Below are 60,948 nucleotides of genomic sequence, written 5' to 3' on the forward strand. Positions count from 1 at the left end.
CCATAACCAGGGGCTGTTCATCATTTGTTTGGTGCTAACTTGAAACATGTGCTCTAAAGAGGAATGTATACAAGCTACACTGATACAACACAACAAAAACCTAGTATCTGACTTAATCAGCCACAACGTAAGTAGAAGACAGAGAAGTCATTCCTGCAAAGCCTGAAAGCTCATGTGTAGACACATATATACGCACAAGCATACAAACCAATACATTTGCACAGCAGTAGATGTCAACTTTTTCCTTGCTGTTACTGGCACAGGTTTCACATTTGATGAACAGCAGCACCACTGTGTGACACACAGGTGTGGTGTCACACCCCATAGGGTTACAGGTCTGTTTATTAATGCTGTGCTCACCAAATAAAGGCATAGCTACTGGTCACAGGAGACACAGATAACCCTTCCAAATCATTCTGTTAGCAGCTAGAATCACAGAACATTAGGTTGGAAGGAACCTCAATAATCATCTGGTCTAGCCTTTCTTGGAAAAAACCCAGTCTAAGCAAGACGACCCTACACTCTGCCCAGCTGAATCTTTAAAGTGTCCAGTGATGGTGATACAGTTATCTCTAATGCTATTGCAGTTCCACAACTTCAGGGCACTGTAAAATTACATTTTTAGTCTATGCTTAATACGCTTAGCTTCATACAGAATATGTGTTGATACACCAATGGGACGGGATGTCATCCAGAGGGACCTGGACAAGCTGGAGAGGTGGGACCAGGTAAACCTCATGAGATTCAACAAGAGGAAGTCTCCATAACATACCTGTGAGCAAACTCAGAAGCACAGACAGTGAGATGGATTAGGAACTGGTTACACAATAGAGTGCAAAGAGTGGTGGTCAATGGTGCCATGTCCAGATGGAGAGCTGTAACTAGTGGAGTCCCCCAGGGATCAGTGCTGGGTCCAGTCCTGTTCAACATCTTTATCAATTACATTGATGAGGGGACAGAATGTCTGCTCATCAAGTTTGCTGACAATACTTAACTGGGAGGCTTAGTTGATAATGCCTGACGGCTGTGCGCCATTGGAGAGCTGGACACAGAGGAATCTAATGAGGTTCAACAAGAATAAGTCCAGAGTCCTGCATCTGGGAAGGATTAATAAATTGCACCAGTAGAGGATGGGAGGTGATATGCTGGAGAACAGCTCCATAGAGAAGGACCTGGGAGTCCTGGTGGACCACAAGTTATCCATGGGACGGCAATGTGCCCTTGTGGCCAAGAAGGCAAACGGTATTCTGGGGTGCATTAAGATGAGTGTGTCCAGCAGATGGAGGGAGGTTCTCCTCCCCCTCTACTCTGCCCTGGTGAGACCTCAATTGGAACATTGCATGCAGTTTTGTGGCTCCCCAGTTCAAGAAGGACAGGGATCTTACTTGAGAGAGTCCAGCAGAGTACTATGAGGATGATTAGGGGACTGGAGCATTTGCCATATGAGGAAAGGCTGAGAGACCTGGGGCTTTTTAGTCTGGAGAAGAGAAGATTGAGAGGGGATTTAATAAATATAAATATCTGACGGCTGGGTGTCAAGAAGGATGGCACAGGCTCTTCTCAATTGCACCCTGTTGGGAGATGAGCAGATATGATTCATATTGATGTAAATTTCAGGGAACTGGTAGTTAGCCATAACGCCATATATGGCATTGTGGTTTATGTTTACAAGTTTAAGTTAAGACACGGTTAGTTGTGTATATATATATATATATATATATATATATATATATATATATATGTATGTATATATATACACATATATATGTATGTACTGTAACCATTATACCAGATATACTTCATGAAGCATGTGCAGGACTTGGGGTCAATAAGGAAGACTGCAGCCTTCATTCCAACGACCACCAGAGGGACTCTAAGGACCCCTTTTGAGAACCTGCGCAGGCGCACAAACCCAACTGATCCTAATTACCCTATTCGAGTAAAACTATCCCAATTCCTTGGAAGGTTGAAAAGGTTTAAAATTTGTAATTGATGACCTAATACAAAAAGGCACATTGGAGCCTTGTATGTACCCATATAATACACTTGTAATAAATAAAAATGAAATTATTTGTTAATCAAATGTGAGGACCCTGACTGTTCTCTGCTTACCCTTTCCTAGACAATCTGTTCAAGCCAAAATGTGAAATAGCCCCCTTATCACCTTTCCAAATACCAGAGGGCTTCTCCCCACACTGGTAAATACCTGTGGGGCCAGTGACAATAGGTGACTATTGCTGTCTTCAGGGCAGGGGAAGAACGTTTCACATCTTGTCTTCTCTATTTCTACCTCTGCTGATGAGACAATGCCCAGGCCAGGGCAGAGCTGTGGGGGACCTGTAAGACCTGACTCACATCAGGAGAAACTGAAGGTCCTGGGAGGTTGATATGGGCTGTGAATACAGCTAGGGAACCTCCAGATTGCACAGACTGGATTTGTAAATTCTGTTAGTGCTCTGACAAAGAGTTTCTCATCCTATCTGCTAAATCCTGCAGCCAGTGTTAAAGGAGCAGGAAATCTGCGGCAATGAGTGTTTAACTGTGGGGTTCAGACATCAGGTCTCTGAATTTGGGTTGTTCGGCACTTCAGCTAGTTCCTGTATCAGACAGACAAAAAGCTCAAGTTCAAATCACAGCAATAATGAAAGCAGCTGAGCTGGGATGGCTATAAAGCCACTGAAATATGAAAAACAAGATTTAAGGAGTGGATACTAAATATGTAGCTGTTACATAATGTCTATCATATACATTGCTTCCCTCCTCATGGCAAGGAGAAGAGTTTCACTGGCCTGGACAAATCTGCTGTGCCGTAGCTAGTGGAGAGTTTCAAATTCCTTGACTTTAAAATGTAATGAACCACCTACTCTATCACAACAATAATTGTTTTCTACATATTTCTTACCCATAAAATACGTATCTAATCCGAAGTCTTTGTAATAAATAGAAATGGAATTATCTGTTAATCATATGATGTTAAGTTTAAATGATGTTAGATTAATAATTATCTTTTATAATAGCTTAATAGTGGAATGTAGGTTGCTTTGCTTATTTGCCAAGACTTGTAACTAAACTACAACAGACAGCCTTGTGTATCATAGGCAGCTTTGTGTATCTGTCAAAGTCCTGTATTCTAACATTCCTAAGCCGGATCCACGACTCCTTGCTGGATATCTACGCATATGCAGAATGATAAACTGGCTCCGAGTATGCAGAACAAGAGATAAGGAACTGAAACAATGCAAAGAGACTGAGATGATGCTGAACTCCTACCCTATAAAAGGAGTCTATACGATACTGTCAGATGTGAGCCGTGGAGGAACAGGAGATTCCCCCGGCTGCCCAGCGCTGTTTTTGCTCACTTACCAAATAAAACTTTAAATTTAACCACATAAAACTGGAGTGGTCATTTTTGTCAATTACACACTGATACTGCCAGTTAAAATATCTGATGGGACATACAGATTCATCCAGGATGTGAGGACAGTTACTCGATTTCCAGTAGTATCTAACCCATATACTTTCTTCAGTCAAATATCACCTAATCTCACCTGGTACAGTGTAATATATCTACAAGATACATTTTGGGCATGTCTGCTGGAAGAAGAAAGCAGGGATATTTTTGCACTGGAATGGGAAAATCCATACACAGGGAGAAAACAACAATTAAGGTGGACTGTGTTACCCCAGGGTTTCACTGAATCCCCTAACTTATTCGGACAGGCTCTTGAAAACTTATTATTAGCCTTTGAAACACCTCCAGGAGTAAAACTAATACAATATGTGGATGATTTATTAATTGCAGGGGAGTCTCAGGAAGACATAAGGGAGGCAACAATCTCATTATTAAATTTTTTGGGGGAAAGGGGATTAAGGGTCTCCAAGAATAAGCTACAATTCACAGAACAAGAAGTTAAATATTTGGGACATTGGCTGAATAGGGGAACTAAGAAATTGGGCCCAGAACGGGTGTCAGGCATACTTTCCCTCCCGGTGCCAAGAAATAAAAGGGAAATTAGACAAGCTTTGGAATTATTAGGGTATTGGAAGTTTCTTTTTGAGAAACCCACCCAGGACATCTTGAAATGGAATCTGAAGGATGAAGAGAAGTTCAGTAGAGTCAAGGAAGCACTGATAGAGGTACCTGTCTTAAGTTTACCGGAGCTAAATAGACCTTTTTTACTGTTTGTGAGTGTGGAAGACTAAGTTGTATATGGGGTGCTAGCTCAAGACTGCGGCAGTCATAAGAAACCAGTGGCCTACTTTTCCAAATTACTGGATCCCCTCAGCAGAGGTTGGGCCATCTGCCTCCAAGCAGTAGCTGCAACCGCCTTGGTGGAGGAGGCTTAGAAGATCACCTTTGGGGGCACTCTAATTGTTTTTACCCCACATAATGTAAGAAGTATTTTAAATCAAAAGGTGGAAAAATAGTTAACTGATGCTAGGATTCTAAAATATGAGGCCATTCTCCCAAACAGTGGGGAATTAGAACTGAAGACAACTACCAATTTAAATCTGGCCCAGTTCCTATATGGGAAGCCAAGAAGAGAAAAGGAACAAGAGCATAATTGTATTGACTTAATCAATTTGCAGAAAAAAAAGTTAGGGAAGATCTTGAGGAAATAGAATTAGAACAAGAGGGAAAATATTTTATTGACGGATCCTCTGGTGTGGAGGAAGGGAAACGAAATTCTGGGTATGCAATAATAAATGGGAAAGCTATGGAAGCAGTGGAAAGTGGAAAGCTAAACTCTAACTGACAACACAGAAAGGCACCAGCAATCCAGGATGTTCCTGGATTGCATAGATGACAACTTCCTTCTCCAAATGGTAGAGGAACCAACAAGAAAAGGTGCTATGCTGGACCTTGTTCTCATCAACAAGGAAGGGCTGGTAACTAATGTGAGGCTCAGAGACAGCCTTGGCTGCAGTGACCATGAAGCAGTTGAATTTAAGATCCTCAGGGCAACCAGAAGGACATATTCTAAGCTTACAACCCTGGACTTTAGGCATGCAGATTTTGATCACTTCAGGGATCTGGTAGCCAAAGTGTCGTGGGACAAAGCCCTAGAGGGAAGAGGGGCCCAGGACAGATGGTCAGTATTCAAGGACCACCTCCTCTGTGTCCGGAAGCAATGTATACCAACAAAGAGAAAAGCAGGGAAGAATTCTAGGAGACCTGTCTGGATGAGCAAGGAGCTGCTGGACACACTATCACTTAAAAGGAAACTCTACAAGGAGTGGAGGAAAGGACAGCTGGAATGGGGGCTATATAAGGAAGCTGCCTGAGCAGCAAAAGACCTGGTTAGGAAAGGCAAAGCACAGTTTGAATTGAATCTAGACAGGGAGGTTAAAGGGAACACTAAGAATTTCTACAGGTATATTGGTGACACATGGGTTTGATGGGTGGACCACGAGATGGATAAAGAATTGGCTTGGTGGCCGTACCCAAAGAGTGGTTGTCAATGGCTCCATGTCCCAGTGGAGGCCACTGACAAGCGGAGTCCCTCAGGGATCAGTCCTGTTCAACATCTTTGTTGGTGACATGGACAGTGGCACTGAGGTCACCCTCAGCATGTTTCCTGACGACACCAAACTGTGTGGTGCAGCAGACACGCTGGAGAGAAGGGATGGCATCCAGAGGGACCTTGACAGGCTGGAGAAGTGGGCACAAACCAACTCATAAGGTTCAACAAGACCAAGTGCAGGGTCCTGCATCTGGGTCAAGGCAATCCCAAGCACAAATACAGGCTGGGCAGTGACTGGCTAGATAGCAGCCCTGAGGAGAGGGACTTGGGGGTGCTAGTAGACAAGAAGCTCAACATGAGCTGTCAATGTGCACTTGCAGCCCAGAAAACCAAACAGATCCTGGGCTGCATCAAGAGAAGTGTGGCCAGCAGGTCAAGGGAGGTGATTCTCTCCCTCTACTCAGCACTGGTGAGACCCAACCTGGAGTACTGCGTCCAGTTTGGGAGCCCCTATTACAAGAGGGATATGGACATGCTGGAAGGTGTCCAGAGAAGGGCCACCAGGATGATCAGAGGGCTGGAGCACCTCTCCTATGAGGACAGACTGAAAGAGTTGGGGCTGTTCAGTCTGGAGAGGAGAAGGCTCCAAGGTGACCTTATTGTGGCTTTCCAGTGTCTGAAGGGGGCCTACAAGAAAGCTGGGGAGGGACTTTTTAGGATATCAGGTAGTGACAGGACTAGGGGGAATGGAATAAAGCTGGAAGTGGGGAGATTCAAGTTGGATGTGAGGAAGCAGTTCCTCACCATGAGAGTTGTGAGACCCTGGAATGGGTTGTCCAGGGAGGTGGTTGAGGCCTCATCCGTGGAGGTGTTTAAGGCCAGGCTGCATGAGGCTCTGGCCAGCCTGATCTAGTGTGAGGTGTCCCTGCCCAGGCAGGGGGGTTGGAACTAGATGATCCTTGTGGTCCCTTCCAACCCTGACTGATTCTATGATTCTAGCTGCTCAACCCAAGCATGTGAACTCTGTTATATAGGGTGCTGCTACTACTTCAAGGTAAAAGAGGGACTATCTATACAGATTCAAAGTATGCTTATGGAATAGTGCATACTTTTGGTAAAATCTGGAAAGAAAGGGGCCTAATTAACACCCAAGGGAAGGATTTGGTACATGGAGAATTGGTCTCAATGATTTTGGAAGCCCTACAAGGCCCAGAAGAAATAGCCATAGTTCACATTAAAGGAGATCAGAAAGGAATTTCCTTCCACATTTGAGTTAATAATTTAGCTGATAGAACGGCTGAAGAAGCTGCAAAGAAAGGAAAATATGTAGTACAGCTTCTCAAGTTGGATATAGGGGAGGAACCCATGAGAATGGTATTCTCTCCAGTAGAATTTGAGGCTATTAAGAAACTGGGAGCTAAAGAAGAAGGAAGAAGATGAATTTTGGAAGATGGAAGAGAAATTCTCTCAAAATCTTTGGCAAGGCGAATTTTAGTAAGGCTCCATGAGCAAACTCATTGGGGAACCAAAGCATTATGTGATCAATTTCTAAAACAATTTGGGTGTATTGGGATCTTTGAATTGGTTAAACAAATTACTTATGGTTGTCTGACTTGCCAGAAAGTAAATAAGAAGGCAATGCGGCAGGTACCACCAGGAGAAAGGCAAATAGCTTACTGGCCTTTTGAAAGGATCCAGGTAGACTATACTGAATTACCTCCAGTGAATAGGTGGAAATATTTACTGGTTATCATGGATAAATTAACTCATTGGGTAAAAGCATTCCCAGTGGTAAGGGCCACTGCAAATTTTGTGACCAAAATATTACTTGAACATGGGACTCCTAGATATGGAGTCATACAGGTTATAGACTCTGATAGAGGTACATGTTTTACCTCCAAAATATTGAGGGAATTGGTTTTAGCCTTGGGGATAAGATGGGGTTATCATACTCCTTGGCATCCTCAGAACTCTGGACAAGTGGAACAAATGAACCAGACTTTAAAACAGGCTCTAACAAAATTAATGGTTGAGATTCAGATGTCTTGGGTAAAATGTTTGCCTCTGGCTCTTTTGAACATTCAGACCCAACCGCAATCAGACAAGGGGCTATCAGTTTATGAAATGTTGTTTGGAATCCCATATTCCTATATGGAAGCATTAAAAGACCCAAATGTGCAGGACAAAACCCTGCAGACCTATGTACAAACAATAGCTAAAAGGCTGAGTGAAATGAGAACACAAGGCTTGATAGCCAAATCAGCACCATTAGGATTTAAAATTCATAAAATTGAGCCAGGAAATTGGATTTTAATTAAAACCTGGAGAGAGGAAAGTTTAACTCCGCATTGGGAAGGTCCTTTTCAAGCTCTTCTAGTTACAGAAACTGCTGTGCAAACGGCAGAGAAAGGATGGACACACGCTACCCGAGTGAAAGGACCTGTTGATCCTCCCTGCAAATGGAAAGTGACTACAACCCCTGGCAACCTGAAAATGAGGATAAGTAAAACAGGGCATTAAATTTTATTTGCTGTGAGGAAGTTGGAATTGCATATTATATTCCTAAAAAATTCAGAAGTTGTAAAAACAAGCAAAATTGAACAAAAGGGTAAGGAATATAGGGAATCTCCAGCCATTGTATCTTTGAAACTAATCACCTACATTACTACCTCAAACCCCTGTAACGGAGAAGGCAAGGACGGGTTGGATAATTCTGCTTGCCAAAGTTCTGCCCACCATGAGCGGCAACCTCATGATGACTGGGTATGGAGGCAGAACCCATACCGGACCTCTCCCTCTGGAACTCCTGATGGGGATCTGGATAAAAGGGGAAATACAGGTCACAACAATGACCTGTGAGGCCTGTATTGCCACTACCAGGCAAGGATGAGTGAGACCATACAGCTTATTTCTGTGAAGGGAAGAACTTTCTGCGATGTGTTTTTAAGTCAAGGCCCAGAATTCTGCTGGTCGACTCTGAGGAAAGACTGAAATCACTCACTTAGGTCAGCCAACCTCGGTGACCTTTGCCCTCTGGGACGCTGTTATAATACATCCTGTGGACTGGATGATGAAGGGATAAATGGAATATGGGATCCAGGGACCGTAATTAATATCCAGGTGGAGGAAGTCAGACAGAGCAGCTCTGTTGAGGAACTACTGTTCCATTCCTTCTACCACGAAATGAAAACAGGAGTATCATATGAAATTCCAACTCTTGTCAAGAACCTGTTTGTTAACCTAGCAGAAACAATTGCTAAATCTCTTAATGATACAAATTGTTGTGTGGGGGAACAGTGGCTTTGGGGATCCCTGGAAGGTAACATTACCAACCCTGATACCTGGAAGGAAGACACTGAACCTCGACGGCAGCAGTGGGTACTCCAAATGAATGTAATTGGCCTAAACTGTTGGTAAATCCTTGAAAAGGATGAGTGGCCTGTTGTTCATTTACTATGTGAAAGTGGTTGTTTGTGGAATAGCATTAAATTTAATTGTACTATTGGGGTAACCCTGCAAATGTAGTTAAGGTAGGAAGAAGTTGGACTATCGACAGAAAGCACAGATAGGCTTGGCCAGCCCCTGAAGGGTCCTATTGGGTTTGCAGAAAAGTAGCCTATGCTACCCTTCTGAAAAATTTTGGACCAGTTCATGTGCCTTTGGAACTCTCCAACCCAGTTTCTTCCTACTACCTATTTCCAGGGGAGACCATCTATGCTATGAAGCAGGAACTGGGTACTGGGTGGCTCCAGATTGGAAACTGGAAAGAAAACGAGTGGCCCCCTGAGAGTAATTGTTAAGAAAGCAGGGGATGCCCTCAGCTTAATAGCAAAAAAACCACCAAACTCTGGACAGCTCTATATTGAAATCGATTGATTATCTATTGACAAAGGAAGTCAGGGTTTGGGGGAAATTCAATCTAACCAACAGCTGTCTGGAAATTGATAATGAAGGAAAAGCTATTAAAAAAACTTGTAAGTAACATGAAAAGGGTTGCCCATGCACTTGTTCAGACTTGGAATGGATTTACTATGGATAAATGGTGAAAGGAAAAATTGGTGGAATTTTGGAGGGCTGAAGGGAATCTTTTTGGGCTTTGTGGTCTTCATGTTGTTATTATTGTTTATCCTGTGTTTACTTCCTCTCATAGGAACTATAGTGTAAAAAAAGAGGAAATGGACAATTGAATCTCAGTTTCACCATTCAAAAGGAGGATGATTCAGAAATTAAAATTAAAGCTTTATCACTGCCAAAAGCTGATGATGAACAGGTGAAATTGGTATTAAACAAATTTGAAAAACAAAAACGAATCAATAGATTGAAGAAAAAGGGGAGGGATTGTGAGATGAGCAGATATAATTTGTGTTAATATAAATCTCAGGGAACTGGCAGTTAGCAATAGCGCCATAATAAATATATATATATATATATACACATATACATATATATATATATATGTACTGCAACCGTTATACCAGATATACTTTGTGGAGCATGCGCAGGACTTGGGGTCAATAAGAAAGACCACAGCCTTCATTCCAATAACCACCAGACGGACTCTAAGGACCCCTTTTGAGAACCTGCGCAGGTGCACAAACCTGCGATTCAAGAACTGCTCTGCATATGTATGAGGGAGGAAGTATAAATAGGGCGTGAGAGTTGGTGGAGCGTAGAGAACCCCCTTGCATCCAGCGCTGTTTGCTTATATCTCACCAAATAAACTTTTTTTTTATGGTCGGTTGAGTTTTGACTCTTAAATTGGGCATTTATTTATAAGACTGTGATAGGACAAGGGGCAATGGATATAAACTACAGCACAGGAGGTTCTACCTCCTCATGAGGAGGAACTTCTTTGCTGTAAGGGTCACAGAGCACTGGAACAGGTTCCCCAAAGAAGTTGTGGAGCCTCCTTTTCTGGAGGCTTTCAAGACCTGCATGGATGCATTCCTGTGTGACCTACACTAGACTATATGGTTATATGGTCCTGCTCCGGCAGGGGAGTTGGACTCGATGATCTCTGGAGGTCCCTTCTGTTGTGAAGGGGATTATTAATTACCCTTACAATAACAATAAATGATATGGCAAATGGATATTAATAAAATATTACTAACCCTTTATTAATGAAAATTGCCAAAACTCATTAAATAGGATTGTTGTATGGTTGGAATATATATTTACAATGGGAATATGCAGTCTTAGGGCAAATACAAACTATTCCATGCAAATTAGGAGGCAATAACTTGGAAAGAGAAGGTCCCTGAGAGCAGACAGTGCTCAGTTACAGCAAAAGGAAACTCAGTAAGGGCCTTTAAATGCAAAGGGCAATGAACTAATTACTCACAGCTGGTTTTACCCACATGGGGGATGGTGCTGCTGCTGTATTAGCTTTGGGGCACTCTCGTACGGTGCTGGCATGGCAAACTGCCATCAAGGAGAGTTTACTGCATGATCCCAGGTTGATCTGGCTTCAGCGGATGGTGGGCAGTTGACGACACTCTTCGTGACAGGCGCTTGCTGGGTTCCTGGGTAAACTGAGGCACAGCACAACTCTAGCGGCAAGGGGAAGCAGGCTAGGCGGATCTGGCTTCTAGGCTCATGGTTTATCCGGCTTGCTGTGTATGGGTTTATGGCTTTATCCCAGGCTCTGGACCAGGCACTCGAGGCAGGGCAGGACAACTCAAGGCAGTTTCATACAAGATGGGTCCAAGTAGGCTTGAAAGTAGGCTTGAAGAAAGGTTTGAAGCGAGGCTTGAAGAAAGGTTTGAAGCAAAGCTTAAAGAAAGGCAAAGGCTACTACCAGATCAACCTCTATATACATATGGCCAATGATTGATTGGTCCAATGGGGCACTGAAGCTAAGGCGTAGCTGCCCAATGGAAAGGCATTCTGCCAGGCTATAACCATAAAAGGCAGAATCAAAGACCTTGTTTCTTGGGGGGCAGTGGTCAGTTTACGTGCTCTTATCCCAGATAAAAACTTGTTTATCAGACAGGCAGGAGTCCTGTCCCCTTTGTTCTTTTTCTTGCATTGCCCTGTCTTTTTGCAGGAAGGGAGGGAGAGAAAGGGACCTTGTCTAGACATCTCAAGGCCTGTCTGGGTCTATACTGGACCATGTCATGGCCCTACCACGACACCTTCAAACTCCTAACATCCTGTGTGATCCTGTGAAGTGCCGGGTTCTGCACATGGGCCAGAAACATCCTCATTATCAGTTCAGACTGGGGAATGAGGTGGTAGAAAGCAGCCCTTTAGAAAAGGACTTAGGAATGCTGATGGACAAGAAGATGAACACAAGCATACAGTGTGTGCTTGCAGCCCAGAAGGCAAATCACATCCTGGGCTGTATCAAAAGATATGTGCCCAGCAGACTGAGTGAGGTGATTCCACCATTTTGCTCTGGTGAGACCTCACCTGAGGTTCTGCTTTTAGATCTGGAGCTTTCAATACATGAAAGACATGCACCTGATGGAGCAGGTCTGGAGCAGGGCCAGGAAGATAATCAGAGGGTTGGAACACCTCTGTTATGAAGACAGGCTGAAGGAGCTGGGGTCATTCAGTCTGGAGAAGAGACTGCTCCAGGGAGACGTAATAACAACTTTCCAGTACCTGAAAGGGGTCTACAAGAAGGATGGGGATAGGTTGTTGACAAAGGGCTGTGGAGATAGGATGAGGGGCAATGGCTTCAAACTAGAGAAGAGTAGATTTAGGTTGGATACTAGGAACAAATTCTTTACCATGAGGGTAGTGGAACAATGGAACAGGTTGCCTGGGGAGGTGACTGGGGCTCCATCCCCGGAGATATTACAAGTGAGTTTTGACAGGGCTTTGGGCAACCTCATTTAGTTGAGGATGTCCCTCCTTACTGCAGAGCGCATTTACCTAGATAACCTTTGGAGGTCCCTTCCAACCCACACAATTCTGTGATTCTATGATTCTATTTGTTACACTTTGGATCATCTATGTCTGCAGGAATGCACATTTTGTGCTTTATTTATGGAAACGCAAGACCAGACTCAGACCATTCCTGGGTCCAGATACAAACTCCTTTCCCCATTGTGGAAGTGTTTTGTCCTCTGAAGGCAGAAGATTTTGATCACTAAGTAGTAGTTTGGGGTACCTGTCACAATTTAGGTCATGGCTTGATTAGTTCTTCTCTTACCTTGTCTAAATAACTTGAGACACCAGATCTATCCCAGTGTAATGGATGGATGTTTGAACTGCTGTATCTCACATTCTGAGTTGTGTGTTATAAAAGTGTTTTGGGATTTTGTCTGGTGGGGATTTAGTAGCAGAGGGAGGCTGCAAAGATGGCGTCTGTAAGAAGCTTCTAGAATCAACCCTGGATACAAGTCGAACCTGCTTCTGGCCAAAGTTGAACGAATCTCAACAGAAGCAGTGGAGAGGAGTAGGATGTGAAAAGAACACTAAGATCAGTGAAGATGGAGGGGGAGAGGTGCAACAGAGCAGAGATCCTCTTGGAGCCTGTAGTGAGATGGCAGATTGACCACCTGCAGCCCACAGAAGTTAATGGTGGAGCACAATCCCACTTGCAGCCCAGGGGGTCCCCACACTGGGGCAGGTGGATGCACCTGAAAAAGCCTGTGTATTTGAGGGAAGCCTACAACTTTGAGGGAAGCCTGCATTAAAGCTCTTTACTGCCTACTGGGAGGACTACACACTGCAGAAGAGTCCCATACTGGAGCTGCTTGTGAGGAGCTACAAGCCATGAGAAGGACTCATTGTTGGAGAAATTCATGGAGAACTGTCTCACACGGGAGGGATGCCAGTTAGAGCAGGGGAGGACTGCGTCGGTCTCCCCAAGAAGAAAGGAGCAACAGAGACAATGCATGACAAACTGACCGCAACCCCTTACACTACCAGGGGGAAGGAGGTAGAGAAACTAAGATCAGAGCTGAGGCTGGAAAAAAAGAAGGGGTGAGGGGGAAAGTGTTTTTAAGATTTGATTGTATTTCTCATTGTCCTTCTCTGGTTTGATTGGTAAATTGATGATGGTGAATTTTAAGCTAAATTTGTTTTCCCAAGTTGATTCAGCTTTTTGCCCTAATCATAATTAGTGACCCTTTTGTGTTCTTTTTTCTCGGTCCTTAAGCTTTTTGTTGTGTTCTCTCCTCCCTATCCCACCAGAGAGGAGTAGAACTGAGTGAGTGCATGGCTGTGTGATGCCACAAGAGTTGGAATTCCTGCCTCGGGATTTCCCAGGCACATGTTATTTTCTGTGCTTGAATCTACCCCTGTCAACAGGAGAGATTAGCACTGAAAGAGCAGTGTTTCAGGTGAAAAAACAAGCAATTGTGGGGAAAAAATGTAGCCTGTGATTAGTTTATGTATTTTTATTCCAATGTTTTCTTAAACAAAACAAAACAAAATAACCCCAAAACCACAAACCTACAACCAAAAATACAAACCAAAAGGAAAAAAAAACCCACAAACAAAACACAGCCACCCAAAAAACCACAGGTGCAACTAATACCTGTTTGAAGCCATATGCTATTTCACAAGTGCTCTTGGAAGTCCTGAAGAAAGAACATGGATGTGAACAGAACTGTAACTGGACAGTGTTTTGCCCTCACTTGAATACCACCTGTCTATATGAAATTCCCTCTTGGGGCTGCTTTTGTATCATTAATCCTGGGGCTTAACTTTCAGGTTTTACAATTTCCTATAACGCACAATATTTCTACCTTAAACCAGTAGATACCTACTGCAAAACAGAAGATTTCTACCTCATACCATTAGATTCTTACTGCAAACCAGAATATTTCTACTCTAAACCATCAGGTGTCTATCCCAAGCCAGTAAATTTCTACCACAAAGCGTAGATTTCGGTCACAAAACAGGGTATTTCTACTCTAATCCAGCAGATATTCCAGAATAGAGTTCTCCTCTGAACCAGTAGATTTCTACCTCAAAACAGTATACGTCTACCCCAATACATTAGATTTCTGTCTCAAACCAGTAGAGCAAAAAAATAAGTAGATGTCTACCCTGTACTAATGAACAAAGATTTGGATGGGGATGTGGAGGCTGTAGGTAGCCTTGTCTGAAGTGACTATGAGATGGTGGAGTTCAGGATCATGCAAGGAAGTAACAGAGTAGTAATTAGGATTACAACCTTGGACTCGGGAGAGCCAAATCTGACCTCTTTAGAAACCTACTTGGAAGAATCCCATAGGTTCAGGCTCTAGAAGATACAGGGACCAAAGAGAGCTGGTTAGTATTGAAGCATCACCTCCTCCAAGTTCGAGGTTTGTGCATCCCTATGAATAAGAAATCTTGCGGGGGAGGCAAGAGACTTGCATGGATGAGCAAGTGTCAATGGTTTAACTCAATGTTTAAACTGCCTGCTCCCCCAACACAGAAGTGAGGGAAAAGTATCATTCTTACAAGCAAGGTTATATATACAGTTGGATATCTGGTTTTCTTTCTTTACCAGCATGAAGAATCACAAAATATGCTCGTTTAGTGCTTAATGTAAAATCTCTGTTGTAGCTTCATATAGGAGAAAACCCGTGAAACTCTACATCCAACAGACTGTATGATTGATAATGCCCATGTCCAATCATTGGCTACTGAGGAAATATCACACAAACGCATGTATCCTAACACGTTTTAAACACGTCAGACAAAAGATAAGATACTTTGCAACTCCGCATTCCAGGACCTTCCTTGAGGTCACAGTGACTGTTAGTAGTCAGATACCTGTGTTTTTCTTTCTACACAGCTTCATTCTATTCCCAGGGTTTATGACTCATCAGGGCTAAAACATTCTCTTCTATCAGCAGAGCAGCACTTGAAGTTCTGCTCCCTAAATTTGACCCTTCATTTCCCCCTCTCTGTTGTACAAGAACCCTTTTAAGAGAATGATTAATCAAGCCTTGTAAGCATTGCAATATACAAGGTAACAAAAGTAACAAAAAGAGTAAAACAGCAAGAGCATAAATAACTGTTTTAATAAGACTGCAAAGCCATCCAGAAAGTCCCCAATTACCAAACAATTTATCTAACCAATCCCAACTATTATCTTCACAAAGTTTAGAAACTCCTTCTTCAAGGGTCTGGATGCTATGATGGATAGACTTAGAGTGGTCAGAAAGATTTGTACAACACATACCATCAAAATCCTCACAACCATGTCCTTGTGCTAAAAGCAAAAAATCAATCGCTGCTCTATTCTGTAGCGTAGCGTGATGAACACTATCACCATCTAATAAAAGACCCCAAAGTGCACTACTAGTTGCATTATTCTGTTTAGCGAGCCAACAACCAAGTTTATCTAATGTTGATAAGGCTTTTGCAACAGCAACCCATGGTACCAAAATAGAAGCTGTAAAACGCTGGCTAAAAGACCAAAAATCGACATTATCATCACATTCAGGGGTAAACGCATGGATGCTCCACTTCATCCTGTGATGTAAGGGTCTTTGACGTGACAATCGATGTTGCAAAATAGAAGATGTATTCGGGTTTAATACAGAAAGCCACCCAAAGCTACATGGGCCCCGTTCTATATGGGAGGGAACTGCAGCCCAGGCTCTATCTCCACAGATAAAAAACATGCCTCCTGGTAGTTGCAAAGGAATATTGCCTGATTTAGAAACATTAGGTGTCGTATAGTTACACCACAAACTATCATTTCAAAAGACAAGATGATTAGGAGAAACATTCCATGCCCTAGACTGATTTTTACCTGTGTAATTAAAATATAAACAAAAATCCATTTCTACAGATCCTAAAAGTTCAAGCTCTTGTAGTTCTAAATTAATGAGTGGGAAATGGGGGGTCCAAAAATCCCACGTGTCTGTTAAATTTCTACTAGGCTGCCTAATCACAGAAGAGAGAGTTGAAGGGACTGGCCAGTTATCCAAAGGCAATCCCACAAGACAAGTAGAAAAGGGATTATCAGGAGAGGCAGTAGCCAGACATAAAGAATCCTGGCCTGTTAAATTAGCAAGCGTAATCCGCACATAAGTTTTTGGCAAAGGAGGGGGAAAAAGGGTTCCCCATGAGTCTACAAATCCTATCTCTAACATAATAAAAGTTATCAGACAAAGCATAATATCGTAATCTGTTAAATTCCTAAGAATTCAGTTATGCGTTTAGTTGTTTTCACATAGTAGTCACATGGGTCTCCCACTGTTGCTGTCAGCTACTCTTCCATTGAATCGCCATCCTGATGTGGTAGAGATCCTCGAAAAGGTTGGGCGTTCTTTGCTGGGATCTACCGAGTGCCTCTTTCTGTTGAAACACAAGCATAACCTCTCCCCCATGTTACTAAAGGATATGGGCCTAAAATCTTACCTGTTTCAGGATCATGAATCAACACTGGTGCTTTCTCTCGTACTTCCAAAGATGAACTAGTACTAAAATGTCTAACAATAGGAGGGTTATTATCTAATGAAGAACAATTTAAAAAATTAAAAACATACAAGGCTTTCTGTAACCTTTCTTCTGGCGTTGTACTCCCCATTTCCCCCTTCTGTTGCAGTAGAAGTTGTTTCAGCATTTGGTGGGAACATTCTATCAACGACTGACCTGTAGGAGAATTGGGAATACCTGTCACATGGGTAATACCCCATGAGGTAAAAAAGGCCTTAGTGGCAGCAGAGACATAGGTGGGACCATTATCTGGTTTTATTTGAGAGGGAACGCCTAATGTAGCAAAGACTCGTACAAAATGTCTACGAACATCCTGGGACTTTTCTCCTGTATGACAAGAAGCATATAAGGCTCCTGAAAAGGTGTCAATAGATGAAGGAATGTATTTAAGGTTACTGCAATCAGGAAAATGTGCAACGTATGTTTGCCATAGTTGCAAGCTCTGTAACCCTCTAGGGTTAACTCCACCGGCAACAGAGGGAAAGGAATGTTTCTGGCAATTAGGACACACAGTGATAATGTTGGCAGCCTGCTGCGAAAACAGGACAAATTGCCGTTTGAGTCCACCTGCGTTCTGGTGGAAAAAAGAGTGGCTAAGCCTAGCTTGTGCAATGTGATCTGGCAATACCTGTACTGACAAAGTCATAAGATCAGCCTGACAGTTTCCTTCTGCAATATACCCAGGCAAAGAAGTATGAGACCTCACATGCATGACAAAATAAGGGTGTGTTCTGGAATCCAAATGAAACACCAATTCTTGCAACAGGGTAAACCATTGTGAATTATGGACTTCCCTCAATACTGCAGCCTCAGCTCTTTGGATGATGCCTGCCACATAAGCTGAGTCAGTGACAAGATTAAAAGGCTCTGACCATATCTGAAAAACTCACACTACTGCAGCCAGCTCTACTATCTGAGGCGAGCCAGGGACCATGGAAACATCAGATTCCCATTGTTTAGATTGGTCATTCCACCATTACGGACTTATGAGTTTTACCTGACCCGTCTGTAAAAACAGTGATGGCACGTAGTGGCTGGATGCTTCTTCTAGGTAAGGGAGATAGAGAAAAGTCAAGATTAAATAACTTATGTGAAGGCGGATGCATATAGAGTCGGCCTGTGTAAGCTGCTAAGGCTATGACAAAAACCTCTGATTGTTGATAAAGCCATTGTAAGTATGCGTCAGTGACAGGCACATAGATACATTCAAAGTCTATTCCTGTTAGAGTTAGCAACCTTTGTCTGGCTTTGATAATTAAAGAGGCAAACATTTCATGTTGTGAAAAGATTTGTAGATTGGTTCGGCAAAAAAAACCCATCTGATGAGAAGCAACGGAATTGACTTCTGCATATCCCACTGAAAAAGTAAAGCCTGTGGCTGCCAGGCAGAGTTTAACAAAATCAGAAAAAAGGGTAACTCAACAAGAGTTGAGGGTGGCATCAAATAAAAATGCAAGAGTAAGTCAGATTCATTCCTGATGACAGCAGTGGAGCTTGGCATATTGAATCAGAATATTAAATATATGAGTCTGCATCTCTTAAGATTTCATACTTGGCTATCTGTATTTATCCAAACCAAGCACATAATTCTTATGATTGCTATTTAAGGTAGTGCTTTATACAGAAACTACATGTTTGTTACACATCTTTAAAACAAGACAGAACAAGAAGTTTTGATTTCTTGCATTCAAGAAGGCTAGTTTACATGTGGTCTAAACACAGATCTTGAAGATTTTTTTAAAAATGTGTTTAGCCTGATTAGGAAGGGGAAGGTAACAGAAATTTTTGGCATGTAGAGAGAACATGACATTCTCTTACGCAGTCTATCAGCAAAAGGCAAGATACTTGAACTTTCAAACCTTGTACCTTGATGAAAGGACACATCTAATCAAAGTGAGTTTTGCACAGTTTTACTCAACTTGTAAACACTGTTCAAAACATGCCTCATGATAGCAGGATGAATAAGTAACTCTTAGAGAATACACAGACTCCTCCATCCCAAAACCGTCCAGAACACCTCTCACTTCTGAGATCAGCAGAGGTGTAACATAATTGCCAGTTAATTGACTGGAAATCGTAGACAGAAACAACTTGTTTCCAAGTTGTTGAATTGGCAGTCTGATGCATGAAAGCAGAAGATAGTTGTAACTCTTCCTCGGAAGATGAAAATTGTCAATTGTGGCAGGTTAGGCTGGGTGCCTCCTATTGCTGCCACATAAATTACACCTCTGGTATCCCGAGTGCCCACCCAATCAGGTGGACACAGGAAACGGCGTATTTCTACCCATAAATCCTGCACCTTATAAAACCATCTGCAAAGTCATAGGAGATGCTCTCTCTTATCGGGTAATGGTGGGGGAGTATCTCAGGCCCCTTAGGCCTGACTAGGCCTAATGTCAGGAGGAGAATGGAGTGAGGGCAGTCTCAGACCTGTCCAGCCTGAGACTTGCCTAGCAGTGGGAGGGGGGAAGAAAGAGCCCTGGGGGTTTTGGGTAGACCCTCAGGTGGGAGAAGGGAAGGATTGGGAAGCCTTTGGGAATTATGTAAGGAGCTCTGTATGCTTTGGGATGTTCTTGGCACTATGCTTTGTAGTGTTTTGTAGTTTCACCAATTGCTTTTCCATTTAAAGTTTCCATCACTCTCCAATCTGTTTGTGTGAGTGTCATTCTTTTGTCCCTCTCGGGGCAAGAGACGATCTGTCTGGCCTCATCCAGCACATCAATACACTCTCCACACTCTTTCTGGCTGCAAATGAATGATATGTTTACATGGTACACTTCTCTGCGTGAAAAGGATACTGGGAATAGAATTAGCATGGTTCCTTGAAAGAACTTTAAACTAAATTAAAAGGCACAAGGGTCTGCTAGAGGCATGCCTGCTGGAAGCACAACAGTGTTTGTAGGATAATGTTCTAGTGACAACCCTCATTCAGCTGTCTTAATTAAATACATCTGCTTTTGCTGTTTTTCATGCCCCACTTTGGGCACCAAAAGAATGTTATGGTTTTAGTGCTCCTCTTGCTTTCTCCCTCCCACCTCCTCCCTCCCCCCTTACCAAGATATAAGACAGGGAGAGAGAAAAAAGGCAGGGAGAGTTTTCTAGTTGACATACAGAGAATATTTATTCCTCCACTACAAAAGTATCAGATTACATCAGTGTATATATGAAACAGAAAGAAAGGGAAAAATGCTGTCCAAAAATCTCAAAACAAAATGAAAAACGTCCACTCATTTGGGACCTCGAAAGCGAGAGAGCAACCCAGAATCCCCTGTCCAGGATGGTAACACCCTACAGTTGTAAAATGCCATAAACTCATGATTTCTCATAGTGGGGAATATCAATCTCTTTTTTTCAAACCACTACATACAGTATTCCCACTCCTCTGGCATGGCCTCTCAAAGGTTCTTCTCTGCTGACAACCTTGATTTGAATTCTTTTGTCTCCTTTGACTCATTAATCACCCTTGACAAAAGTAATGTGAACCCTTGACTATACAGTTAACGTCATTTAAGGAAAATTAAGGCTTCACTACAAATTAGTACTTCACAAATGAGAGTCAAGGCTGTTTTGGAAAAATTAATCAATCCACAACTTTTCCTAGCCTGTCTTGCCTTCTACTTGTGTTTTTCAAAATCATTCATGAGCTTTGCAGTCAGAAATCGTTTTCTCTTGACGTTTTAAAGAATGAAGCAATATGTATACAAAAAATACCACTGGCATACAAACCAAGTATTATTGACTATAGTGAGGGTCCTCCTGGTTTTAGAAAAATCTCAGGCTTTCTGCCAATACCAACAGATGATGCAGTACCAAATACATGCTCTAAGTCACCCTGACAGTATGAGATAAACAGTCAAACAAAACAGCATGAGAGGAACCTCCACCTACTTACTGTTTCTGGTGAAAGTGGGATAGACAGCCCACAAAGGAGAAGCTGCTGTCAGAGTTTCTAGTGACACTGTAATTGTTTTAGACTATGCAGAGTACTCATGCTCTTTGACAGTCCCACTTTTCTCGTTGCTGCAAACCAGCCAATAGTATTTCCACAAACTTCTAGGTGGAGAAAACAGCATATTGTAGCTATTCAGGAACATTTCCTATGGACATCAGTTACTACACAGCATCAAAATTAGTTGAGGACACTGCAAAATTTTGGGCACCAAATGTTTTCTCAGTCCTATAATTTCAAAGCTTCAGACTGACCTGTCCTTGCTGACATCCTGAGGAATATTGTCTTATTCCCTAGATACATTGTCTTTCACCTAGTGTATTCCTGTGCTGATAAAAGAGTTTTGAGATGGAGGGAACCCATTCTCCATTCTGTAAATGAGAGTTTCCTCAAGGGGCAGGGCGGGAAACATATCTGTTCTTGTGTTTCCTACAGCTTCTTCATCTGCACACAACAGCTGTTCAGAGCCTTTCAGTTCCAAAAGAACATCAGAAGGGTCACAAGAGACATTTCCACTGTTAACAGAAGTTTTAACTCTGCTTTACATTGGCATGATGTCCGTAGGAGAAGGGATTTGTCAGCTTTGCTACTTGCCTGCCACTCCCACCATGGTAGGAGTGTTCTGACCATAGATGCAGCCTGAGGAGCCCACTGGGAAGAGGAAGCCCTTGCCAGGAACATCTGAGGTTGGGGCATGCCTCCTCTCCATTCCTCCTCCTCATGCAAACAGCCCACAGCAGGGTCCAGTGGCTTCAAGGATACTCTTTCTGTCTGAAAAGGGCTCAGGATGGCTCTCAAGACATTGGGATTGCAAGGGGACACCGGGGACTGCCAGTAGAGATTGGGGGTTATGCCCACTTATGTTCCCATCGGACCTGTGGCACAACCAGCTTACCTTACAACCCAGTCTGCCTTTGTCATCTGCACCAGGGTTTCCCAAAGAAACAGGGATGCCCAACATGGCACTGGGGAACTGGGGGCCCTGTGGCCGAGTGCTCAGCATGCTGGTGCCTCCTACAGAGGAGCACAGGGGGCAGCAAAAGGCACTGGGAGAAGGGGGAGAAAGCAGAGTTCAGAGATTGGGTCACTGAAACAGGAATTTAGTTCTAATTTCTTCAATTAATGGAAGCCAGAACCCTGCTATTACTGCTGGTGGGGCAGCCTTTGTGGGCCACGGGCCCTCCTCTTTGAGGGGCTCTGGGGTCCCCAGGGAGTGCTGTCCTTGCTCCATCCAGGAGCAGAGAGGTTTTGGCCACAGCCCTGAGACCTGACCCCAACCCTTGCTCCGGCTCCTGGGGCTGCTCCAGCTCTGAAGGGACCTGCACAGATGTGGGGCAGCCTTCAATAAAGTTGGCTTCTTCCTTGGCATCAGATGACACCAGGCTGAAGACAGGAGTACCCCTCAGGGAGGAACTGGGACTGGCTGCAGAGCTGTCAGCACCACCCCAAGCATCACAGAATGCCATGTTGGAAGGGATTCCAGGGATCATCTGGTACAACCTTTTTAGGTAATAGTACATTTTAAAGGAGAAGGCCCAGCACCCTGTCAAGCTGAGTCTTAAAACTGACCAATGTAAGGGAACCCACTACTTCCCTTGAGAGATTGTTCCAATGCCTAACTGTCCTCATAGTGAAAAATTTTGTTCTGGAGACCAATCAGAATCTCAACAGGAGTAATTTTACCCATTACCCCTTGTCTTTTCCATGTAACTTTTTGTAAAAAGGGAGTCTTCATCTTCCTAGTAGCCACCCTTTATGTACTGGTATGTGGTAGTATTTCCCCTAAGCCTTCTGTTCTCAAGGCTGTACAAGCCTTTCCTCATGTGGCAGGTCTTCCAGTCCTCTGATCATTTTCATGGTTCTTCTCTGGACACTTTCCAGCCTGTCTGCATATTATTTTTTTTGTACAGTGCAGACCAAAACTCCAGGTGTTATCTGACAAGGGCTAAGAGTGGGATAATGACTTCTTTATTTCTGCTGGTAATGCCTTGTTGGTGTAGTTGGTTAACAGTCTCTGCTTCTCTCCAACAGAGAAAGTGACGGAAAGTAAGGTAGAGATAAAAAGCTGAGATAAAGAGCTTTAATGAGAAAAATGAGATAATATAATGTACAATTACCTTAGCCTGTTTGCAGAAAAAGCACGGCAAAATGTGGAAGCAGCAGCAGAAGCCAGCAAACTACCTTCCACCCACATCTATCCTGCACCAGCCCAACAGAAAAGCCCAATACCTAAATCCAGAAACTGAAAGCAGCAATCAGAACAGGAAGTCTCTCATATTACAATCTGAACAAGCCCTGTGATACTTTGCTCCAGCTAGCACTTTCATTTTGAAGCTTCATTTGACAGCAGCATGGGATTGAATATCAGCAGCACATTTAACTCAACCCATGGCATCAAATACCCAATGGGCAGCTTGCTGTCCCGAGTGTGAACATAATTCACCCTTACATTCCCAGCTTCTTGTGAAGAAAATTAACCCTGTTCCAGACAAACCTGAGTTTTGACTGGGCAGGGCCAGCTCAATTGGCAAATCCTCTGATGTTAATTAACCACGTGGCTTGTGCTAAATGCTTGTGCCACGCTTTGAAGGTCCTACCTGCCATTGCTTTCTGTGTAGTTTTTAGCAGTGTTCAGTTTTCCTGGAGGCTGTTGCATGATAGGAGATGTGATATTCTCACTTGATGTTCCTTGTCCCAGGTGTTATGAGGCTTTTTCAGGAATGAGTCCCTTTGTCTAACTCAGTTCTTTCATGGGTGCCTCATCACCAAAATCTTGCTTTCCAAGGCCCAGGATGGTATTCCAGAGGGTGGCACAGGGCACAGGGTAGCTTTCCAGACATCCAGTGTTTGCTTCTACTATTGTAAGCACATGATGTTTGACTTGGTGGATTTGTGGGATTGTGTTGTAGTCAATCTGCCAGGCTCCTCTGTGCTCGTATTTCAAGCATCATCCTTCATACCACAGAGGGTTTAATGGCTTGGCTTGCTTGGTTGCAGCATGTTTCACATTCATGGATAACTTGTGCTATAGTGTCCACAACTAAGTCCATCCCTCAATCTCAGACCCATCTATATATTGCATTTCTTCCTTGGTGACCTGCGATGTCATAAGCCCACTGAACTATAAATAATTCACCCTTACATTACCAGTCTAAACCCACCTAAGCCATTTCAATATTAGCCTGATGTATCAGCTGATTGTTTCGATGTTTTTTCAGTGACCTGAAGGTGGGCCACACATGGTGGGATGACTTTCATGACTGGAGTGCAGCTATGGATAGCTATAAGCCCTTCAGAAGGAATAGGCAGGGAAGGAGAGGTGCTGGGGCAGCTCCGTGTGTTAGGGAGTGTTTTGACTTCATAGAGCTCAATAATTTTCACAGAATCACAGAAACGTTCAGACTGGAAAAGTCCCTCAGGATCACCAAGTCCAGCCAATAACCCTACTCTACAAACTACACCTAAACTACATCCCCAAACACCACAACCAAAGACCTTTAAACACATCCAGGATTGGCAACTAAACCACCTCCCTGGGAAGCCCGTTCCAATGCCTGACCACTCTTTACATGACATTTTTTTCTTAATGTCCAGTCTAAACCTATCGAGTGCAGCTTGAGGCCATTCCCTCTTGCTCAATCCATAATTACGTTGAGTGCTTATTGTTAAGGATGAGGAAAAAGCCAACAAAGCTGATATCCTTTTGGTAGTATAGACCACCCAACAGGATGAAGAGGCAGATGAAGTCTCTCAATCCCCAGTCCTTGTTCCAGTGGGGGACATCAACTGACCAGACATCTACTGAGATACAACACAGCAAAGAGGAAGTAGTCTAGGAAGTTCCTGAAGTGTATGTAAGATAACTTCCTGACACAGCTGGTGAGTGAGCCTACCAGGGCAGTTGTCTCACTAGACCTGATATTTACAAACAGAGAAGGACTGGTAGGTGATGTGGTGGTTGGAGGCTGTATTTGGCTTACTGACATAAAATGGTAGATTTCTCAATTCTTGGTGAAATAGGAGGGGAGACCAAAAGCACTACCACAGACTTCATCCTGTTCAGGACACTGACTGAAACTGTCTCCTTTGTGAGACAGTCCTGAAAGGCAAAGCTGCCTAGGATGGCTGGGCATTCTACGAGAAGGAAGTCTCAGAGTTGAAAGAGCAGGCTGTCTTCAAGAGCTATAAAACAAATGTGTGTAAGACGTCTGGCCTGGCTGAACAGGGCCAGCCTTGTTTAATGTTGACAACTGGATTAGGTGCACTTTTAATAAATTTGCAGATGACACTAAATTAAACAGAGTGTTATTCTGCTTGAGGGTAGACTCTGCAGAGGGATCTGGAAAAGATGGACCAATAGATTAAGGTCAGCTGTATGAGGTTTTACATTCACAAGGCCAAGTGCCCTTGTATAGGGTGACAAGAACTCCATGCAACATTACAGTCTTGGGGCAGAGTGGCTGGAATGCTGCCTGGTAGAAAAGGATTGGGGAGTGCTGGTGGACAACTGTCTGAACATGAACCAACATTCTGGCCTGTATCAGAAAACAGTGTGGTCAGCAGGAGTAGAGAAATGATTGTGTCCCTGTACTTGTCACTGGTGAGGTCACACCTTGCAGTACCCAAAACTACTCTGTTCAGTTTTGGGTACCACAGTATAAGAGAGACGCTGACTTGCTGGACCATGTCCAGAGATGGGTTGTTGAAGGGTCTGGAAAACACATCTCATGAGAAGCAGCTAAGGGAGCTGGGATTGTTTGGTGTAGAGCAGGTTAAGGGGAAACCTACAACCTGAAAGCAGGTTGTAGTGAGGTCGCTGTTGATCTCTTATATCAGGTAACTAGCAACAGTGTAAGAGGAAATGACGTCAAGTTGCACCAGGGGAAGTTTATATTAGATATTAAGAAAAACTTCTGTACTGCATTGGAACAAGCTCCACCATCCCTGGAGATGTTTGAAAAACTTGTAGGTGTACGGTGTAGCACTTCAGGACATGGTTTTGTAGTCATCATAATGCTGGCTTGACAGTTGGACTTGATGATGTTAGAAGTCTTTTCCAACCTTAATGATTTGAGGATTCTATGATTACATTGTTTTGTCTCTAATGTGAGAAAATCAGAAAAGAGAAGGTAGAGGCTTGTTTTAACAGTTGCTCATAGCACTAGCTTTTAAATAACTGAACCTAATGGATTTGCTATCAAAGTTGTTACACTGTGATCTCTGCTGATCACATCTGCCTGACTAGCATAATTAGGAAGGCATATTTGCTCCTTGCCTTATTACTATTGTGAATCAACCACTTAGTTTTTGTTAACAACTGCCTCTAACAGACAGGCAGGGTTAATTTGAGATGTCTTTTAAGTCTGTCTTGATCTAGGAGAATGTGATTAACTGGTGTTCAAATCACTAAACCTTGACTTGAGCAAAATATTTCAAGTCATTTTGTTTGGTTTTAAACAACTAAGAGTCAATTAGAACACCTCATTATGCCTCAGATTAAACAAAAAATTGCACAGAAGCTTCCATGTTACTCACCACAGAAATATATCATCCTGAGGGAGAAAACTTCCATATATGTTTTCAGAATTAACAAAATGAAAAGGTCTGCACTGCTATAGTTAAGATTAAACGACATGCAAGGACAACTTGCAACGAAAGAACTTCATCGAGACCCTTCCTGAATCAGCCAATACAGGCTGTAGAATTTTGTTGTTCCAGAAGTTTTAAACACATTTCTTTTTATGAATCTCTCCCCTAGATATACATGTCATAAGGAGGACTAGCATCCAGGAGGACATGTGTTACTTAGAACTTAGGCTTAAGCTTCTTCACAGCCACTTTCCATTCCCCTGAGGTCCTTTCCTCTTCGTGCACATGCAGATGCCAGACAGTAACATGAAGACCATTATGTTTTGACCATTCTTCAGAAGTAGCCCTAGAGCAGAGTTCTGTAGATTCTTACTTAGCCTCTCTTAATCACTTTTGGGAAGATGGGAATGTAACTTCATTGCTTTCATAACGGAAGAGAAAGCTGGGAATTGCAGAAGTTTACAGCCTGAGAGAAAAGCTGAATGGAGAAAACCAGTTTCTGCTGGATGTTCCTACACAATATTTTCTCCCCCTCAGCACATGAACATGTGGAGAACTAGATAAATTAAACCAGTTTTATGACAAGCATATTAATACTACCCTCATTTGAAAATGAAATTTGCCTGAAATGGTAGGCCAAATTACTCTTAACTGGAGCAGCCTGAACAAAGTAAAACTTAAGAGACACACTAATTTGTCCTCATCAGCTTGCCTAGTGGATAAGTAAGATAATCAAATTGCCCACTATAGCCTCAATGAAGTTGCTACAGCATCCCAGACACGTCTACACTACACTGCTGTCCCACAGAGTTAATTTTTTCAAGCCTTCCATCTAACTTCCTGCGTGGGAAGATACAATCTGTTACAGCAGGTTAATTAGAGGGAAAATATTAAGCAGGTGGCTTCAATGACAAATCATTAATTTGGCGCCACTTGTGGAGCACAAGGGGAAAAAAAAGAGGAAGGGGGGCAGGCAGGGCTACTCCAGGATTTTAATCTTTCCCCTTTGATAATTCATTTGTTAGCCTAGTTCTCCAAGTGCAAAGTAAACAATTGCTGTAGTCATCCCATAACCACCCAATTTCTGAAGGGCAGATTGGACTTTAACAGCATTTGATATATGGGGAGGGAGTCTACGTAATCTCCTATAATAAAGGAGAAAAGAAATAAATAGAGAGACCTATTTCCTTCAATAAAAGACAAGATAAAAGTCTAAACTTTATTCTTGGTATGTGGAAGAGAATTTACACAAATAAAATACCTTGAACATTCCCTTGTAGTCAGAACAATGTTTTAGACTTTGTTGGACAGGAGAGGATCCAAATATGACATCTTCCAGCAACACTGCCTGTTTGACTGTTTCTTCTGCCCTGATTATATGTGATCTACTCTTAAAACTGCTGCTGCCTCACAAGAGCTACTGATAAACCAGCAATGCACTTTGAATAGAATACTTGTGCCAAAGTTGCAATGCACTTAGCAGTATTAGTACTCTAATATACTTATACATATATATATATCTCGTATTGCATTTTATGGAGACAATTATGGAATCTTTGATTTTCCCTGAGACAGTTTCTATATTTGTAAACCTTAAAGTTTCTAGCAGAGTCTGAGAAAGTCCCTGTGCTACATCTCTCTTAGAATCATTTGTACTTATTTGTCCTGTTTTCTGGAGCAGATAAATCTTTGATTTATGCTCTTCTATCACAAGAATGAAAATAAGAACAAAGTGAAAGGAGGTTAGTTTTCTTGGTTTCTTGTTGTTGGGTTTTGTTTTGTTTTTTTAACACAGTTGTTTATTTTAATTGGCAGTGGTAGGCCATAATATCTTGTATTGGGGAATATATGAATGGAAAATTAATAAACTAAAATATATTTTCTAATATTTTCAAATGTCAAACAAATGCAAGAAAAAACATCCTTTTGATGATTGCAAAGGAAGATACAAGAATGTAATCTCGGATTTACTCATCATGAGACTAACTCTTACAAAGATCTTGTATTTATCTCATTCATCATCTTCCTTCTATCCTTAAAGGTATGTATGTTGCAAGCTGGCAAAAGTATTTCAAAGTGTATATAAAATATTACTTTTTACTTTTTTCCAGACACATATGGGAAAACACCGTTTTGTAGTTTGTCTCTCTGCTCTGAGAGTGACTGAGTGCCAGTAAATATTATCTAAAATCAGCTGAGTGCCAGTAAATGTTATCTACTTACTTAGCTCTCTTATTTTTTCACAAATATTATTTCTGTTTAAAACCTGAAAGGAAGCACACCTTGAAAATTCTAGATTGATCATTGTTCAATGTGGTCTATTTTCTAGACAAGCATCATTAATATAAAAAGCAGAAAAACCTTATTGAGAAATTACAGCCTGGTCTGAAAAACTTACATGTTTAATGCTGGCAACATGAAAACTGGTGAGGAAACTCTTTCAGAAATACCTATTTGATATGGACAGTCTTGCTCTGCACTGATTACAAAGCTATTCAAGAATCCACATCTAAAAAGCATTGGGGTTTTTGGTTTTGGGTTTTTTTGTGTTTTTGTTTTTGTTTTTCTCACAGGTTCCTGTTTCTGAAGATTATTCAAAATGTACCTCAATTCAATCAGAACTGCACAAACATGTTCTAAATTCTTATGTGCATCTATTTGTCTTTCTATTACTCATGTATTAGGCTCTGGGGCAACACACTCCACATCTGTTACAGAATCATGGAAGAGACCTTGAAAGATCATCTAATCAAACCTTTTTTGTGAAAGGTGGTCTGCATGGTGTTATCCAACTTCTTGTCCAATTGCATCTTGAAACCCACCAGCAATGGGAAATCTACCATGACATTGGGAGGTTTTTCCAGTAATGTGCTGTTCTTATTGTAAAACATGGCTTTCTTGTGTCAAGACGAAATCTTGCCCTGTGCAACTTCTACTATTGCCCTATGCCTTCTGTAAGTGGCTCTTTGTGAAGAGCGAGCTTCCATCCTTTCATCAGTGCTGTGATGAGGTCTTTTCTCCAGGGAGAAGACACCTAACTCCTTCAGTCTTTCCTCACAGAGGAGAGTCTCTAGCCCTTTGATAATCTTCTGACACAATGGACTTCTCATCTTCTTCAGCAGGACTATCATTGTGGAATTGTGGGGACAAGAACTTCAGGTGCAGCCTGACGAGTGCTGACTATAGTGGGATGATTTGCTGGCTTATTCACTGCAAATCGTTTCAGTCCAGTATATTTGGCTACTGCATTTATAATCCCAAGAATATGTGGCACATTTGAATTCACGCCAACCGGCGGTCACATCTGCATATGGGCATGTGCACATGCACATGTGCTAGGGGAGAGGATTCTCTGTGAAGGATATGTCCCTGACATGGTGTACACTGTCTGGGTGGGCTGTGTGTGTTGGGGTACTTTTGGTGTTTGGGCTTTGAGCAGCTCTCATCCCTGCAGCTCTGGGCTCAGCAGCTTTGCCTGCCATCAAGAGGCTCTTCAGCTGCAATCTCTGCAGCGGCTCTTGTTGCTTCCAGTAAAACAAGGCTGTCCCAGGGTCTTGTCCCTCCACCTGGCAAGACACATCTGCTCCTGGGCTTTTACAAAGCATTACTGCAAAGGGCACTTGCGTCTTTCTGTGAGGCACAGCACAAATTCTGTGTTGCAAGGTAAAGCAGGGCTTGGCTTCTCAGGCTTGCAAAGTAAGACTCCAAGATCTTAAACAAGTCAAAAGGCTCACTGTTTGGGCTGGTATTTATAGATTTCCCACAACAATGATAGCCAGTGGCAACGAAGATAAGAGACAGAAACATGATACTTCCACCTACAGAATCAGGTTTATATGGCCAGTTTATAGATGCACACAATTTTCAGTATGAGACAAATTTGTGCAAGGTGGATTTGTGAATCCTTTTTATATTTTAACAGCTCATTCTCTGGGAAGAAGCTTTTAGACTAGATGAAAGCTGTACACCTGTAACACAATGACACATTGACAGTGATAAAGCAGAGAGGCCTCAGGGCTAAAGCACCAGACCAAAACTTATATTCTAAAGGATTTGTCCCAGGAGCTTGTGAAGTGACTTCTCTGCATTTCCACCCCCTTGATGATGAAACAGTTCCAGTGATGCTCACTTTCTTCATAAACTGTTTTCTGCAGATGGAAGAGACTCTATAAAGAGGCAGATGACCTTGCTATGGAATGGGTCCTCAAGCTGCTCCCAAGGATGCTTTCATGTTACATGGTTTTTATTTCATAATCCAAAGAGTATCTGTTTATAAGCTGGGTTCTGTCTGGAAATGTATATTTTTTCCAGGACGGTGATTACGTTCTAAGATTTGTGGTTACTGAGAACAAGTGCAGTTCCCCTGGTTGTCAGTGTATGGAGACCATAGGAAGAAGGACCAGCCACAGTGCAGAGGGTGTTGCTGAACCATTCAGCCTCATATCATCTTATTCATCTGCTGATCACTTCTTGTATTAAACCATTACTTATTACTCTGTTTCTTGGAACTCAGGGAATTTGTAAGTGCTATCACTTTCAGTTCTGAGTAAATAGGAAACACTGAAATATGAGTAACTGATGTGGCCTTGGGCACATTGGGAATAAAGAACCCTACACTAGTGCATCCCTTCTAAAAAGACAATTTCATCTGCTTGGCTACATGCTGGAGAGAAAAAAAAATCCATAGAACCAAACCAGGACCACTAGAAACCAAACCAGATTTGCTTTGCAGCTTGACCAGCTCCTTTAAGCTGTGTGTAGTTACAGCTGGAGGAACTGATTGCTTATGGTGACAGAGAGTCTGTGGAATTGAAACCACAGTGTCTGTGCCTCAGCTACTGCCTTAAATATTTGAGAGTCCCAATTTTTTACTAGAATCCAATGCACAGGTTGAAGACGTCTTGTGAAATGCCCCTTTGACCATATATATATAAGGCCAAAAAGGGTGAAAGTCTTCACAAGATTGTGCAATGCATTCGGAAACATCACACCTCAAAGACAATCAGCTTGAGCTAACTGTATCTTCTCCATCAGGGAGTGGGAAGGACCACTGCTCCCTGGAGGATGGTGAGCTGAAGTACAGGATAAAGGCCTTCAGCAGCCAAAGTCACAGCTCATATTGTGAGGTGATATAGCATGATGAGGCAGATCTGAGTTGATACCAGGATGCTAGCCTAATGGTGAGAGTTAGGACCAAGTGCACAGCTGACAAGCAGATGCCATAGTGATGGCAGAGGCCAAAAGCCCCTGACTTGGAGTCTGGAACACCACATACTTCTCCAAGCAGAGGCAAGTGTGTGGTTGAGCCACAGCAGGAGGAACCAAAGGCTCGGGGCTGAGTTTCAGTCAGTACCTGGAGATAGGAGTGTGGAATAGAGGCACCAGAAAAAGCTAGCCAGGTCCATTAAGACCTTTCCATACCTTTAAGTCCTTGAGGAAGCAGGTTCACAAACCTGTTATTTAACACCAGAAGCCTGTGTTCTTGCACTGGAGTACACCACCCCAGTCCCTCTGTGATGTGTCAGGGGCAGACCTTATAAGGAAGATCTTCGTGAAAGTTCACTAAAGCCAGCAGAGGACATGGTCATTGATGAGCATCTGGATGATTTTAAAAGCAAAGCTGTGGACTTCTGTTTCTCTGGTGGTTTTCGGTTGGTTGAGTTTATTTTTTCATGTTTGGTTTTGTTGTTGGCTTTTGGGGTTTGGATTTTTTGGTTGTGGTTTGTTTTTTGGGTTGTTTTTGGTTGTTTGGTTGGTTGGTGTTTTTTGTTTTTGTTTTTGGGTTTGTTTTTTTTTTGTGACAGTGAAGGCTGTGAAAGGACAGTTAATGGCTACAAAGGCCTCTCAGTTAATTGGATAAGGTACTCCCTCTACAGGTTCTTCTTCCCTCAAGTACATATGTAGCTGCTGCAGCTCCAGTTTCATCAGGTGCTGCGTGCTGTGCAACCAGCTGGAGCCTATGTCATCTATATATTTGACCTATGTACTAAATTAACCTTCCCAGGAAAAGGTTTCCACTACAGGTATGTCATCAGAAGATAAAATAGTTCAAGTAACGCTTAACACCTCTGGGTCACTAGATCAAGACAAGCTCACTCCAGGTCAGGTGTAAGAGACCTATACAACAAGGTTTTGGCAAGGTATGCTAGTCAGATGATGAACAAACAGCTCTGGGGACTGATCTGCTTCTTGAGGTCAAGTTTGTAAAAGCACCATGTCAAAGCAGGGGAAGAAAGACTGCACTGCTGTTCTTTTGATGGTATTTGTTCTCCAGGTAGATGTAACATTTTATCCCCATGCTTAAAAAAGTTTTACTTTTCAGATATACTAATTTCTGTGTCAACTTGCATTTGCTCAAGATTCTTCATGTATTCCCCTCAAATATGAACATTTTCCTGCCCTTTTGATACAACTTTTGATATTCAAACCCAGTATTCTTGTGCAAGTGACAATCTGATCTTGCATGCAGTGAAGCCAATGGCTTCTTCATCTCTTGAACCTTGCCAGACTACTTTATAATACTCACCTATTTACACCATCTAAAGATACTTTTTGTCCGACAAAATTACTCAAACAACCATTTTAAAAATGTGAATTATTTCTAGTTAATGCAATTCACCGTGAGCAAAAGTGTGTAGCTGTGGAAACTTTAAAATGGTGTTAATGAGATCACTGGCATTTTTAATCTCTCCTTTAAGTATGTGCCAAGGCATTTAAAGCTAAGCATTGGGGTTTATTCCTAACCGGTTTGGCCATTCAGAAAATGTTACATTCCAGAAAACAAATAATATTTAGTGATCATAGTAAGTAATCTGAATTTATAAAGCATAGTAGGGAGAATTATGGTTTAAAAATATATGATAAATACCATCTACAGTTGTGCAAGATGAATGTGGATCAAGTGAAACACGTATGTTAGCACACAGGAAAGGACAACTGTGAAGATTGTAAGATCTCGAACACTGGAGTGTGGCTAAGCGGCTGGCCTAGAAGCTGAAGCCTCTTCTTTTAACTGAGATTCAAGGACAGTATTAAAGAATGAAAACACTAACGCACACTCATACTCATTATTATTCTCTGTAGAATAAGGATAACTGCATTTTTTCCCGTTTTGGTTACGGTGTGGTGGTGTTCTCCCTGCAATCAGAAGTACCAGACTGGGAGTCTCACTGCCATCGCGCTATTCTAGGGGAAGTTGCAATGCGGGAGAACTTGGAACTCTATGTGGCCCGAGTTCTGTTTGCCTCAGCTCAGGGCAGGCAGGCGGAGGGGCGGGCAGGAGGCAGGCAGGAAGCGGCCAGGCAGGAGCCTGGCAGGGGGTCAGGCAGGAGGGCAGCGAGCACGGGGCGCCCAGGGAGGCGGCAGGCGGGGCGGGACCCGGCGTGGGGGGCGCCGCCGCACCCCCACCAATGGGAGCCCGCGGCAGGGAGGCGGAGGGGGGCGGAGTTGGGCGCGGCCGCCATTGCCGCGTGTTCCCCCCGCGGTGTGACTGTAGGAGATGCTGGGGACTCGTTGTGCTGCTGCCGCCTTGCTGCCTCTGCGATCTGGATTCCCGGCAGCCGCCATGTCTACTCTGTTGATCAGCCAACCGCGTTACGCCTGGCTACGGGAGCTGGGCCTGCAGGAGGAAAACCCGGGCGTGTACAACGGGCGCTGGGGCGGTAGCGGCCAGGTGCGTGCGGCGGCACGGCCTGTAGGGGTGGGAGCGGGTCCGCGGGAGCCAGGCCTTGCTGGGGTCAGTGTGGCGTTGCCGCGTCGCAGCCTGGGCTCGGCGGGGCCCGGGGGTTTGCGCCCTACCCGCTGCTGATCTCCCGTCCTTCTGCTCTAGGTGGTGACGACGTACTGCCCTGCCAACAACGAGCCCATCGCCAGCGTCCGGCAGGTAAGCACCTCTCAGCCTGGCCAGGCGCAGGGAGCGGGCAGCGCCTGCTGAATCGGGGGGAGCTCTCGACGCCTCCGTGGCCGAAGTGAGGGGCGTTTGGGCGCAGTTTTGGGACCTGCACCTCTTCTCACCCAGCTTACCAAGAACATGAACCCGCTGGGGTGGGTGACGGTAGGGGTTTAGGGGGTGTTGAATCCAGCGGTGGTTGGTGCAGCTCATCATAACTCAAGCCATCTGCTGCAAATAAACTTACGGCTTTTCTGTGAAGAAAACCCGGGCAGTCACGGGTTGCTTTTTTTTTTAGCTCACCAGCCCCCGCTCTTGCATGTATGATTGAGAAAAGCAAGAGCCTCTCCTTCCCGTTGTTGTTTCTAGTGGGCGATGCAGAATAAGAGTGGATTGTGGCTGTTCAGTGAAGCTGAGCGGCCTGGAGGAGGTATGGCGGAGAGCAAGTGTGGCGTTCGTGTGGTAAATTTACGGAAGTTTTTAGTGTGAGAGTCGTGCTATTGTGCTAACCTACTCTTTTTGTATATTAGGATTCGATTAGTGCTTGATGTCTTCTGAGACTGATGTAGTAGGACAGTCCTCCCAGCTTTCGTTTAATATTGTTAAAGAGTAATAGTATCTAGGAAAAAGATACATGAATAGATGGTGAATGCTTTCCTTACAGCCATTCTTTGTGGAGCATCCCTTGTCATCTGAAGGAAAATTTCTGCGCACTCTTTCTCCCCTCCCGCCCACCATTTAGGCAACATTTATGTTTTTCCTTGACAGTTACTTTAATCAACTCAATATGCCACGTTGGAACCAAAACTATGGCCGGAGATAAACTTCCTGTGAAAATGGTATTCTGTAGTGCAGTATGAAATGTCTTGAGTTGGATGCAGAAGCTTTTCTATGGTGTTTGTTTTGGGGTTTTGGTTTTCCTAACTTTTTTTCTCTGACATGCTTCTTCACTTAGGCTAGTTTGGAGGATTATGAAGACACCATAAAGAAGGCTAAAGAGGCATGGAAGATCTGGGCTGATGTGAGTTAACGGATTTTTCTTTTATTAAGTTGCCCTGTCAGCTGTAAAAGCATGTTCATACTGTGTATGTTACATTTAAGTAAAAATCCACAATGTGAACCTTAAGAAACATAACCAGACAACTTGTGCACATTGCCAGTGAGGTACAAAGATAAGAATACTGATTTATGGGAAATATTTGTTTTGAAGAATCTGGTAAATTTACCCAAGTGTGTGCCTGTGAGCTATTACTTCTGCTGAAGTTCAGAAAGAAACCTTGTAGCAGGAAAATGATCTTTGTGGGTGTGCCTAACTTCGTGTTGCCACATGATTTTTCCATGGAGAACTCCATGGAGGGTGAACTCCAGAGTATTTGTGTTTCTAGCTTGTGATGGTAATCTTTGTTCTCACTGGGTGAAGAAGACTGCTGACTTTGAGTGTGCTTTTTTTTGTTTACCAGCTGTCCTGGTGTTTCACAAAACAGCTGTGTTAGTCCAAAACTTTCATGTTATGTTGCTGTGTCAGACGATGGCTAAGCTATTTTTCCTTAGCAAACTGTAGTTCTCAGTGCACTTGTACAAGCTATGTCCAGCCAGCATCCATTTTCTTGCTGACCATGCCAGGCTTGGTTTCTGTAGCTACTGGCCATTTCTTTTAAACAAGCTGAAACCTGAAATGTGTAAGGTTTTGCATATTCTGTTTTTATATTTTAGTTTGCTTTACCTGGAGAGAACAAAATTTAGGATAAACACAACAGCTTCATCAGTATATAATTAATATCATATAACATTAATTAATGTTCTTTTGTTACAATCAGTGAATGTAATGTTGGTGAGTGCGTGGCAGCTCCTAATCTGTTTCGAATCAGTCTAAAAGCAATCTAACAGATAACAATGAATCAACAGATCAAATGCTTTAAAGCCCCGTCTCAAAGCTGTTTGTTTCTAGTTTGTGAATTTTATTGTTTGTAATGAGCCTACCTGAAAGATCTTGCCTTTAAAGAGATGATTGCATGCTTTATGTATTCTTCACTCCTCTCTTTCCAGGAAACTTCTATTGATCAGTAGTTTCTAATCCTGTAAATTGTCTTGCATACATGTGGTTTGTCTAGCATACTGATACCACGTTATAAATAACAAAAAATATTCATGAAAAAATTAAATCTGTTTGAGGCTTCTGTGTGTCTCATCATCTGCTAACAGAATAAATGTCAGCAGCCCTTGTCATACTGTAAAAAAAAAGAAAAAAAAAAAGTAAGTACGCTTCAAATGCTCAAAAACTATTAGGTGCTTTTATAAAAAATTCTTGTTTCTCAAGGTGCGGCTGATTGTTTGGGGCATTGTGGGTAGTGTGGTTGAACAGAAGTAGTAGAACTAATAATCTGAATGTTTCTAGTGATAGTGGAATTGAACTTTTAAACAGACACAAATGTGTGCAGTGTTATCAGTCTCTGTAAGGCAGGAATCAGTTTCTTGTAAGCAGTGCACATGAGAAGAATTAACAAGTAATAATGTCTTGGGCAGATAGGGGGAAAAGCACAGTAATTCCTTACTGCAGGGGTAAAAGACTAGCAGTGTATATCTGGAAGAAGTCATAGATGTTCAATCTCAAATAGATCCTTCTGTTTTCTTCTGTTTTGACTAGATCCCTGCACCTAAGCGTGGAGAAATAGTGCGACAGATTGGTGATGCCCTGAGACAAAAAATAAAAGTTCTAGGAAGCTTGGTAAGGTGTTTCAAAAAGCAGCTTAATTCTGAAGAGGGAGAGGTGTGTCCAGAATTTTTAACCTAATCACTCCCCAATACTAACCTTAATAATTGTTACAATGCTGTTAGTTCTGTTATGTTGTCTAAAGACATTTTAATTATAAAAAGGGAAAGAAAAAAATAAAAGATGTAAGATTTCATTCTGAAAATGATAATATGTTAATAGGAAGAGAAAGTGTAATCCATTCTGACCCTGTATTCCAGCCAGGAGAAGTTTTGTAACTGTTCCTCTGCTGTTTTTTTCTTGCTTGTCAGATAGGGCACTGCCGGGTACTAAAAGTGTCCTGAGAAAGGCCTTCCTCTAACACAGGGCTTTTAATCTTAAGCTCTTTCTGGTTATCTGCTCATCTGCTTGATTTTTCAAACTGACACATGGAGGTATAAGGCTTCAGAAGGTGAGATGTTAATAAGATCTTGTAGTGCTGTGCAGGACATAAAGGCTGAAGGACTGCACCTTTAAAATACTTGCCAGTTTCTAGGGCAGAAAAAGAAACAAGTAGGAAACTTGCCACTTTCTGTTTAAAGAGTTTATCTGTATGTGGTGCTATTCAGAAACAGCTGTCAGTGAATAACTCCATGGGTAGTCAAGCTCATATTGTTAAGCTACAAAACCTTGTTCTGTGGTTTCCCTGAATGTTGTCTCCTTGGCAGAGTTTCAGGGATGAAATTAGAGTGCTAACATACTTTTGTATTCAAAAGTGATACAGCTTCCCTAGTGAGTATGGACAGCAGAAGTTTGCTGTGTGTTCTTTGGACAAAACTTGTTGCTTATCACCCGAGCATTTTTCTAGTTTTCCCAAACAGATGATAAATCTATTCAGCTCCACCAGGATACAAGGTGAAAGCTGTACAGTAGGTATCCTTGTTCTACGACTTTTCTTGTCTTTAGGGTTTGTAAAAGGGAATGATATGGCAACTCACCTTTTCATGTGCTGTTGGAAACTTCCAGCGTTGGATCACAATGCCCTTGTCAAGTATCCAGACGTATCCGCTACACTTACGGACTCACTACTATGTTTCTTAGTAAATATGTCTGATATGCCTTTGGTTTTGGTCACACATAGAGGCTACTACTTCTGTCTGGAGACCACTGTGGGCATCATAGAAATACCTTTAGTCACCTTTATTTTAACTTCTGCATGGGGATTAAAATGTTGTGGAAGTCTTTGGAGCCTAATTTCTCACTTAACAGCTTTTTCAAAGTATCAGTCTATACTGGTAGGTGATACCTGTGTGAAAGCCACACCTAGGTATCAGACCATGACTTGTAAAATTAAGTGGGAGTAAATTGAGTGACTTTTCAGTTCTGAAGTTAGAGACTTCTCTCACTTTTGGAGGAAAAATGTCTTAATGCCATCTTACTAATAATCTATATTTCTGCTATGTGCATCTAACACATTTTCAACATTCAAGGTTACTGAAATAATAAATGTGTACATATTTTCAGCAGTGTCTGAAAACCAAATCTCTTAAACTCACTTTGAAATGAAAACAAGTAGTTTGCTTATGAAAAATGTAAATGACCATTTCTTTTGTTTCAGAGCAATCCACTTTTTCCAATTTTTTTCATATCTGGTCCACAATGTATGCACACATCCTGATAGAAATTCAGTGTTTCATTGATCTAAAACTATGAACCTCCTTACTATTGGATAATCCTTTCAGTAGACTGGTTTCAATTTTTTTCAGTTAATTTCCTCTTCTAATTTCCTCCTAGTGTATGGGAATGTGGCTCCTGTCTATCTGTCTGTTGTTCTTTCTTTAATCTGTGAATAACTCAGGAAGAGTGGAATCTTATGTAATGAAAAAAAAACATGTATTGAGTCTTACTTGATGTACAGATATACTTGGCACTTGTGGGAGACACTTGTGTGTATTGGGGATGCAAGGAAATTGTTTACAAAACACTTCTGTCTTCTTTTTTTTTTTTTTTTTTCCCTTTCCTTTCAGGTCTCATTGGAAATGGGAAAGATTTTTGTTGAGGGTGTTGGGGAAGTGCAAGAGTATGTTGATGTCTGTGATTATGCTGTTGGTTTGTCCCGAATGATTGGTGGACCTATTTTGCCTTCAGAAAGTAAGTATGCCTGTATGTATATTGTTTGTTTGCCCTTTTTTTGTACAAATGATATGTGTGGATAAATGTGGCAAAACTGCTGTGCTATGAATTACGAGGGAGTATGTTGTCTGGGAATAGATGTGCTGATAGGCAGTAGCACCACCTAATGAATTATGCCTGTGGCTTATAGGGAGAGAAGCAAAAAGTTTTTCTCTCTGCTGTTTGAAGCATTAGGTTCTCTCTGATTTCTTTGTTAAGGAAGGTGCTAGGGGAAAGTATGTAAAAAGTTCAGCAGCATACCTAGAAATGAGAAATTATTCTGTCAGTTAATTAGCAGTCACCATTCTCTTAACTGTATAGTTAAAATAGAAAAACTGCATGTCATCATTTTGTTAACCACAACCTAGCTAACCTTGTTGGAGCAAACTGCAGAGCGCGTACCATACATACAGTGTCCGTAAGTTAATGCTCTGATGGAGAAAGGGGTGACGTTAGGCCCTTGCTCACATGGTTTTCTTTTTTAAAAAGTACTAAATGGATGCAAATGGTGTTGCACTGTAACTTTGCTTTCAGGACCTGGGCATGCCCTTATAGAGCAGTGGAATCCTGTTGGGTTGGTAGGAATCATCACAGCCTTTAACTTCCCTGTAGCAGTTTATGGGTGGAACAGTGCAATTGCAATGATCTGTGGAAACACTTGCCTCTGGTAAGTTAATGGCTCTCCAATGTGCTAACACTGTTTTTAAATCAGACCTGTTATCCTGGGCATGAAATTGTTCTCCAATATCTGGTGTTTTTGTATGTTTGGTTCTATCACATGTAGGCCTAATTTCTATTTATTTTTAGGTTAACTTGTAGTCAAAGAGCTTTGCTTTATTTTTGGACATTTTTTGATAACTTCTTCTATGAGGTGTTGAGGTTCAGACCTGTCCAAATGGCCTGTTTTTAATAAAGAACCCGGGTAGGGGTCTTGCAGCAGTGGTAGACAGTAGTTTCAGATTTGGTGTAGCTAAACTTAAGACTCCTTTACTTCCTGTCCTCCTGCTCCACTTCCTGTTCTCCTGCTTCACTTTCATTATCCTGCTGCAGTCTGGTGTGTTGCATAGCTCTTGCTCATAGGGATTTCAGTAGTAGCTCTGAATGCTTAGCTGTGTAAAGAAACACTTGAATTTCTGTATTAGCATGCACCAGAAGACCAGTCTAACCAAAGTGTGCTGTAATTCAGATACCATAAAAATTGTATATTTGAATTATTTCTTATTCTCAAAGTACTGAAAAGAAAATAATCTCATTCTTAATTACTTTATTTTTAGGAAGGGTGCTCCTACAACATCCCTTATTAGTGTTGCTGTTACAAAGTGAGTTCTGGTTTCTTTGGTTTCTATTTTGCTTTTTAAGCAACTTACTTTCTGTTTGAGGTAGTGCTTAGTGGCCAGAAGAATCACTTCCCCCTTGTTGCCTAAAATGTAACCATGTATATAGGACATTATTTATACTGGTGACTTTTTTTTTTTTTCCTGGGGCCAGGGCTGCGCACAGGGCTGAAGCACAGCTAGCTATGTTGTTTGCTTCCTTGTAGAAAATTAATTTCTCACAAAATTCAGCTTCCTTAAATCATACACTCTCAGCCCCACATCAGCATCCAGTTTCTTGGCAAATTCTTCCATCTGCCTGTTGTAATAAAATATAAATATATTTAATATTTCAGGTGGTGGTATCTTCAGACACCACCATAACTTATTTACAAAGTATATTTATAGGTACTGATAATTGGTTGTGGGTAATATATTCTACATACAAGGATTATGACGGCAGTTTAAACGATTTAAGCAAAAATGTGAGAATTTCCAATACAGGGGTTCAGATTGGAAATTCAGGTGCTGCAATTTGCAGTTTCACACCAGAGGAACTCTATAGCAAATTAGCCAGGTTACTCACGGCTTTGTTGCTTTCATCTGGTATCTTCCCAGCTCTGTAATTATAACCCAAGAAGGGCAGTGCTCGTTTGAGATTTGCACAGGCAAACAAAGCAAAGACAGTGTCCACCATGTGGGGTGCTGTACTGAGGACAGGCTTCTGGTTGATAGCTTTGCTCTGTAGCTGAGGGATGTGTCCTGGGTGTGTAGCTGGCAGGACAGCTGATGTGTCTGGCCACCTGGCTGCTCTTTGGGGGTGCCATCAGTGCTCTTGCTGTGGCAGCTTCTGGGCATTTTCAGGGAAGCTTGTCCCCTTACAGCTCTTGGCTTATCCACGTTGTGATTTGCTAAGACAAGCTTTTCAGCTGCAACTTAGGCATCATTCAGCTCTTGTTGCTTCTTGGTAAGAACAGGGCAAATTGCTCACCATCTTGGCTGCTTTAAACACTGTCTGAAGACAATTAATGTCCATTGGTGACAGGGAAAACTGATAGGTTAACCTACAGAATGGGGCAAGTCTGAACGTGGCAAAGGGCACACACAGTTCACAGGTGTGTTACAAGGTCAGTCACACATGCTACACATTTACCTGGACCACCTGGAACCCAGGAAATGTCAGGTTTGCAAATTCGCAGGTGTTTAGCCCGTTGTCTGGGTTAGGGCATGTTTTGGGGCTTGTCCCTTCAGGACACCTGTGTAGATCTATATCCTGAAGAAGTCTTCACACAATGCTTTATTATCCAAACATAATAAAACTTTAGTGCACATTTCCAGGTTTCAAAATTCTTTTCTGGATAAAAAGGAGACATCTTCCAAAGAATACGATGCCCTGGTGTTACATATTCTAGATTTATTATTACTTTGCTTATTTCATTAGCTTTTTTAATACTTCAGTTGTGTGCTCAACCTAAAAAGGCTTCTTTAAAATAACTAATTGGCAAGCTTTGTGGTATTACTATTAATTTCCAAAGACAATGGCCTGAAACTGATGAGTATTTTATATAGATCTACAAAGTTACATAAATATCTCTTTCCAACGATGAGTGTAGGGCCAAATTTTTTACACGCTGATGTAATACTTGCCTATGCCACTTGTATGGACACATAATGACTATATTTTACACTCTTACTTCTATGTGAGCTGTGATAGTAACACCAAAGTCCTTGTTGAGATAAGTATATTATGTATTGTACAAGCTGCATGTCATTTAACTGCAAGACTGATGCTTTTTGAAGTCTGTAGCTTCTTCATGTGCATGGTCAGACAGGTCTAATAGTTCATTCCCATATATGTACACCTGTCAGAAATATTTCTAATTTTTACATCTTTGATTCTAGAATAATTGCCAAAGTTTTAGAGGATAACAGATTGCCTGGAGCAATCTGTTCACTGGTTTGTGGTGGAGCAGACATTGGGTAAGTAACATTTCTTGTGCTTTGGAGATGTTTAGAGGGCAAAGCATGTGCTTTGAGGTACTTCTTGTAAAGTTATTCTGATCTCCAGGATTTCCCAGTACATTCACATACCTGTTGTCATCGTTTTTACCAGCTGGTCTGAAACTCTGGACCTGCTATAAACACAATACATGTTTCTAATAACTGTTGAGAGATCAGCTGCTAACAAATAGCTTCCTGTTTATTTAATTAAGAGGCATGACTAAGTTTATATTTCACTTCTGCATGTGCTTACACCCAAAGAATATTAGTAGCTAATACTGAATTCCACTCACAGAGTTTTAATTTAAGAGTTTCCAATTTCTAGCCCACTGGCCTTTTGGACCACTTACGGAGGAGAGTACTTCCTCATTTTCATTGCTACTTTTTCAGCTGTAGGAGCTTCCCTGTCTGGACCGATATCCTCAGATTTGTCTTCCTGTCTCCCCTCCATGGGAGGGATAGCGCTCTCTGCCTCAGAGGCTGGTGTAGCTGGTTCTGGGTCCCTCTGAAACAACTCAGAGCATAAGTCGTCAAATTCTTCTCTTGAGACTTTGGTCTTCTAGTCAGTGTCATCTAGTAGCCACTCAGTCTGTGCCATGTAGTCAGGACAGTCTTCAGGTGATTGGCCTCCTTCAGCAGCTTGGCCATGGCCTGGAGGTTCTTTTGGATGTCCTTCGCAGGGTGCTGCTTGTAAAAGAGCTTTGCCAAGTAGTTGCACAGGTGAAGCTCCATCTCCAACGCCCCCAGCTTGCAGTCAAACCAATGCCCTGGATCTGCAATTGAGGTTGGGTCCCCGGGTCTTTAGTTTTCACTGTCTGATGCTTGTACAAGACTCTGCACTTGCTCACAGATGGACACTTGTGCTTGGAAGCTGTGCAAATAAAATTGTTTTATCTTATTATTATAATGTGGAAATTCCTCATATAAATGTATATTCAAATGTATGTTTTGAGTGTTTCAAGAGAAGACAAAATAGGTGGTATTAAAAAGTCATAGCCATGTATTTTCTTAGTGAACATAACAATTGGAGCTGATCTCAGTTGGATGAAAAGAGCCTCATTCCTCTTTTCTGACTAAGAAGCAGCTTTTCTACCATCTGCTTCATTACTTACCTGGTGCCTTTTGAGGTAGTATCTCTGACCTTAAAAGATCTCCTTGGTTGAATTTGGTTTCTGTGGAATGTGCAAGCAACTTTACCAGCTGTCTGCTCAATATAATGTTGTGTCTCTTGTGCAGGACAGCAATGGCGAAAGATGAGAGAATGGACCTGTTGTCTTTCACTGGCAGCACAAAAGTGGGAAAGCAAGTAGCGCTTATGGTTCAGGAAAGATTTGGTGAGTGTGTGGGTCTCCTCTACTTATTTCCATGTCTGGAAAAGGCAGAGGTGCCCCACAGGCAACAGCCTGTTTCACTTACCTCTTGTGTTACCATTTTTGTTTGTTTTATTAACTTGGTGCAAATACAATGCTGAAACTGCTCAGAGCTAGATCTGCATTTCTGCTAGGTTTTCCGTGGTCATGCAGTTGGTTTGGGGAGGGTGTCCATGAATACAATTGTACAGAATCAAAATAAACAGCAGAGTCTATGGTCTTTTGGGAATGCGTTCATGGAGAAATGCTCTCTTGCCTTTTACTCCTTACAAGTACAGGAGAAAAGTTAGGATTTTAAGGTGCTTGTTTTGTTGCAAATATTTAAAAGTTCAGACACGTGAGCCCATGCACAGCTGCTCGATTCTAACTTTTTAAACAGAAAATCTTGTGAACAGGATTTTGTCATTGTATATGTTTGAAGCTCATGGGAGTGTAGATAAATAAAATATCACAACATGCACCCAGAAGTAGGTAGTGATTGTTTCCCTCATATCTGAGATAAAACTGCTGACAGAGCAATAAGTAAGCCTAGTTAAATTTTATATGTGCATTTTGATCCCTGCAGTACCTCTTCCTCTTCTTTGACTGCATCATACTATTTATGCCACAACTCCTTCTGTTTTAATTTTTCCCTTGTCAATGCTATTTTTACCTACCTTTTTAAGCTTTTATCTGCCATAACTGTTCTCCAGGTATCTTTCATTAGATTCAGTATTCAGTGTAATTTTCTGCTTTGGCTGGAGTGGTTAGTTGACTGGGATGTCTAAAACTTCTTGACTATCCAGAAAACTATGTTTAATGAAATTTAGTTCTAGTTAGATGTGACCTCACTGAATGAGGCACAGTAAGTACCTCTGTGCATGACATAACTTGTTTTGTGTGTTTCTATTAGGTCGAAGTCTGCTGGAACTGGGAGGAAACAATGCCATTATTGGTAATACACACTGTAGAAATTTAGTCCAATAGATGAAACTTGGAAGTTAGTATACAAATGTTTGTAGCATTTTTTTTCCCACAGTCGAAGTTTGAAAAGTTTACATTAGAATGCTGTTTTCTTTTTTGTCTTCAGTATGGTGGAAGGTTATTTTAAGATAAAAAATGAAAGTTCATACTCTTGTATTTATTCACTGTTGAAGTGATGAAGGAATGAGAAGCAGTAAGCTCCAGTAAAGGAATATGGGCAGTGCTAAATAAATTTGCTTTTAGGTAGTTCTAATATCATGAACACGACATTTCCAGCATTTTAGACTATAACAAAGCATGAATCTATTTATTTCAGTAGCATGTTTTACAGGTTAAAGTAGTTTAGGGTATGATTGAATTTCCAGATAAACATAACATAAACACTGTGAAGCTGAGCGATGCCGCAGAAAGAAAATACAAGCTAGTTAAATACCTGGAGAGCTGTCCCATTGTGCTGTAGTCTTCTGTTTCACCTTTGTCAAGTTCTGAACAAACTTAATTGCTCTCTTGCAAATCGCATTTGAGCAGGTCTTTCTTTTTCCCTATACAGCTTTCCAGCCAGTAGCATAAACTTGCATTATACTTAGAAAATGGTTTCCTTTTTTGTATGAAAAATTCTGATTTTTCTGGAATTCACTTTGAGTGATGGCAGAAGCATTATCTGGTTGAACTGTGTCCCAGTTTTAATAATAGTAATTGGAGAATTCTGTGGGACTGGTTAAGCTGAGTGATATCTTAGGTTTATATATACTATCTTTGCTTTAAACACCTCAGTGACATCTATTCAGATGAGTTTGTTCAGCTCATTTATATTTCATATTACTATATGGCTGTATTTTAGCTCCTTTTTTCTCACATCATCTGTATACACGTAACCATTTTTCTATATGTTGCTAGACTTCTCAGTGAGAAAAATACAAAGTGAAGAAATGGCAAAAAATTGTTTGCAGTTTCTTGAATTAAAGCTAAAGTTATTTAGAGGCTTTATTGTAAAAGGCTCTTTTCAGTAGTTCAGACCTGCATTTATGTCCAATATGTTTGTCTAATTCCAGGTATAAAATGATTTTTGAAGTGTTTCTTTCTCTCTTAAGTATGCTACACTGGTATGACTATTCCTAATGCTTCTTGACCAGCCTGTCAGGTTTCTTTATGTTGTTTAATGTCTTAACTCTTGCAGACTACCTCTTTACTTTGTAACATGCTAATGTTTTAATTTTTGTTAAGTGTTTGAAGATGCTGATCTGAACCTTGTCATCCCATCTGCTCTATTTGCTGCTGTTGGAACAGCAGGTCAGAGGTGTACAACTGCTAGAAGGCTGGTGAGTACCTGTATATTGTCTGGTTTGGGTAGCTCTGAATTTTAACTTCCAAATTAGTGCAGAAAATGCCTAACAATTCCTAAGACTCTAGAGAGTAACAGATAGTCTTTCAGATATTTTTCTCTCAAAAGTCACTTTGACAGGAGAGTAAGATGGTATTTTGTCCTTCTGCTATAATTCTGTCTCTGAAGAGTTTCTGTTTTTAAATATGCCTGATGCTAAAACTCCAGAAAATAAAATTTGCTGTGCTTCCTGTGTCTTCTGTCCGTCAGAATTTTGCCTGCTATAAGTTTTGTCATGGGTTTTAGATTTCAGCAAAAAAGTGTGTGTGTTGCTCACTTTATTACTAATTTTTAACTATTTTTCAACAGGTGTAAAGGTGTCTGTATAGTCTTTTCAGAGCTGGGTTGATTGGGTAAATATTAGTCAAAATTGGTGTGGGTTAACTTTAGCTGTAGAGGAAGGGCAGTGATCCCTCAGGTTTTAGCAATAAAAATCACTTGAATATTCATCCTAAAACACTTAGCCAAAGAGTTTACAGAACACATTGATACCATCCGTCTGAGGTGGGATAAAATTAAAATGGATTTTTGTTTCCTTGCTTCCTTTAAATCTTTATGGTGAAGATTTTAAATATTCCTTTCATGCTGGTGCTGTTTTGAGGCCTTGCTCATTTGTTAATTTTTAACTTTGGGATTGACAAAGTGAAATCTCTTGACTTCACTCAGCTCTTCAAAGTCCAGTAGTACTTCAGGAATAGTTACATAGGCTGAGCTGTCTTACAACCTTCTTACCACATTTTGTTTAGTTCCTCCATGAAAGCATCCATGATGAGGTGGTGGCAAAGCTTGCTAAGGCCTATGCCCAGGTCCGCATTGGTGATCCATGGGATTGTAAGTAGCTCTTTCCATCTCACAGGTTTAGGAGACAAATTCCTGTTTGTTATTTTTTTTTCTTTATTTTCTTTTTTTTTTCCTGTTTTCTGTTTCCATTCCAAAAGGATTACAGATCAAAGATACCTATTTTTAACAGTTTACCAGGGAGTGGGGATAGCTGGTTTCATTTAGAATATGAACTCTGAATGGAAGATGAAGAGGCCAGATAATACTGCCCATCTTGGACAGATGAAATAATTGGTCCCAAAATGTAACGATAGGAATATTTGCAAAGGTACAGTTTTTCTAAAAGCATGTCTTTAAATCTTTTGTTTTCAGCTGACACTCTGTATGGGCCCCTTCATACCAAAGAAGCAGTGAAAATGTTCCTTGATGCAGTAGAACAAGCAAAGCAACAGGGTGGGTCTGTGGTCTGTGGTGGAAAGGCAAGTTACTTTTATTCTCTCTGCTACATTTAGTGCTCTAGTATGAAAAAAACAAAACAGTAATGTGATAACTTAAGCCAAGATTTTACCTCAGCTTGTTCTGTGAGCCATTAGAATATGCTGAATTAGTCAGCCTGAGAATGTGTGACTTGCAGTCCTGCCTTTAGGGTAGAATAGGAAGTTTGGAAGCTACCTTCTTTTGCTAGAAATGGCTAAGAGCTTTTGGAGTTTCCTTGAATGACTCTCTGATTGCAGGCAGTGAACATACAAACAAAAATTGCTCAACTGTCCTTGGATTCCCCACATCAGAGCAGGATTCATATGGGATGTTTAATTCTCATGGATTTAGCATTCTGCAAATTCTTGTCCTTCACTGGCACCTTCTTTAATCCTAATACCTTTAAAGCTTAATAATCAGCTTACAAGTAGGGGAAAGGAAGCATTTTCTGTCAGCTGCCAGACTGAGACAGTAGTTATGCTCCTATATTTTAAATACTTAGATGAGTGTGATGATTTTAAGACTCTCTTTTTGATTTTTCTTGAAAAAGTTCGAGCAGAGAAAGTGGAAGAATGTAAATAGATCACTACTGGGTGTGAGAAAACAAAACAATGATTATTCTAAACACTTCCATTGGAGAAAGAGAAATGTTTAAGACCCACTACTCAAAACAAGATACAGGACAGTGGGGCAGTTGAGCACTCTTACAGTCTGTCTTCTCTCAGTCTGCCTGCTTCTTCTTTTCTGGCTGAGGATAACACACATACTGACCTTGACAAGCTGAGTCTAACGAACCTCTCTCTGTTTCTTGGCTTTCTTCCCCTTTGCCTGCTCTGGGAGAGGGGGAAAGGGAAGCACAGACCTCTCTCTTTTGGGGGGCCCACAGGGGCTTGGTTCTGTCTTTCTGTTGATTGTACATATTTGTACATGTTGTGAATAGTGTATATTTGTACATATTCATTGCGTTTCATCATAGATTGTAGTTTTGCCTGTAAAATACAGCTCCATTTGCTTCCAGACTGAGCTAGCCTGGTTATTGTTGGTGTGGGAGGGGGATTTCAGCTCTCACACTGTTACAAGGAGTAAAACTTGTTATCTACTCAGATGATTTGACATCCTATTTCTGATTGCTAGGCACAAGTGTAGTAACCAGAACATGTGGGATTCCCTTCCTACATTAGTACTAAGCAGGATACTGATTTGAACTTACTCAGTTGTTTCTTCTTTTATGTCTTTCAAAGGTTATAAATCGCCCTGGAAACTATGTTGAACCAACCATTGTGACTGGCCTTCCTCATAATGCACCCATTGTCCACACTGAGACATTTGCCCCCATACTGTATGTGCTGAAATTTAAGGTAAAATACCAATGGGGAATTAATCAGGTGTGAAGTATGCTAACAGAGGATTTGGGAGAGAGATTTTAGATGTGAGCCAGGTTCATTTAACAGTTGCAGTGCTTCAAGAAGTGTCAATTGTTCTGCACTGTGGGATAGCCATTACAATAGCTTACTTCACTGTGTAGCTACATTTATGCTTTCTCTGTGAAAAGCACTGGAATTAAGATGAGAATCTGTACAGAGTAGATTTTTGTTGTCAATATCAACCTGCTCAAAAGCCGTTTGTGTTTTATGCAGTGGTGGAGGTATCCTGTGCCTGACTCTGTGCACATATATTTGCCAAGTGGCATTCAGTGTATTTGCAATATGACTGTGTTACACTGGGTATTTTCTCACAGTGCATCTTTGTAACTGCCTTGCTTTGAATGGTTATGGTTTAACCATTGACACCTGCTCCTATTAGGAAGAAGAGGAGGTTTTTGCCTGCAATAATGAAGTAAAACAAGGTCTTTCCAGCAGTATCTTTACCAAGGATTTGGGAAGGATTTTCCGCTGGCTTGGGTATAATTTAAATTATTTTTCTACCTTTGTGAAGCGTAAGATCAGAATCTGTCTTGGTTTTTGTAAAGCTATGCAGGATGCCACCTGAGCATTTTGCAGATCTTCTTTTAGGAGAGGAGACTTTCCTGATCCTGATGAGTAATTGTGTCTTGTGTTTGTAGGCCAAAGGGATCTGACTGTGGCATTGTGAATGTCAACATCCCAACTAGTGGGGCAGAGATTGGAGGTGCTTTTGGTATGCTACTTAAGCTGTTTTCTTCATTGTTTACTGAAATTCTCTAGCATCAGGTCTAGAGACTTGGTGTTCTTCCTCAGTTTTGGTTTTATTTTTTTCTGTTTTTATTCTTTTTTGAACACTGGGGGATACCTTTTTTCCCCAGCTTTTCCACAAGAAAATAGGTCTGCTCATCTTGTTTTACAAGGTTTAGTCAGTCCATTGAAATAACTAAACCTGATTGTGGTTAATTTTGCACTATACTGCTTTAGCAGAAAACATAAATTGACTAGAGGTAGTTGAATTTCATCTTTTAAAAATATTTGTATTTGTTTTTTAAATATTTCATATACAATTCCCTATAACCCAAGTAAATGTAACTTATAAATATCTTCCAAATGTGATGGAGATGTGGCTGAAAACTATTTTAAACACTTTTAAAACAATCCTGAGTATTTTTGTTGTGTATGTTTGCACACACATATAAAAACTACAGCAGAAAGTATTTTTTGTGAGAAAGTCTTTAAATAAGTTGTTGCCTTTTCTTTTTTGTATATAATGAAGGAAGTGAGAGGAAGAGAAAGGAAATACTCACATTGCTATTTAAGCAGTACAAGAGCCAGCACATTCTGGTATTCCTGTGCTAAAAAAACAGAGTATCATTAAAACAAGGTCCTTGGGTGCCAGCATGATGAGACTTTCAACTCCAGACAGATATTTTTTTGGATCAAGCATGAGGAGAGAGCTAGCTATGTGAGTTGTATGTGGTATTGTTCAGTTTTAAAATAAGGGCAAAGGAATAGTTTTTTCCCAAATAATTTTTATAAAATATCTCAGCTTTTGTTTGAAAAAGTTTCAAATTTTCATTTATAACTTTCGTCCTATAGGCGGTGAAAAGCACACTGGTGGGGGAAGAGAATCTGGAAGTGATTCTTGGAAGCTTTATATGCGGCGGTCTACTTGGTAAGACAAACCTTTTTAATAAATGTAACTTACAGATAAACCTAAAATGTATAAAATCTTGACTATAGGGAGGTTATTTTAGCTTAATGTGAGACAGACACATATGAGCGTAATTACATTTTCATGCAATAATTTACATGATGATTTGAAGGGTCTAGATAAAGAACTTTCTTTGCTCACTGTCCCTCAAAGGGAAAAAAGACATCGATTTTTTTGTTTGTTTGTTTGTTTTTTGTTTTGTTTTGTTGCTTCCCCCCGCTCTTGCCTAATTTTAGGCTCAGCTAAAAATTGTGTTAGTGAAACTTGTCAGGAAATCTATGAAGTGGCAACCACAGTGAGGGTACCTTTATTGCCAGTGGTGGGTGATTTAGATAGGTGTTGAGTATCTATCCACAGATCTCCTAACAGCCTGTAGTGGTTGACCTTTCCCACTCTGCTGGCCTCCCTAACCTTACCTGTGCTAACTTTGGTTTCCATGCAAAGACTTACGAACATGCTTGCTTTTTCTGCCTGGACGTTATCCTAGTAAGAGATTCAGCAGAGCTGATATTGCACTTTCTCTTTGATTTGTCAAGAAAGAAATAATGGTGACTGTTGTCTTTCCCTGTATGTACTTTCTATATTGAAAATTGAACTGAAGTCAGTTCATAAACTGACATAAGCAAACTGCTTACAGGAGTGTCTTGTATATGTGTGACAGAAATCAGAAGCCTTGTACAGCCTTCTCGGCTTTGTACAGACTGTATCACATGTTGTAGTGATCAAATAGAGTCTTTAAATACTTGTTTCTCTTCCAGTACAATCAACTACAGCAAGGATTTGCCATTGGCTCAAGGAATCAAGTTTCAGTAACAGCGTTCTGAATGGGGATACTGTGAACTCTCGTAGCATTTCAAAACCAAGCACCTTCTAAGCCTCATGGAGAAGAAAATTAATTTTCTGAAACTTATCTGCAGCAAAGATACCGATTTTGTAAAAGAAAATCAGCTACTCTAAAACTGCTTCACTTTCAGTGCATGAAATTACTGCTTCAGTCTTCAGATGAGGTGTGGTCTTTGGGAAGAAGGAAGGGTTGACTGAAACTAACAAACTGGAATTCAGGTGGCCTGGATAATCTGTTGCCTTATCACCACTTATAAACACTGTATCTTCTACCTCCCCACCATTAGCTGATATTTCCAGCTTGCATGTCTTTGCTTCAAATAACATGCTGAGTTTCTGACAGACAACTGGTGCTGGTGGGATGGGGTGGGCAGTACAGGGCTCTTTTTCAAAGTGCAAATAAAGGTACATTTTGAGAGATACTTTGGGCTTCTGGTTGGAATTTTTTTGTTCATTTTTCTGCAGCAGGAATACTCAGCTGATTGCTTCTTTTCACACACTAAGCTGCTAGCTGGGAGAGGCTGAAAGGACTGCTTTAGTCTTCCTGCCTCTCCTTCAGAGGAGGAACCTTCTTTTAAAGATAAAAGGAGTCACAGCCAAATCAGATTGTCACAGCCTGTGTGACACCCTACAACCAAACCAGCCTAAGAACTGGATGTGCAGCCACGAGGGAGCACTCTTACAGAGGGAATTTGCCAGGGTGATGCTAGGCTGGTTTTAGCTTTCCACAGAGGTTCTTAATAGACCATGTCTGGAGGAGATTTCTTTTCATTGTTATGCACCAAATTTCCACAATACCTGAATGTTGTATAGCTTTCAATTTTGGGCTCAGATTCGAGGACTCTGATTTGGCTTTTGATGTATTTTGACACTAAGATGCCACCCAACCTGTGTTCAAGGTGAACCATACCACAATGCTGGCTGGTCTTTCACTTCTAAGACTCATTTTTAAGGTACATAGTGTTTTGAATCTTAATTTGTATTATAGAAGGCATTTTGTATGTCACCTTCTATAGAACAGTTAGCAGGTGAAGTTTTTTTCATCCTGAACTTCAATCTTTTTTTCTTACTGTCTCTTTAACAGCCAGGTGAACTCTCACTTATAGTTCTGTGTGCTTGGACATCTAACTAGGAAATACTTCATAAATAAATGTTGTGGATTTGCATACAGAAAGAACTGAAACTTCCTAAGTAGACAGAAATCATTAGCAGAGCACAAAGAAACAACTGAATTTCCAAACTCAACAATTCTGAAAAATACCACAAGTTATGGAAGCTGTATTCTTTTAACATTGTTAGGTAGCATTGAATGTTAACTATGAAACTCAACAATGAAAAAAGGTTCAAAAACTTACCACTTTCATCTTCTTGCTGCTAATCATTAGTTTCTGGATAACCTTCTTATGTCACATCTATTCTAGAAAATAAAGGTATTTTTACACTTGACAGAATAATTTCTCAAGTCCAGTGGTTTAATTTACCGACATAGGGTTAATTTTGTCATCTGACTTTAGGTGAGTGAACTCAAGCCATGGAATGGAACAAAACCAGCATGTTTCCGTGATCTTCAAACAATGAGTATGAATGGAAAAAATGTAGAAATGTAATCAAGAGGGTGACTGTAGCAAAGTTGCTAACACTTTTTAGAAGGTTAATATGTAACACCTTCAGCACAAATTTTTGAGTAGATTACAGAGAAATCAGCTTGAAATACTTTTGTAACTATCTCTGTATTCTGTGTCTAAACACATTATATTCACTTTATGTGGATAAACAATGGGCTCTGTGAATAGATTACAAATTCATCATATACTTTTTCTGAGCATATGAATTGCTGTTCCAAATATCATGTTACCTGCATTGTCATTGCACTGCTAGTATGGCATTACAGCAATTTTGTCTGCTTCCTAGACAGCTTTGAATTCCTTAGATGATTTTTCCTTTTTTCCTTCTCCCCACTTTTCTGTTTACTTACCTGATGTTGAAGAATTCCAGGTTGAACTGACTAGCTGAATGACTTCCAGTTAAGTGGCTCTGGGGAAAGTGCCTTTTAAAGACAGCTGCAGATTATAATACATTTTGGCAGGGATTTAGGTGCCTTTAAGCAGTTATAATTATGATGAAGTGTTAAACTAAGGAGGTTTAAAGATACAGCAAGCATCCTATTTCTCAATATCTGCTTTAATTTGGAAAGTCAGCTCTGGAGATTGTAAACTCTGTTGCCTTTCACTGGGCTATCTCAACTAGTGAAAGCAATTTGAGAATTTATAAAATGTGTGTGCAACATAATGGGACTTGCAGTTTATTACAAATTCTATCAGTGGCTTCCACTGTTGCATAAACTTAATTACCACTGAATGTGTAACACCAGTGAATAAAAAGTGTTAAATGACACATAATCAATAATTCATTTGTTAGCACAGTATTGTCTACTGTGAAATTACCTTGGTAGTAACAGTCTTGTAAGTAACTTCCTTTCTTTTTGCTATACTATTAACTGAAGAAAAATGCAAATACTACTAATGTCATTTTTACGGAGAAACAGTGATTGCTTTTTCAACAAATGGTGGAAAGTCAAACCTGCAGGCTGTGAGCTGCTGTTTTTAATAGCAGAGTCGGTAAGGGAATTGCTTTTGGGAACCAGTAATACTGCCTGCCAATAGTGGGTCTCAGCTTGAAGTTTTGCAAATAGCTGCCCTGCAGTGCTGAAATTAAAACAAATGTGAAAACGTTCTCTGTTACCTTTCAGTACTTAACAACCCAACCTGTTCATATTACAATATGTTCTTTGCTCGAGGTGGTTCTGTCATTCAGTTCCACATGTTGCTGCATGGGTTCAAACCTGCATGGCTGCCAGAACTCTTTCATGTCTGGCAGCAGTCTGTGTTTCTGTATGAGATTTTATATAGCTGCTGCATGTAAGGGTCACTAACCTTTATTAATCCATCCAAGTCTCTGCATCAATCCCAACAGGAGCTGTCTGAGAAAAAAAAAAAAAAAGTGTAAAATAATGAAGTGCAGAGATCCCTTTGCCTGCATTGTCTTATGAATCGTTCGCTCCCTCCATGCTGCACCAATGTGTTGTGTACAAGTGTAGACTCAAGTTTCCTTTTTGGAAAAGATAGAAGTTTTACGGTTTATACCTGGGCAAAATTACTTAATCTCATTATTTCTTAACTAAGAACAGTGGCTTGGCATGGACTTTTTCGATGTTTTGTGTTTGGTAGTCTGAAATGTGCATTCCTTGATCATGAAAGCATGCTGTAATTTGGTACATGCCTAGTGTTTAAAAATTAATGGATTGGTTGCATCTTGTTTTCACTTCTGCTGCCACGAAAACGCTTCTTGTGATGAAAAGTGTCATGTCGAACCCTGCATTTTGAACACTGTTGCCTGTGGGTTTGTGGCACAAAGGCACATAATTTTTCCACAGTGTCTCACTTCTGCAAAATTATTAGCACTGATTCTCATTGCTTTCCTCGAAATAATAGGGAAATGCTTCTGCTTTTTGGAACAGGGGCTTGCACCATAACGCATGGTGGACCCCTTTTTTTAATGGTTGCATTCCTCCTGGTGTCGCTGTTGGCCAGGTAAAGCCTGCCAAAGGTGTGCACAGCAGTAATCCCTCCAGTGCAGGGCAGCCTCCTCATTCACTAGCCAGCTGTGTAAAATGCAGACGTCTTCCTCTGAATGTATTTTATATCGCAGCATATCTGGGAACACCACTTCTGAGCTGGTGATGAAATAACATTTTATTCTGCAAAAGCCTCGGCTGATTGGAGCAATTGTTATACAGAAAACATTAACTCCAAAAGCCAACAGATGACAAGAACAGTGTTTCAGGTGGGTACTCATCTCCAGGATAGAACAGATTGTTTATGACATACTGTAGCCAGTATACTGTTCTGCAGTATAACATCCCAGTTTTCCTGCAACCCTGATTTCAGGGTGGAATTAAAGAGAACAAACAGTTCAAGCTAGATCTCTGACCTTCAGAGAAAGGCATATCCTTTCATTTCATTAAAGTCTGGAAAGCTCAAAGTTGGTGGCAATTGTGTTTCATGCTTTCCCGGCACTATTCTTACAGGTGTTCCAAAGTTCCTTAGGTGTGGTAGCAAAGTTACCATCACCTATTCACTTAGAGGAGTGCTACAGAAGCAATGAAATGATACCATGCAAGCTTAAAAATGAGAGACTGGGGAAGAATACGGGATAAATACCATCTCTCTTGCTTCTAAGGCTTTTATTTAATCCCCAAACTATTACTGAAGAGTTACCATCTCCTGTCTTTTGTGGATTTTAAGAGGCTACTCACTCATTGGCCTGTGATTTAGGAGGGTTTATGTCATTATAAATAGATCAGTCTGATGTGGCAGCTGCATTTAAAAGCATCTAAAAAGTACACCACATATATCTTCTTTAACTTGGATTTCTTCTAACCATTTTTTACTGAACTTGATGGTGCTTTAGTTTTTTTACAGATTACCAGACTATGCAGTATACTTCTATAACCTCAGAATGTAAACTGCTTTCTTGTTCGTATGTGACCGTATTTACTATGACTGTGTGTGCTCATGATTATGCGTTTCAGAAATCTCTGTCCATTTGCTGCATAATAAGATATGCATTTCAGATCTCTATATCTGTTAGATTTACGTCAACCAATATTTGCCTAAGTACTCTAGCTGGCATCCTGATCATAGCAATTTTTTTTTCTCTTCTGGCTGTTCAGTGCCACTGTCTTTCTGAACAACAATCACGGAAAGTTCAGTAAAAAGGCTAATGCTTGCTGATCATTAGCCTGCATTATTACATTTTTTTTCCTACAGAAAATAATAAATACAAAGCATAATTTGCATCACACTTTTTATAGGATTTTTGATTGACTAATTTCCTAATTGCTCTGAGAAGTTTGTAATTCCTCAGGGTGCCAGAATGTTTGGGGCCTTTTTGAAACTGGGTTAAGACATTGGAATTTCAGAGCTTTCTGGGCTTGCAAACATTTGCTTACAAGGGCCCTCAGGAGAAAATGTATTTTGAATTTGGTATGTAAGCTGCTAAGAAAACTTGTTTTGCTGTGTGTGTTAAATTACTAGGAAATCAGTGTTTTACTCTTTCCCTGCTAGAGATGAAAATGAGTTCTGTCACAGAAATACAGCAGACATGCCCTGGGTCAATACAATTATTTTACCCCCTAAATATGAATAGACCAACGTATATTTTCTATAGCATTTTCTTGATTTTGCATTTGTTCTAATTGCTTATAGTAGTTCACCATTCTGTAGCTCCTCATTCCTCAGCACTAAGGTGAGATTAGTCAACCTTTTTTATGGTTCAGTGTGTCAGTGTAAGCTGAAATTCCCCCCCCCACACCAACAATAACCAGGCTAGCTCAGTCTGGAAGCAAATGAAAAGCTGTATTTACAAGCAGAGTCTAAAATCTATGATGAAATGCAATGAATATGTACAAATATACAAAATTCACAACATTCACAAATATATACAATCAACAGAAAAAGCACAACCGATCTCCCTTTGCTTCCCCCCAAGGGGACCCTCCCAAAGGGGCCTCTCTCTCTCCCAGGAGCTTCCCCCCCAGACTCCCCTGGACAGAGAAGCACAGTTAGTTAGAGCAGAAAGTTGTTAACTTAGCTGCCAAGGTCAGTACGTGTTATCTTCAGCCAGAAGAGAAGAAGAAACAGCAGCCAGACAGCCCAGCAACTGCCCCCACTGCAGAACGCAGAATGTGCAGAATGCCTACTTTGGTTTGGGCAATAGTTCTTAAACATTTCTATCTATCCAATGGAAGTGTTTAGAACAATTGTTAGTTTGCTTTCTTACACCCAATAGTGACTTATTTACATTCTTTCACTTTCTCTGTTCTGAACTTTGCAAGGAAAAACTAAAAAGACAGTTTCAAACCATCACATTCAGTAAATAAACAGAGCAGACCACAAAACATCTGTGTTCTTTTCTCATTATTCTAGTTTAGTACTATTTCTGTTTGAACTCTGTAATCCAGAATGATATTTGCTGGGACTGCACAATCTGTGTGTCCAGACAATTAAGACTCAGGATATAAAGTTTTGCTTTCTTCTGCCAAGAGAGGATGAACACAGTGAGCACAGCCAAAGCAGAAATCAGATTCTCCCAGATCTCTGTTGTAAACTACTGTTGTTCAGCTTTTGTCTCCTTCACTGCTGTATTTTATCACCACAAGCTATTCTGCTGATCTGCTTGACCATGAGATGAAAAAAGCTGTCTGCCCTTTCTTGTGGCCTGAGCTGCTGTGCTGTGAATGCTTCCACTTGCCAGGGCAGTGGGCAGAGATGGGCAACCTTGCAGCCATGGCCTCTGCCTAAGTCCTCCCAGTTTCCCATCAGTAGAGCCAATTGCTAGCAAAAGGGAGTTAGACATTCAAAGCAGCATCTTCCACATCTACCCACAGGGGATAAAAGAGTTTTTACCCTGGATACTCATCATTTCCAGCTCCTCCTTCCTCTGCCATGCTGTTTACTCATATGCTCTATGCTGTTTAGCAGAGTTGATACAGTAAAGGTGATGTAACAAACCTTTGCCCTCTGTACTTCACGCAAAACAACCCCAGCTCATTTTCTTGGAAGCACATTAGAGACAGTGACAGAACTGCACCACAGGTGTAGTAGTGGGGATGGGAAGTGGTAGCATGTGACCAGGAAGGGAGATTGAAATGATACTTATCTGTAATGAAGGAAACTGTTGGCAGGTTGGATAGCTGCCAGTCTGCCTCACTTAAGTCCTTAATGGTAGAGGAGATGGAGATGTGCATGTGTCTGAAGTGACTTGGGCAGTTATAGGACTAGACCTGTAAGAATCAGGCAATGCTGATTTCACTGCACTCATTTTTAATTTCAGGAAAGACACCAGCTGCTCAGCCTTCTGAGTGGTGCAATAAATAAAACACACAAGGATTTTTGTGGGTGATTGCTCATTGCAGGCATTAGAGAGGAGGCAGAACAACAGATAGCACAAGTTATTCAAAAAAGCCCCGCACCGTTGTGGCCTAGCTCACGGACATGTGCTTTTGCCAAAAATCATGGGTGAGCACCACCAACCAGCCTTAGGAGAGAAATGTGCTGATTGCACCTGACTTAAAGGAATGAGGAGAAACACTGAGACTACAGCAGAGGTGTGAATGGATATTTTCTTTTGTTTTGTTTGTCTCATTTGCAGTTCCTGAATTGTGCCTCTAGGCCAACTAGGTTTTGGTGGTAAAATTATTTACTTTTTTTTTTTTTTTAATTTACCCTCAAGAGACCTAAATTGAAAGTAGCAGCTTGGAAGCAACTTGCACAGGTGCTGTTGTTTGTATTGCTGCCGAAAGGCTGTGAGCATCCTGAGCCAGATGCCACTGTTTGCTAGACCTCTGAGCCACACTCACCCACTGCAGCAACTCACTCTCAAATTGCATTATCATATGTGTTATATAAAAGTATGTGATACAAAGCAGTGGAGAAATGCCCCAGGAGTCCAAAGGAAGACCATCACAATGCAGAGATTTTTGTCCTTTAGACAAATTATCGATCATGTATTGAACAGACAATCTAGGCTGCTAATGCTTAGTTTCTGATGGGGCAGATTTTTTACCAACTTTTAAAATAAGTTTGCGAAAATTAGTTCTAGACTGATGACAGATACGAGGATAAATATATTGAAGAAAACATCAAGATTTTATTTCAATGCATCAAAGATCTATGGCTTCATTTCTTAAATTGCACATCCTCATTTCTTTGCAATGATGGCAAACCTCTTCAGAGCTTAATGTTACATTTTTCATCCCAGCATGATTGGTAAGATTGCTGCAGTTTCCTGTTGTGAGGCTGTGGTTGTTGGCCTGTGAGCAAGTTTATGAAATTTTTGTTTCAAGTTCAAAATAGAGAGGAACAGTTCTCTCCTCTTAGGACCTACACATTCCCTGATGGGACCAGTATGAGAGGAGCAACAGCCAAAAGTGCATTTCTTTATCGAACAGCAGTGGCACATAGCTTTAAGTGGTGATATCACCATGAGAACTAACAGCTAGCAAAAGTGGTAACATAGACGGAGATTCCCCATTTAAGATACATTATGGAAGGACTTCACCTGTGGATGATGGGAGCAGAACTGTTCTTCTTCACAGGGTTCTTCCCCAGCCAGGGTCAGGAAAGGGCACTGTGCACTGAGAAATCTTGCACTGCCGTAAGCTTTTGAAGTTCAGCCTCCCAAGCACCCTTCTAGGACGGCCCAGGACACCACACAGTAATAATTTATTGCTAAGCAGAATAGTTCTTTCATACTCACTGACGCATGCTCGAGGTGTACTGTAACAAGTTTTTCCTTGTTGAAAAAACTACCAGAAAATAAAAACAAAGGTAGGTTTCAGAAAAAAAAAAAAAAAAAAAACAAACCAACAAAAAAAACCCCAACTCTTTGAAAAGAACACTCCATAGTGTACTATTCACTTGTTACTGTATCTCCAACAAAGAAACAACCATGTTTTTTCACCAAATGCAGAAACATAACTGGAATTTACATTATTCGTTTAAAGACTAATATATGCTAATATAGACTAATGTATAAACATTAAAATAGGATTTGATGGCTTTGCTTCTTACAGCAGAGCAGAGATGATTCATGGAAAAAATGAACTGGAAGAGAAAACTGTTAAGCAAAGAAAGTAAAAGTTGAGCCAGATGATTTCTGTTTGGTGTTTCAAAACAAGTAGGAAAAAATCCAGTCAAGGGTCAGCATATAATCATAATTTTTCAGGAGAAAAATGAATATGCACTTAGCTTACAACCCATTGTAACCCAGGGCATGTTTGCTATGACAGATATACTTCAAACTTTAACATGAAAGACTGTCACAACTTTCAAAGAAAAATACCTGATTTCTATAGGTTGAAAATTGTAATACAGGTCTGATTGCACTAGGTAAATTCATCTGGTTCACGAGGCAATACCCCCCAAAGAACCCAACCAACCAAACCAGCAACAAACAAAACCAACCAAAATAACAAACAAACAACAACACAACTATATTATTCTTTGCTAATCCTCTACTGTCACACATTAAGTAGTGTTTTCTCTTATGCTTATAACTCAGAAGTGCAACCAGAATTGTGTGTTAGCCTGAGTTATTGCTGCTGATGCATTTGGTCCATTACATTTGTCTGTGGCCATGGATCTTGGGGAAGCACAGAGGTACAGGGCACAGGTACAGAGAAATCACCTCGGAATATTCTTGCAGTTTCCAATATTGTCTCACTTTGCATGGAACAAAATTACAGAAAACAACAGAGGGAAAAAGTTCTAATGACAGAAAAATGCCTAAAATATTATTTCAGACATTGCTCAACCAGTTGGTCTTGCAAGATTCTTCTTATCTCTGTTGGAAAATTGTTTTTGGTTGTGTTACTATTTAGCAGATCAGCTTTTCAATCTGAGTTACACCTGGAAGCACAAGAAGGGAAATGGAGGCGAAGGATGGGCTATAAGCAGAAGGAGGGAGTAACTAAGTACTGCAGCTCACAACAG

General features: G+C 41.2%; 1 protein-coding gene across 2 annotated transcripts; it reads left to right on the forward strand.

Annotated features, from left to right (window-relative positions):
- Window positions 1-33,949: 33,949 nt before the first annotated feature.
- Window positions 33,950-51,784, forward strand: ALDH7A1 (aldehyde dehydrogenase 7 family member A1). 2 transcript variants are annotated; one of them, XM_054397352.1, is made up of 18 exons: window positions 33,950-34,072; window positions 34,229-34,282; window positions 35,244-35,309; window positions 36,933-37,013; window positions 39,005-39,128; window positions 39,684-39,816; window positions 40,424-40,468; window positions 42,365-42,442; window positions 43,700-43,797; window positions 44,726-44,767; window positions 46,021-46,115; window positions 46,924-47,008; window positions 47,330-47,436; window positions 48,676-48,792; window positions 49,238-49,335; window positions 49,497-49,570; window positions 50,437-50,512; window positions 51,310-51,784. In XM_054397352.1, the coding sequence occupies exons 1-18, from the start codon at window positions 33,965-33,967 to the stop codon at window positions 51,362-51,364; spliced, it is 1,536 nt and encodes a 511-aa protein (XP_054253327.1). In that variant the 5' UTR covers window positions 33,950-33,964; the 3' UTR covers window positions 51,365-51,784. The 2 variants fall into 2 exon arrangements, with proteins under 2 accessions (XP_054253327.1, XP_054253328.1); XM_054397353.1 differs by lacking the exons at window positions 46,924-47,008; window positions 47,330-47,436 and having other exon boundaries at window positions 33,959-34,072.
- The last annotated feature ends 9,164 nt before the right edge of the window (window positions 51,785-60,948 follow it).

This window comes from Indicator indicator, chromosome Z (assembly GCF_027791375.1).
Source record: "Indicator indicator isolate 239-I01 chromosome Z, UM_Iind_1.1, whole genome shotgun sequence".
Classification (NCBI taxonomy): Eukaryota; Metazoa; Chordata; class Aves; order Piciformes; family Indicatoridae; genus Indicator; species Indicator indicator.

Coding starts and splice junctions, on each gene's coding strand:
- ALDH7A1 (XM_054397352.1), top strand. CDS start 33,965: ATGTCTACTCTGTTGATCAGCCAACCGCGTTACGCCTGGCTACGGGAG. Junction 35,310..36,932: donor CATGGAAGATCTGGGCTGAT/GTGAGTTAACGG, acceptor TGTTTTGACTAG/ATCCCTGCACCTAAGCGTGG. Junction 46,116..46,923: donor GTACAACTGCTAGAAGGCTG/GTGAGTACCTGT, acceptor CATTTTGTTTAG/TTCCTCCATGAAAGCATCCA.